At 33.7% G+C, this 72,089-nt stretch overlaps 2 protein-coding genes across 2 annotated transcripts; one reads left to right on the top strand and one right to left on the bottom strand.

Annotated features, from left to right (window-relative positions):
* Nucleotides 1–2,177: 2,177 nt before the first annotated feature.
* Nucleotides 2,178–3,106, top strand: LOC104877735 (F-box/LRR-repeat protein At4g14096-like). The gene is made up of 2 exons (XM_010646529.1): nt 2,178–2,688; nt 2,856–3,106. Exons 1-2 carry the CDS (start codon nt 2,178–2,180, stop codon nt 3,104–3,106), a joined length of 762 nt encoding a protein of 253 aa, XP_010644831.1.
* A 40,325-nt stretch (nt 3,107–43,431) lies between these two features.
* LOC104877736 (F-box/LRR-repeat protein At4g14103) lies at nt 43,432–45,785 on the bottom strand. Its single transcript, XM_010646530.3, has 3 exons — nt 44,390–45,785; nt 43,870–44,019; nt 43,432–43,788 (listed from the first exon to the last, which is right to left on the bottom strand). Exons 1-3 carry the CDS (start codon nt 45,338–45,340, stop codon nt 43,489–43,491), a joined length of 1,401 nt encoding a protein of 466 aa, XP_010644832.1. The 5' UTR covers nt 45,341–45,785; the 3' UTR covers nt 43,432–43,488.
* Between the last annotated feature and the right edge of the window lie 26,304 nt (nt 45,786–72,089).

Here is a 72,089-nt window from a genome sequence, read left to right as displayed (position 1 = left end):
AACCATAGACTCTTTTAACTTTTGAAAAAACTTTTAAAATCTAAGAATTTATGCTTATGTTTTTCTTCAAAATAATTTTCATCCAATTTGCAAAAATATAAAATCTATTTATGCACTTGGATGAATTAAGATGCTTTAAAAACATGTCATGCAACATGAACATAATGCACCAACAATTCACAAAGAAATCCTAATTATAAGCTTGATAAATAAGAATGCATGTGACATTGATTTTAGAAAACATTTCTACATTTTCTAACACTTGAATAAAAACAAAATTCGAGTGTTAAAGGTTAAAAGTGCTTTCTAAAATAACGAGCTCTAAGTGGGTATTCAATAAACCAATTTAATAATTTAAAATGACTTAATAGCTTAATTTAAGTTATTCAGTAAATTAAATATATTGGTAAAATAACTCAATGACATAATTTAAAGAAAAATACAACTTTAAGTAATAAGTAAAAACAATTAACTTATTCTTAAATTTACACCTTCATTTTAGATTTTTACCATAATTTGCTCTAATTATCTCAACAATCTCTTTCGCTACTTTATGACCTCCATTATTACTTGATCTCCTTTGCTCTAATTACAATTTATGAGGATAAATACATCAATTTAATGATTTAGAATAAAGTTTAAATTAAATTTATCAAACAACTTTAATATTTAAAATAAAAATTAAGTAATAAATAAATAAAAATAAGTGGCCACTCTAATTTTATAAAAATAAGTTTTTTCACAAAATTTTAAGTATTTTATAAAAATAAGGGTGTTTGACATGTTATCTTTTAAAACATTTTAAAAAAAATAAAAAACTACATCGATACATGATCAGTCATCACGCCATACCACTATATGGAAAAAGATAAGGGGTAAGATAGTCTACCACAAGTTGGTAGCAGTGATTTCAAGAAACGTTTTTTAGTTTTTTAATATTTAAAAAAAAAATTTAAGTGTTAAAAAGGTTAAAAACGTTTTCTATAAGTTTTAAGTCAACAACTTAAGTATAATTTAATTTAAAGACATCTTAAGTCATTAAGTAATAAATATTAAGTTTTACCAAACATCCTCTAAATTAATAAAATTAGTTAAATAAACAAATATTTACAAAATAGAGAACAATATGATAATCATAAATGAACATATATAGTTGTAGGCATATAAAAGACTAATAAATTAAGAAATAATGTAATAACATTAAAGATTAAAAGGATGGAATAAATTTAATTATTTATTATATATATTATTTTGATATAATTATTTTAATTTTAATATTATAAAAATTCTATATTTATTATATCATTTTATTGTCACAATTCAACCTCGATTGAATCATTGGTCCAAAAAGCTATAATTCGATTACCATTTTTATTTAATGATTTCTTTGTTAAAAAAATATTATATATTACAACAACAATTCAAGTCTATTATTAAAATACATCATTATGTTTTAATTTTAAAATTTCTTTAAAACTTTGGTATGGTCATTAACTATTACACAATAATGAGAATATGCAACAAAAACCCTAGATTAGAAAATTTATATATAGATTTATATGAAAAACCTTAGAAGAAAAAAGTCATACATGGAGAAAAAGAAAATCTACTATACCCCTGCACCCCCAATAGGATTAGTGATGAGCTACACCGCATATGTCACGCCGTAAGCTTTTCAAGTTGGACAAAAACGAATTCAAGTGACCAAATTCTAAGATTGACAATAAAAATCAATAATAATAAAATGAAATAGAAAAAATAAAAAAAATAAAAAAAATTATAAAGTTCTCGATGTTGAAAATAATAAAATATTTAATAAAATTAATGGAAGACAAAATTGGGCAGTATATAGTGAAGGAAATTGATTTATTTTGTAAAATAAATTATCTCAGATAATTTTAAGAGACTTTTGAGGCGGTACTTGGTAGTGCCCTCAAGCTGATACGCAAGAGACGCCTTTAGCAGCACCATCTGGATCAATTTCCATCCTCTCACAATCGCAGCAGGTTGTTTTTTCTTGTTTGGTTGCTCAGAAAACAGTGTGAAAGCCAAATTAGGGTAATTTTTAAGCTCAAATTTGTTGAAAATGTATCCTGACGTTCCAAAGGAGGGTTAGGGTAAGGGAAGGCAGAGGTTTTTGTTTTTGTTACTGTTACAAAATACGCTTCAGCAATAGCATGGCGGAAGTAATGGATTCAAAGTTTGAACAACGCAGAGATAGAATCAGCAACCTACCAGATGCGCTTCTTTGTCACATCCTTTCATTTCTTCCCACTAAATTTGCTTTGGGAACTAGTATCCTGTCAAAAAGATGGAGGTACCTTTGGAAATCTGTCCCGATTCTCGACTTTGATGATGATTTACTGCTGAATCGAAATGCGGCCACGCCTGCTGAACTTGAAGAAAGAACAATTATGTTTTTGAATTTTGTGGACAGAGTATTGTTTCACAGTGATGTCTCATCTGTTCAAAAGTTCCGTCTCCTTTACTATGGTAGTCGTCTGGACTCTGTTTATTCGTGGATCTGCACTGCGCTTGGCCGTCGAGTTCAAGAGCTTGATCTCAACTTCCTTATGCTACACGGGGATATTGAATTGCCTCCCATGTTTTTCATTTCCAAAACATTAGTGGTTGTGAAACTCTGGCATGCGATCTTTCTTGATATCCCTTCTACAGTTTGGCTTCCAAGTCTCAAGATTCTCCATCTTAGGTCAGTCAGAATATTCAAATCATGACTCAATCCAGAAGCTCGTATCCGGGTGTCCTATTTTGGAAGAATTACTTATAGAAAGAGAGGAAGAGGATAATCAGTTGGTTCTTCATGTTTCTGTGCCTGCATTGAAAATTTTGAACAGATGCATTTTCGAGCTTAGATGAAGAAGAAGAACAGGAGTACGAAGTTGTTGTTGATGCCCCAAATCTTGAATACTTTACTATCACAGATTATGTATCAAAGAAGCATTTGGTGAACAATATATCTTCCTTGATTAAAGCATTTATTGATATTGGGCCAGATAGTGAAGAATTTGAAGAAAGTTCACATAATGGTCATATGTCTTACCGTGGTCGTATATCCGAGCTTCTTAGAAGGATTTCAAATGTTTAGTATCTATCATTAACTGGCAGAACTTTGGATATAAGATTTCTTTTTCTTCATTATTATCATAGCCTCTTCAAATGAATATTTGTAATAGCTTAACGGAAAATAATTATATCTTTAAATTTTCCTTAAGGTGCCCCCTTGCCCCTAAGGCGCAAAAAATCTCCTATAGCTTAGGCACAAGGCGTAGCATAAGGTGCATGCCTGAGTGAAGTAAAATGTGACTTAGGATGCATATCAATTTTATAAAATATGATTCAAAATTTAATTTGATCAATAAAAAATTTAAGATTCGAAAAATTTAAAAGAGACATTCAATAAAAAAAAGTAATAAAATTATATAAATTTTGTCTTTACCGCTTTTAGGCGTTACTTATGCAAGCCCTTTTTTACATATAAAAAAAGAAGAAAAGAAATGATTTAAATTTCAATATATAATTAGAAATATTAAGAATAAAAGTGTTTAAAAAGGAAGAGTAAAGCTGACAAGGTGTGCCTTTTCAATAAGACATATGTCTTGACAAGCAAGGCGCTATAACTAGGGAGTGGTTGCACCTTGAGACTTGGCGCACTTAAAGCATGCCTTTTAAAACTATGATAATTCTTGTTACTTTCTTTCTTTTTTATTTTTTATTTTTTTTTCTTGCATGTTATAAACATGGAGTGGAGGAGACTTATGTTAGATTGGTGACTAGTATAAAACCCTTAATCAAATTCTGAACTGCTATGAATCCAGATATTTTAGATACTTTCTGCAAGAGTAGTTATGCATCAAACATATTGGAATGACAAAAGAGTTGATAAAGGTACTTTTTGGCAGATTGGGTCAGGGTGTCTTTGGGAGACCATTCCTTGTCCATTTTGGACCAGTGGAGTGGTTAGGTTCTAAGTAAGGCATGGTGCTGTGTTCCCCTTGCCTTGTTTTTGGCCTTTTTGGCTTTTGTGTATACATACTACTTTGCACCTTCTTAGGTGCTTTTAATTCATTTGCTCTTTTACCTATCAGAAAAAAAAAGACAGAGTTAATATCAAGCATTAAATAGTTAGGATGAGGTTTCAAGCGGACAACTTCTTTCTTCCTTGCCTTGCTAGGGTTTACTACTTTGCTATACAAAATATAACATTTGCATCATTTTCCCATGCAGTCACTCATGTGACTGATGATTATGATCTTCCTATATTTCATAACGTGACTTGTTTGGAGTTCTTACTTTTTGGCGACTTCGACTGGAACTTCTTGCCTGACTTTCTTCTTAGCTCACCTAATTTAGAATTTCTTGTAGTTAAAAATGTAAGTAAATATACAGTGTAAGATTGATTTGGACTCCTGATCCGGTATATATGATCTTACAAGCTTCTCTTTTTTGTTAGGGTTATACAAATGAACTTATTCCTGAAGGTTGGATGATTCCACATCAAGTGCCTTCCTGTTTAGTATTGCATCTCAAAGAAATTGAAATTAGGAATATTGTTGGGGAGAATCATGAGCTTGAAGCGGTAGAGTACCTATTGAGGCATGCTGAAGTTTTGAAGAAAATGACAATATATTGTCATGAGCCATCCTTGGGGAAAGAATTCTGTGCTTGCAAGAAATTATTCAGATTTTGGAAGGGCTCAACAAGTTGTAAACTTACTGTTTTTTGCAGTTGTTGAGACATTCCTCCTTTTTGCTGAGAATGCAATTTTTTTTTTCTTTTGTGTTTTTTTCCCCTCAGTGCAGTATTTATTTATTTCATCAGGTATATTTTATGTATTGCCTTGTGTAAACTTCCAAAAGAATCAAGTTTCCTAATGGTGAATTTTTGTAAATTACCATTTTAATTGTACAATTTTGACTTTGGCCTGTCTTGGATACTACATTGCATGTAGTTGCGGACTAGTCAAACATACTTATTTTTGTCCACTATCAAAGAAATTTGGGATAACGTGAGTTAAACTTATTCCAAGATTGGAATAAAAGCACAACTATATGAGTGTGGACCCCGCATTTTAGCACGATGCGTTCCCACTCAATGGAGCAACTCACTTTTTGTTTATTTGGTGAAAAATATGATTTTTAGAAAAGATTTTAAGTCGTTACTTATTTTTGTTTTTATTTTTTTTAAGGGAAAACAAAATAAGAAAGAAAACCCTAAGTGTGACTCCTTATTTGGAAAATACGGTTTATGAAAAACCAAAACTGGGTTCGGGGATCAGATTACTTATTGGGAAGGTACGATAAAGACCGTAACACCCCTCTAAGCCCCTAAAAATGAGTCTCTACTAAATAAGGTGAAACATACATAACAATTAACTAGGAGATCAATTAATACCAAAATGATCATAGTTAAAAAAAAAAAAAAGTCATGATAACGAAATAATAAATAAAGTGAGAGTGAGAACGTACCTTGATAGCAGGTAATAAAGCACTGTCATGAAACCAAGGTTAGTGTACAATAACAAGTAAAAAAAATCTCACACAAGACTAATCAAAATCAAATAATCTTAATCATGCAATTCACTTGAATTATTTTCGAAATAAATGTTATAAATGTTGGGCACCCACCAAAGCCCAATTTATTTTGTTATGAATTAATTCTCATAAATTCCATTATATTGGAATTATGAAAACTTATTCATTTTTATATTTAAAAAAATTGAAAATGGGAGTTTTGAAAATTAAGTTGGAAATTTTGGAAATAGAATTTTTTTTTAAAAAAATGGAATTTTGGAAATGGAATTTTAAAAATAAAGTTTGGAATTTTGGAAATTTATTTGAGAATGGAATTTTGGAAAATTAAATTTAAAAAATTGGAATTTTTAAAATTTGGAATTTCAAGAATGGAATTTCGAAAAATTAAATTTTAAAAATTGGAATTTTGGAAAATTAGAATTTTAAGAATGAAATTTCGAAAAATTAAATTTTAAAAATTAGAATTTTGGAAAATTATTTTGAGAATGGAATTTTGAAAAATTGAATTTAAAATTGAAAATTTGGAAAATTGGAAATTTCGGGAATGAAATTTCAGAAAATTAAATTTAAAAAATTGAAATTTTAGAAAATTATTTTGAGAATTGAAATGAAAATCCGGAATTTTGAAAATTATTTAGAAGAGAATTTAATATTAATTGTGTATGCAGAAGCTTTATGACAAGTTATGCATAATCAAATTTCACTTTGTTGACTTCTCTCTATTATTTATTTATTTATTTATTTTTTTGCACTTTTCAGGTCTTGCTTTGTGATCCTCAAACAAAAGCTGATGCCCAAGATTGTAAAAAATGTTAGTGACTTTGCATGCTTCCCTACCATTTTGTACAGGACCTCACTTATCGAAATTTGCAGCACCTTAAGGCATCTCACTCATTTAATATAAGAATAAAATAAACCCGTTAATCTCCAAATCTCACTCAACAAAACCCATATTGCTGAACCTAAAAATTCCTACTCTCTTTAAAAAATTGCAGAGATAATACTAAAAGCATAAACATATCTTAATCACATTTTTCTCCACCTACCGTTGCATCTCCCATGGCTCACCTATTTCTCTCATTGTCTTACCCTTTCTCTTCCCTCTTCTTTTCACCTCTCTTTCCTCACTTCCTCACCATGACACCACCACCCCCATTGTCACTTTTCACGTTGTCACACCCTCATTAATGAGCTAGAAAAGCTCCCTCCCGCAGCCATCTCTCTTTCCTCACTTCATCTCCATGGCGATCACTATTCCACGTGCCTCTACTGCACCACTTCACCACTATTTTTCATATGTTCACCAACCCACTGATTAGAAATAACAAACAGAAACCCAAAAACGCTTTCAAGAAATGGAAACATATGAATAAACATCACTTGCTATGGAATCTAAATGACCATTTAATACGAAAGAGAGTTGAGAGTTGAGATTAGTAACCTCAACAATGAAACAACCTCTAACAATTCACAAACACCATGAGAGATTCAACACCAAAAAGCTCTTCCCAGCTCATTCTTCCTCCCTTTCAAACCGTAACTTAACTCCAAAAGAACCCCATCAATTCTTCACAACTACACAAAAAGCAACCGACCACCTTCCTTGTTTTCCTTTTAGAATCAATTTTTTTTTTTCTAAACACTGATACAAGGCTGACATTGCGGTCAGCACAAATAAATTTAATACAGTGCAGCTGATTGCAAACCTCTGCTAATACACACAGTTGAGCAGCATGCTTCTCAATTACCTTAGCACCTTCGTGGAAGCCTCGCATAAGTCCAACATGAACCAATGATTTCCTCAGGACGCGCAACAGGGTTGTCTTGAGGCACCAGCAGCCTCAACCACAACAACTTCATCTCCGGACATTTTTCTCAATCGTCGTCCCTAGATGATCCTGGTGTGCAAGCTTACCCATATGATTCTAGCCGAACATGAGAAATCGACATATTTGGCATACATAACCAAAAACATAGGACATAGGGAAGACCAGACAAAAATTTGAACCGAAAACAGAGTAAATGCAAACATGGAGAAAACAAAGGAAATGTAGAATAATCACCAAGCCATGTTCCATAAACAGAGAGGCAATAGATTTGTGTTAAGGATGGGTGGGAATTATTTCCAGAAATTATCAAGAGGCTTAAAACAGAGTTCAAAACCAATCTCAATAAAACCTAATGAAAATGAAACATGAAAACATTATAACTCAGCCCAAACAATCCAAAAATCATCAAATATACGGCCTGATACCTATACCCAAAATCAATGACGAACATATAGACCTTTGGCCACCAAAGCATCTAACAAATGAAACAAATCTAGAAAAGAGTAGATGTTTTACTTTAAAGAACTTACCTCCCAGAAGACGTGGTTGTCTTGAATCCCTCCCTCCTTCTTTACTCTCTGTTCTGACTTCTCCTTCTACTCTTTGTTTTTTTTTTTTTTTTTCCTTCAAGACACCCCCATACTGTTTTTCTTCTCTCCTCAAATCTGAATCATTTCCTCCTTCATCTAAACATCTCCCTTCCTCTTATATCTCTCCTCTTTCTGTTTGCTCCATCCACCAGAAAACTCTTCAATCCCCTTCTTGTAGTCTGCCAACATTCCCATGGTCCTCTCCATTTTTCCACCAAAACCCTTTAAATTTCAAAAAAAAAAAAAAAAAAATCCAACCACTCTCTCCTTCCCCATGCAGTCCACCGGTTCCCAATTTTTTTTCCTTTTCCATTTTTTTTAATAAAAATTTATTATAAAATAAGCATTTTTAAAAAAAGAAATAAAAATGAATAAAATAAAATTATAAAAAATAAAAAATAAAAACATAAAGTAAATAAATAAATAAATAATAATAACAATAATTTACCAAAAAAATTGTATTGAAACATTTCAAAAAAATTTATAAAAAATAAAAATAATAATGAAAAAATTATTATAAAATAAGCATTAAAAAAAAGAAATAAAAATAAAATAATAAAAAAATAAAAGTGATGCAACCATACGAACACAAGTCATGGAAGTCATGCAAGACATGCTCAAAAGGTGATCGATGAGGGCCAAGTAAAGCTAACTAGGCCCAAGTGGGTCAAGTATGTCTATGTGAGCCTAAATGGGCCTATGTAAACTAAAGTGGGTCTAGGTGAACCTCAGTAGGATCTAACCTAAGGAAGAAGGATAGCCCAGGTCACAATGTGGGTTCGAATGAGTCCCTCAACAGAGGGTCCCTGAAGGTGGCTTAGAAAATGAAACTATATAAGTGTCAATGGGCCACCAAGGGATGACAACGAGTCAAGAGAGAAGTATGGGAAGACACCTAGTGTCACATCTGCTAAGAGGACAAAATTGAGGGTCTACAAATATGACCCTTTTCAGTAGAGATCACAAGTGTAAGGAATGCGAGTAGAAATAAGAGTAATGAGTGTAATGAAGAACTAAGAAAAGACTAGAAATTTTGTCCTAGCGCATGATGTAATAAACTGCAAGATAAACCAAATACAAGAGAAGAAATACCCTAAATATAAGGTTTATAGGAAGTGGCTTTGAACGCCTATGAAAATCGTGGCTCTAAACACTTATGAAAATGATGGCTCTGAATGCCTATGAAAATGATGACTCTGAACGCCTATGAAAATGATGGCTCTGAACGCTTACGAAAATCGTGGCTTTGAACTCCTACAAAAATCGTGGCTCTGAACGCCTATGTAAATCATGGCTTTGAATGCCTATGCAAGTGGTGACTCTAAACGCCTATGAAAATGGTGGCTCTGAATGACTATGGAAATGTTGACTCTGAACGCCTACGCAAATGATGGCTCTGAACGCCTATGAAAATGATGGTTTTAAACACCTATGAAAATGGTGACGACTCTAAATGCCTATGGGAATGGTAGCTCTGAACGCCTATGAACGCCTATGAAAATGATGATGACTCTGAACGCCTATGAAAATGGTGGCTTTGAACGCCTATGAAAATGATGGCTCTGAACGCCTATGAAAATTGTGGCTCTAAACGTCTAGCGAAATGATGGCTTTGAATGCCTATGAGAGTGGTGGCTATGAACGCCTATTAAAATGATGGCTCTGAACGCCTATGAAAATGGTGGCTTTGAACGACTATGGGAATGGTGGCTCTAAACGCCTATGAAAATGATGGCTTTGAACGCCTATGAAAATGGTGGCTTTGAATGCCTATGGGAATGGTGGCTTTGAACGCTTATGAAAATGATGACATTGAATGCCTATGAAAATGGTGGCTCTGAACGCCTATGAAAATGGTGGCTCTGAACGCCTATGCAAATGGAGGCTTTGAACACCTATGGAAATGGAGGCTTTGAATGCCTATGGGAATGGTGGCTCTGAACGCCTATAAAAATGATGGCTCTGATGAAGGCTCTAAACGCCTATGGAAATGGTGGCTCTGAATGCCTATGAAAATGATGGCTCTGAACGCCTATGAAAATGGTGGCTTTAAACGCCTATGGGAATGTGATTACTACTTAAAAAGTACTCTTTTATAGCTTGAAACTAATTGTTTCAAACACTTTTGAGTAGTAGTTAATACCTTTTAACTCAATTGGCACATTAAGGAACCTAGCAAGGTTACTAATAAGTTTTTGACAAGTTTTGGTGTTTTTGGTAGCTATTTGATCATCGAAACAAGCCAAGAATGAGGGAGAATTTTGTGAAATCCATGGCAATGCAAGTTAAAGCTCAAATACATGAATAATCCAAGCTTTGGAGCACTTCATAGCCCTTTGTCAAGCCAATCAAAGATGCAAGGAAGAAAACCAGAGGAAGAAATCCAACAACCAACATTTTCGCATGGCTATGCGAAATTTCGCACACCATGTGAAACCATTGAGAAATTTCGCATGGCTCTGCCTTTCCTTCTCATTTTGTTTTCACACTTCTTTCTAGCCAAACAACCTCTGAGGATGATTTGTCAAGGGATGAGTGGTTAGGTTTTACGTTTCTTGGAGTAATGGAAGTTAGGTGAAGGACCCGAATGCAAAGATGGGAGTTGTCCTTGCTTTAAATGAAAGTAGTTGTTAACCATTAATGGTTTTTATTTTAAGGTTTAGCTTTAAATCCCTTAAAATCACCTTGAATGGCCAATACTTGGTAAGCTTTTTGGATTCTATGGATGCTTATTGCTAGATCCATGGATTTCTATTAGTTATCATTTACGAGCCATTGGAAGGTGGTTCAAGGTGAGAGTCTTTAGTGTTTGAAGCTATTAATGGGAAACAACTATTATTTTTCATGAACCCTTTGGATCAAATCTTAATTGCTAAATATAAAACCTATTTGGGAGATAAGCATCCTTTATGTTATTATCCCCAACGTGAGGAGAAGATCCGGAATTTCCCCATTTGCCTAAGGAACCCGATCCTAGTGACCTAAAACTCCAAGAGACTTTAAACTCCAAGAGACCTTTTCTTTGTAGTTAACTTCACTTATTATTTTTGCTTAACTTAAAATCAATCTTTGCAACCACAATTCCATTTTCTTTAAAAGCTAATTTTCATAAGGAAAAACACCATCTTATTTCCTTCACTAAAGTTAACTGTACGATGAAAACCTATCCTTGTGGACGATCCTAGAGCCACTATATTATGTAAGCTATGCTACGATAGTGTGAGATGATTTAGGTTTTATAAATTTTGTTGATAACACCCGTCTGAGCCAGAATCAAATGGCATGACTGCAAGGGGAACGAATCAGAATGATGGCTTTGAATGCCTATGAAAATGATGGCATTGAACGCTTATACAAGTGGTGGCTCTAAACACTTATGAAAATGGAGGTTCTAAACGCCTATGCAAATGGAAGCTCTGAACGCCTATGAAAATGGTGGCTCTGAACGCCTATGGGAATATTGGCTCTGAAAACCTATGAAAATGGTGGCTTTGAATGCCTATGGGAATGGTAACTCTAAACGCCTATGAAAATGATGGCTTTGAATGCCTATGACAATGATGACTCTAAATGCCTATGAAAATCATGGCTCTAAACGCCTATGTAAATCGTGGCTTTGAATGCCTATGCAAGTGGTGGCTTTGAACACCTATGAAAATTGTGATAGCTTTGAATGCCTATGAAAATGGTGGCTCTGAGCGCCTATGTACTGATAGCTCTAAACACCTATGAAAATGGTGGCTTTGAATGTCTAGGGAAATGATGGCTCTGAACGCCTATGCGAGTGGTGGCTTTGAATGCCCATTAAAATGGTGGCTCTGAACGCCTATGAAAATGATGGCACTAAACGCCTATGAAAGTGATGGCTTTGAACACTTATGAAAGTGGAGGCTCTGAACGCCTATGAAATGAAGGCTCTGAATGCCTATGAAAATGATGGCTCTAAATGCCTATGGGACTAGTGGCTTTGAACGCTTATGTAAGATGGTGGCTCTAAACGCTTATGGAAATGATGGCTCTAAATGCCTTTGGAAATGGTAAAGAAATATTTGATAATCTCTACACTGGGGATATGCCATAGTATCAAAGGTGCATCAAGCTGCTAAAGTGTCGAATAAAGCAAGCAGTTGCAAGTATCGCAATGAGAAAGAAACAACACATCATGATAAAGGTCTCAAGAAATATAAACATAAATCTCTTTATATCTCAAATAAATTCCTTGTCAATTGATCTCAAACATAAAGCTTAACAGATGTACATCACAGTTTGACAAAAGAATGACTATAGTGAAAACAAATCATCACATAAATACTCGTTTAAGGAATCCATCGACGCTTTCTACATGGAACCTGATGTGATCTGTATAGTCTGAAACGAAGTCATATGAAGCTTATTACAATGTCACAAATCATGAGAAAGCTAAAGAATGTGCTCAAATCAGGAGGTAAATTGGCTACGAAAATAATAACCGATCATGGAGATACCAATCCCTTGTGTAGAATAGGGAATCATAAATACAAGGCATAAAACTATCCATCTCATCAAAGTGAAGAATATGCCCCAGTGTAACAGATGGTTCTCACATGAAGTAATCAATACTAACCATCTGCCTATGCACTACTGCTCCAGTCAGATCTCTTTCACGAGAGAGGGATATGCCCCAGTATGACACCTAATATGCGAATCTTTAGAAGAACGAACAACATTGATTATCTATTTGTGCACCTAACAACCACACAAATCTTAGCATCTTAAGGGAAATATGACAAGCCTAAATAATGATGATCCCAAAGTATTGGGCCAAGGTGTAACATAGTAGATGCATAGCATATGACAAAGGTCCATCATTACCAATCAAGAATCTCCACAAATCATGGATGTGGGATTCGTACAAACCAATCACAGCTAGGAAAATCCCAGGATGAGGGTAACATGCCCCAATATAGGCATTTGGTGTGTCAAAGAGAAGGAATTGATATCACCAACCGAATGCTATTTCCATACTCAGGCTTTGCTAAACATCATCTAACTAAGCAGAAGAAGAACCAAATGTCACTTAAAGCATCTTCCATAAGGGAAAGCACAACAACACCCATATTTCAACCAATTATTAAAACCTGCCCAATTGGAGACTGTCAAAGATAACATCTAATCTCATGGCCTTAGGGTGGTCTTACAACACGGACCACAATGTAGGCTTAAGGTAATAGGGTTAAAGAAATTAAGGGAAACTAGGCTTAAGTATCCAATGATCAAACCCAATACCCTTGTATATAAGATGTAATGTGCAAAATAATCTCGTGAGGCAATGAACTCGATAGCAAACAATGGAAGTGTCATTGATGAAATATAAGACAAAAAAGGCAGTATGCGATGGATATGGAAAGGCTAATAAATCATTGATATGTAACAATGTAAGAAAGGAATAAATATGGAATAATCAGCATGAAAAGAGATGCTGGGAAACGAATTAGAGAAGTGAGAAGGTGTAAAGGATGATGACCAACTCATATTAGTGAAACTAAGGAAAATCATATCACTAAAGATGGAATGCTAGTGAAGACAGTGGTCCGGAAACCCTAGTGATGGGTTACTCAATCCTCACACCCAATGTATATCAAACCTGATCCATGAAGCAAAGGATCTCATAAAACTCTCACCAAACTATTGTTACTCTAAAAACATAAGTATCACAAGAAGTGGGATGCTCTCAAAAGGCTCACATACGACGAGCTCAATGATAGATAACTCAATGAACAATCCTCAAATATCAATGAACACTTAGTGGAAAACACTACTATAAAAAAACTTATCATAACACTTTTTTTTTTCCTTTTAGAACACTAGTATCAACAAACCAGAACTCCACAGAGCAAAGAACAGAAACGAATAAACTCTCCTCAATCCCCGATGAAAATATGAATAATACACAAACCTCAAAAGTATGCCAACTCCAATCACTGACACGTATATAAAGCCCCAATCCTGAGGTCACCTCTCAAGCTAAGATATCTAGATCAAAGTCAACGGATGGAATGAAGGGTGTGACATGATTACCTTTATGCACTAAAAATGTGAAAAGTCATCGATTAGAGGAAATAACAAGAGTGGGACGAAGCAAGCAAAGACAAACACAGAAATAGATAGAAAATGAACAATAATAAAACATAATAGAAGTGGAATAGTAAGAGGATGGACAAGAAAAAAGAAAATAGATCAAAGATTTGACACTTATGAGACTATCCAAGTAAAACATGCACACACAACCAAGGGCCCCTTCCCAAGTGATGAAAGGTAAGCAAAGCTATAAGAAAGAAATGTTATAATGTACTCGTGAGGCTCAAGGGGCTAGCAATGGGTTGTATGTGAAATGGGTGCCATAAGATATAAGGTTAACCGAAACAATGGCCACCCATCATTCGACCATAATCTTAAATGTAATACTTCTTTAGTTGATCCACGTTGGTTGGTTCCAAAAATTGGTTTCCATCTAGGTCAATCAACCATGCAGCCCCTTCTAGAGTCAACTCTCGAATAACATAAGGTCCACTCCAGCTAGGTCTAAACTTCCCCCTAGGCTCTCAAATCAAACCTCTAAGAATCCTCAAACCCAAATCCCCATTTTGTAATGGTCTAGGCTTAACCGGTTTTCTAAAGGCATGAGCCATTTTTCTCTGATAGGCTTGAACATGATCCGCTACTCTCAACCTTCTCTCATCTAAAAGGTTAAGTTGATCAAATCGAGCCTGAGCCCACTCTGCCTCAAAAACCTACTGCTCAAGGGCCACTCTCAATGAACCCATCTCTATCTCAACTGGTAGCACTACCTCCATACAGTACACCAAGGAATAGGGGGTGGCTCCTATAGAAGTGCAAAAAGAAGTCCGATAAGCCCACAATGCAAAAGAAAGCTTCTTTGAACAATCTCAAGAAGTCTCAACTATCTTCCTCAAAATCCTCTTAATGTTCTTATTGGTAACCTCTATTGCTCCATTGGTCTGTGACCTGTATGCAGATGATCTATGATGTAAGATGCCATACTTCTGCAACAAAGTGTCAACCTCAGCTCTAAAGTGTGCTTCCCTATCTGAAATCAACTCATGAGGAACTCCATAACAGTAGACAATATGTGACCTGATGAAATCGGCAACTCTAGTAGATGTCAACTTTGCATATGATGCAGCCTCTACCCACTTAGTAAAATAATCTATGGCTACTAAGATGAACTCATGGCCATTGGAAGATTTCGACAAGATCTTCTTAATAATATCAATACCCCATATTGAGAATAACCATGGCAATGTCAAAGCATGCAACTCTGAGGGAGGTATATGAATAAGATCCCCATGCATCTGACACTCTGGGCATCTCTGAACAAACTGGAAATAGTCTATCTCCATGATCAACCAAAAGTATCCCAATCTCATAATCTTACACGTTAACATGTACCCACCCATATGCGGACCACAAACTCTTGCATGAACCTCTCTCATCACTCGATCTACAGAGGCTTGATCCAAACATAAGAGAAGCATACCATCGGTTGATCATCTGTATAAAGTCTCTCCATATATCATAAATCTAGTTGCTAATTGCCTCAATGGTCTCTGATCCTTGGTTGTCACAACCTCATGGTATGTGTTAGATTTAAGAAACTGATAAATGTCATGAAAGCATGGTAGGTCATCCTGGACCTTTGTCTCATCAATCAAGTGACAATCTAGTCTCAATCAGCAAGGAATGAACTATCACATTTTTTGGAATGTCAACTGTAGAAGCTAGGGTAGCCAAAACATTAGCAAACTGATTTTATGCTTTACGAAGATGAATTTATTTCAACTCTTCAAAATTTTCAATCAATAACTCGAAATAAGTGTGGTATGGCTTTAACTTTGCGTCTCTGGTCTTCTAGTCACCCTAAACCTATTTGAGTACTAGATTGGAATCACCAAGTACATCCATCTGTGTGATGCCAAGCTCTAATGCAGTCTCTAAGCCAAGGATACATACTTCATACTCAACAATGTTATTTGTGGTGGGGTGGTAATCAGGAAATGTTAAACAAACAGATCTCAGAATATGATCACCCTGGGGAGATACCAACAAAACACCTATCCCATACCTCGAATGATTAGCTGCTCCATCGAAGTACATGTGCTAACCTGATAACCTAGTCATAGCGACAAAACTCCTCATTTCGAAAATCATCATCAACTGGTCTACTCTTGATTGTTGGTAAGGACGTTAAATGATCTGTAACAATGCTCCCTTTAATGGATTTCTGAGAGACATACTGAATATCAAATTCTGTAAGAAGCACTAGCCATCTCATTAGTCTATCTGCCAAAGTAGGCCTATTAAACAAGTATCTCAACGGATCAAGATGGGAAATCAATTGCACTGAATACTTTATCATGTAATGTTTCAATCTCCTGGTAGCCCAAACTAGTGCTAAGCAAAGGTGCTTAATCATAACATATCTCATCTCATACTCCAGCATCCTCTTACTCAGATAGTAAATAGCTCATTCCTTCCTTGAGTAATCAAACTGAGCTAACATACATCCTAAGGCCATGTTTGAAACTTATAGATATAAAAGAAGTGGACGTCCCAGCATGGGAGGCATTAAAACAGGAAGAGAAAGCAAGTACTCCTTAATCCTCTCAAACTCAAGTTGGTAATCATCATTCCAAACTATAGGTTGGTTCTTTCTCAATAGATGAAAATTGGCTCACATATTTCTGTCAATCTAGCTATGAATCGATTGATGTACTGTAACCTGCCTAGAAAACCCCTGATCTCTTTCTCAGTCCTTGACCCAGGCATGTCAAGTATGACTTTGATCTTATTTGGGTCAACCTCTATGCCTCACTCACTGACCATATGCCCTAACAATTTCCCAGAAGTCACTCCAAAAGTGCACTTCTTGGGATTTGACCTCAATTTGAATTTTCGAATCCTCTCAAAGAATCTTTCTAGAGCCGCTAGGTGATCTGCTCTACCTCGGGATTTCACAATCATATCATCCACATAAACTTCAACATCCCTATGCATCATGTCATGAAATAAAGTAGTAGCAACCCTCTGATAAGTCGCTCCTATGTTCTTCAACCCAAATAGCATAACCCTGTAACAGTAAGTACCCCACTCAGTAATAAAGGTTGTCTTCTCCATATCCTCCAAAGCCATCAAAATCTTATTATACCCTAAAAACCCATCCATGAAAGACAACATCGAATGGTCTGCGATGCTATCAACCAACGGATCAATGTGTGGGAGAGAAAAGTCATCTTTAGGGCTGACCTTATTAAGGTCTCTGAAATCAACACAAACTCTAACTTTGTCGTCCTTTTTAGGAATAGGGACAACGTTAGCCCACCACTCTGGATACTCAACCACTGATATAAATCCAACACCGAGCTGATTCTGAATCTCCTCTTTAACCTGTAGACTCTAATGTGGGTGTAATTGCCTCAATTTCTGCTTAATTGGTCTGGCACGTGGTAGGATGGCCAGATGATGCTGACCTATAGAGTTATCAAGGCTTGGCATGTCCTCATATGACCATGCAAAGACATCCAAGTATGACTTGAGTAAATGAATAAGTCTATCATTCTCATCTGTGAATAGGGTTAAACCAATCTTCAGCTCTTTAGGCTGATCATCTGTGCCAAAATCAACAGTCTCAATATCCCTTGTAGCAGGTGAAACTCTCTCATCTATGGGATTAGAGTCATGATTAAAAGAATCTCTATTTGAATCGGGTGGTGCAATTTCATCATTTATATCAAATATCTATGAAGTGGGTGAATAAGGTGCAAGTATCGAAACATCATCACAAGAGACAGACGAATACTCGTAAATGCTCAAATCCATAATTGAATCATTAGAAACATAGTTAGAGCGGATGATAAATCCCGATAGAATGTCAAATGAAAGAGGTGGGCCCACAGATTCGGAGGCTCCCTCAATTGGGCCAATAGTGCCCTCATACATATCAATAGTAGGAGCAACAAAAGCAGGAAGCTCAGGAGCAAGAACAATCTGATCCTCCTCAGCAATCTCGATGACAGATACTCCAAAAAGCTCCAATGGCGAGAAAGGCTTGCGTTGAATTGCATCAAGGAATTGACTGATTCCTAACATGTCCATCTCATCACGAAACTCATCATGAGGAACTACTCCATCAATCATATCTACAGGCTCAATGACTAACCCATAATCAATAGTCTCATATGGTAAGCATAAGGAGAATAAACTAGCTTGATATGGATATGGTGGAGTGATTGTCACATAAGTTGACGCGCCAGGGGTCTCATCACTCATTTGTATTTGATGGAGAATATACTAAAGCTCATCCACTGTACTATCATCAATACCCATCTCCTCAACACTAGGCTGAATCTCTGATCCCCTAACAAAGTAATCGGCCAAACTGAAAGTGTAAGGGCAAACAACATAATTAAATGGGATGCCAAATAAAATCGAGCCCTCATCCTGTCCCTATGTAGCCATGCCATATAATGAACATCATCCTTTGAAGGGGTGAATCCAAGTCTAAAAGGTGTATCATGATCAATAGTAGTCACAAACTCACTAGATCCATGTAGGCGTCGTCCTAAACCAAAACCAAGTAGAAATGACATACCTCTCATCATATCAAGAACAAGGGTACTACTATGTTGGTCAAATGACATGGCCACGAAATCTCTGCAAAAATCTTGAATCTCAAGGGTTTGTACCTCATCAAATGTGAATCCTGTTAGAAGAAGATCATCATCACCGTGACTGTTTTGCAATACTGGCTCAAAAGATGAAATAATGTCTCTGGTAGACTGTATTGTAATAACCTTCCTATCATGGATAAACTTCACCTTCTGATGAAGGGAAGATGGAATAACTCCAACCTGGTGAATCCAAGGTCAACCCAAAAACAGGTTAAATAATGCAAGAATCCTCAAAACCTGGAATAATATAGAGAATGTGGTCGGGCTGATCAACAAATCTATAGTCAAGGTGCCATGACCTTTCTCTGAGCGTTGTCATAAGCTCTCACTATTTGTGTAGAGGGACCAAAATCTAAGGGTGAAAAGCCGAGGGCTACAGTAGTGGCTAATGGACAAACATTTAGGGTAGAGCCATTGTCTAATAAGACGGATAAGACTCTGTGGCTTGAACAAACAACTGTAATATAGAGAGGGCAAGTATGGTCAAAACCCTTCGATTGTAGATCATCAGTAGAAAACACAATGCAAGTGGCCCTATCGGCTGTCATCATATAAATCAATCCCTTTGGAATAGTAGAGGTCTCAACATGTATATGACTTAAAGCTTGAATAAGTGCATTTCTATGGGTACTAGAAGTAGCTAACAAACTCCAAATGGATATTCGAGCCTGGGTGCCCTACAATTGTCTCAAGATCTCATCATCCTCCCTCTTGACCTCCTTGAGAGAGTCCGTACCACCAAATGGTCTAGTAACTAGAGGTGCAACCTGAGCTATCATCCCACTACGAGTCATAACCTGTACATCAACATCCTCAGGCCATAGAATAAACGGAGCAAATGTGTCCCCATGCCTGACATCTGATGGCGTAGAAGGAATCAACTATAATGGCACTTTATTTGAGATCAAACTGAATGGTGCAGGGATCGAAAAATCTTGTGTAACTCTTATAATCTGATGACTATCGTCTGGACAATCATCTCATGCAATCCATCATCCCAACTCAACATGTATATGACGTCATCCTAAACAAAATCCATGTGATGAATACCACCAGTAGGCGGAGACACTAAATGTGTGGTGTGAGTAGGTAAAGGGTTCGTGATCACACTTGGTTACCCCAAGTTAATCAGAACCTAATCTATCAAGTCTTGAATAGCATGTCTCAGAGTAGAGCAACGATCAGTGTCATGTCCTGGACCCTGATGGTAAGCATAGTGAAGGTTTAACCTGAACTGAGATGGCATAGGCTGGGGTGGTGGTCTCGATGCCAATGCAATCAACAATCCTCCCTTTACGAGGTTCTGGAAAGCTCGACTCAAAGACATTCCCAACTGGGAAAACTGCCGCATCTATCTTTGTGCAGGTGGAGCCCTAGGCTGGGGATAATGAGTGAGTGGCCTCTATGTGGCCTGAGTAGCATAAACTGGTTGTGAAACTGGGAATAGATATGTGGGAGACATAGGTTTATAAGGAAAAGATGGCTTATATTGCACATGGGGTGATGGCAGGTAATAAACTCCGGAAGTCTGCCCAACTGTCTGATAATATCTAAGGGGCCTCGGTTTGGCGACACTAATGTCCCTTGATCTCTGTCCAATAGCTAGTTTCTTCCCCTTCGAGTCTGAAGGGGAAGACTCAGGCCACAATCCTCTAGCAATACTCTCCTTAATACCATATAATGCTTACACCAAAGATCCAAAGTCCACGTGTGGGAACCCTATCAAATGTATAGTAAATCGAGGCTGCAAGATTCTCATAATCATGTAGATTTGATCCTTCTTAGACGACCTATCAATGATCTGGGCAATCTTCTCCCTCCAATAGGAGATGAATGACGTGATTGTCTTATTGGGCCTTTGCCTCAAGGCCTCCAACTCTCTTCATGAGACATCTATGACAATGTTAAATGCAAAATATCGTAGAAACTCCTATTCTAAATCATCTCATGTACGACGATGTGACACATCCAAAGAAGCAAACCAACGTTGGGTCATCCCAATCAAGGACATAGAGAAAAGCATAATCATCTGAGCCTCATCCAAACCGTGGGCCTTCATCACAGTGCTATATAGTCTCAAATGAATGCGGGGGCATCCAATCCCCATGTATCGCTCGATCTTTAGCATCCTGAACTTGGTCGAGAGACTGGCCACTGGTAGTCCATCAAAATCATCCCATATCATCCCTCCATCTGATACTCTCAACTATCTCATCCTCTACTCAAGCTTATCCATGCGTGCATAGTCATCTTACAAGGTCAGAACAACCACCATGGAAGGCGGTGGGTCAACCTTAGTCAGACTTTGTAAAGTAAATGGTGTAAGTTGTAGAACTGTCTGACCAAGTAGGAGAAGTGGTGGTATCTGAGTGTCCTGTGGAGCTGTTTGACTAGGCAGAAAAGGTGGTGAGATAGGGGGATCATACTGCACACTCTCTTGAATTAGAACCTATTGGGCCTACTGCCTATTCATCCTCTTACCAAGATTAGTTATAGCATTTTGGATCAAAGCTATAGCAGCAACGAATTGATCAACTATAACCACCTGCGAATCCATATCTGTCTGATCTAACTAATTTGACACTCTGATCAATCTACCTCTAACTTTGATCCAAGAAGCTGAACCCAGATCGAATGTATCAATACTCATACAATAGTGGAAATACTAGATAAGATACAATGTAATGGAAACTCTACAAGGAATGTCTATCAACTGTACAGGAAGATAACCTAAAAGTACTTAGACTATATCCAATTCTAAGCAAATATAGAAGAGACTACTACGAATGTAACTAAACCTATCACTTCTAACCCGACTCTGAAGGCCCATAGATGCACCCACGTGTAGGAAGGGAATCCTAATAGGAGGATCTAAGGCTCAACCTACAAGGCCAAGGTGGCTCTAAAAGGGGAAGGGTGGACTTTAAAGGATCCCTAGCAGAAGCGATCATACCCTCCGACGGTTTGCAACCCTCTGCATGCCTCCGAAGAGACAAGGTGCTTCTATGCAAGGTGGTCATCACCTCCACACATGCACTACCTTGACATCCTAGGGGGTTTCCTATGGTGAAAGCTCTCGCAATTATCAACACTCAATAGTCAACTAAAGTGCATAGTGAGTGGTGTGGGTGCATCCGAAAATCATATGAAGCTAAAACAAAAAAAGAAACACATTGGTCACACAAATATCCATGAAACCTAGCTTTGGGCTATACAGGTCTTCAAAGATCGGACTCCAATCAGCATTAGTGTGTTGACCTCCTCCATAATGCTCCCAAACATTGATATAGCCCATTGCTAGACCCTACTCCTAATCATTAGCTCAGTCAAAGAAACAAACACACACAAGGCCTCACACTTGAAAAAGTAAGAGCCAAAATGAAAGAATGATCAAAACCAGAGGGTTGGAGGTAAGGGGATAGATGTGCGACCCACACAGACAAGAAACATGCAAACACATAGGAGAAGAGCAGTCGTGCAACAAACAGTCAAGCAAGGTGCAAATATATCATCCATGTCCACACACAAGCTAAGGGAGAATATGACAATCAAGATGAATAGTAACAAGGATAACATACTAAAAAATGATCAAGATAATATTACAAGCTAGAAAATCAACACTAAGACAAACAAAATATATAACAATATGAGCATGCATGTCAAAGTGAGCAGGATAATCATGGCAAGAGCAAAATCATTATACTAATGACAATAAAGAGAATCAATCAATGTGAGTAGCATGTTAATGTCCCAAATGAATATGACAGTCAAGCATAGGAAATCATCACATCAAACTCTTAGTGTGATATGAACACTCAATCATAGAAAAGCACAAAGAAAAGGTATCCATCAATCGACTAATCAAACGCCATATTTGCCTTAACTTAAGTTCGAGCTTGATCTTCTATGAAACTAGAGATTCTGGGTTCGATCCCCAGTGGAGTCGTCAATTTATGGACCCCGCATTTTAGCACGATGCATTTCCACTCAATGGAGTAACTCGCTTTTGTTTATTTGATGAAAAATATGATTTTTAGAAAAGACTTGAAGTCGCCACTTATTTATTTATTTATTTTTAATGGAAAATAAAATAAGAAAGAAAACCCTAAGTGTGACTCCTTATTTGGAAAAGACGGTCTGTGAAAAACCAAAACTGGGTTCGGGGATCATGTTACTTATTGGGAAGGTATGGTCAAAATCATAGCACCACTCTAAGCCCCTAAAAATGGGTCTCTACTAAATAAGATGAAACATGCATTACAATAGTAGGTCATGGACTTGAACTTTGTCTCGTTATTTACATAAAGTATTGAAGTATAGTTGATTCTTTGTAATGAGTGCTAAATCAACTTCAAAATTGGATTTTGAGGGAACCAGTACTCCTATGGGTTCCAATGGTCCCTGCTTGAGCTCAAATACCTTTATGACATGATTTATGAAGGTTGGATTGACTCTAGGTTTACTTTTGTGCATAAGGGCCTTTTGGTAATTATGAGAGGTTACACAGGGGTTAGTTGTCAAGGTCATTAGATTAAGCTAGTTGATTAACTAGATGAATTGCGCTATATTAAGTAACTTAAACCTTCCATGGACTTAAGTCACTTAAGTTTAGTTAGACAGCCCTATAAGTACCCCCTTAAGGTTTAGGGTTTCCAATAAGTCATCTTCCACCATCTAGAGAGAAGAGAGCCATAGTCTCCTCCCTTCCAAAGGCCCACCTTTGGAGTGTTGAGATCAAAGTTAAGAGTCATTAGGTAGAAGATTTTGGGTGCACGAGACCTCAAGATACTTTAGGCATCAACTTTACTACATGAATTTGATTTGGGAATATCCAAATTGAGGTATTGTATTCTATTTCACTGTAATCTAGATCCTATGATTGTAACAAATCATGTTATGTTTCCGTTTCTTAGGATATAGAGGCCTAGAAAGTTTTTGCATGCACTTAACCTAATATGGGTACAAGAAACGGGGTGGTAGAGGATTCCCTACACCTTTAATTCCCCTAATGAATCAATAAGTGAACATGAGAAATTCTAGTAGACTTCCAATGAAGAGCTAATTTTATAAGATTTGCCTAATTAAATTCCAGCTAATGAACTTGAGAATCAACTCAAAGAAAGGGAACACATGTTGCTAACAAACACCTCCAAACTAAAAGTGTATTCCAAGAAGGGAAAATCTATAGCATTCTTTCATATCCAATCATCTAACTTTTAATCAGGTAATGGAAATACACATTCTAATGTCTATGATGATTTATATTGTACTATTGCTTAAGGAAAGAAAGTCATTGTAAAACTCATTCAACATCCAATTTCAAATTTTATCACATTATATTATTTGTCTTCTATATACTAAACCTTTATTACGTAAATGTCTTCCATCGGAATTCCAAACATGGTCAATGAGATCCCGAACTTGGCATCTTAATAGGGTCAATGGAATATGTTTTGATGAGTATAAGACCTCAAGTTTAACCCCTAACTAAAGTTTGTTGTTAGATCCCTTATTAATGGTGCACAAATTCAAATAGTGCACCTTGAAAGTGTGCAGTTTCATAAATAACATACTATTTACTTCATTAGAATAGCGCATCCCAAGGGTGAGCAATTTCAAAAAGCGCATCGAGTAACTATTCGAATGGCACATCTCCAAGGGTGTGCAATTTCAAAAGAAGCACACTTTAGAAAGGTGTGCATTTGCAAATAACATAATCTCTTCCACTCAAATTGCAAAAATTAGTGTTTTTTTTTACAATAAAAAGCAAGTCCAACAATTGAGTGGGCACACACTTGAAAAATACAAGTCCACGCAAACACAACTCTTTTGGTAAGTTGATTACCTTGATAGCTTTTAGGGATAACATTATTGTTACTAGAAATGATGAGAGGGAAATTCAAAGGCTAAAAACTTATATGTCCAATGAATTTGAGATCAAGGATCTAGAGAGTCTAAAATATTTCCTTAGAAATGAAGTGACACACTTAAAAGTGGGGATATTTATTTCCCAACAAAACTATGTCCCTGATTTCCTAAGGGGGATATAGATGCTTGGATGTAAACTAGTAGAGATTCTGATTGAGTAGAATCATATAGTGGGAGAAAGAATAAAGGATAATATGGTAGTCCATGACCTTTATTAAATATTAGTAGAGAAATTTATTTATTTATCTCACACTTGACTAGACATTGCATATGTTGTAAGTGTGTGTGGTAAACTAATTCATGTATTCACCACATGAATCTCACATGAAGGTAATATATAATATCTTACATTACCGAAAGTCTACATTAGGTAAGGGAATCTCACACTCAACCAAACATTGCATATGTTGTAAGTATGGTAAGCTAATTCATTCATTGACCACATGAATCTCACATGGAGGCAATATATAGAATCCTTCGTTACTTGAAGTTTAGACTAGGTTAAGGGAATCTTATTTTAGAAGACAAGAAATATGGAATTGGAAGCTTACAATGAGGTTGATTAGACTGGATCAATTGTCAATATAAGGTTGACTACCAGGTATTATACATTCTTATAAGGAAGCCTAGTTTCTTAGAGAAATAAAAAATAGTTGGTAGTGGTTAGGTCTAGCGTATAAGCTAAGTTTAGGGTCATGGCTTAAGGGATTTGTGAATTACTCTTGATAAAGATCATTTTTACATACCTTGGCATTACTTTGAAAAAAGCCATAAAGTTATATACTAATACCAAGTTACTATAAATATAGCTCATAACCTCGTTCATCATTGATTGCACCAAGCACGTGAAGATAGATCAACATTTCATTAAAGACAAACTTGATATTGGATTGATTTGCACTTTACATGTCCTTTCTTTAACAATTAACATACTAACAAATGGCCTACCAAGTTCAATTTTTTATGCCATTGTTGTTTATTTTTAGTAACTTTTTGTTCAAAAATAACTTATTTTAAGTTTTTAAGTAGTTTATTTTTTGACTCAACTTATTTAAAAAAATTTTTGACTAAATGAAAAAAGTCAAATTATTTGATTTTTTTTTTATCTAAAGTAATTAACATTTGAAAACCACCAAAACTATTGCTTGAATGTTCTCTAGCTTGAATCACCTTAGTTGGTGGCACGTGAAACGGCTGTCGGTACCTTTAAAGACAAAATAAATATTAAATAAATCTTGCCATGTCATCTCAAAATTCCACAAAATTAAATGACACGGAATTTTTTTTCAATTTGACCAAACAATTTTACTTATATGGTGGTGTATTTATGGATGGTTTTAAAAATTAAAAATTAAAAATAATATATTTTTATTTTTAGAAAGTATTTAAAAGGTGGATGGTAGAAATTTTGTCCTTTAAGACCAAATTTAAAAAATTATTTACTATGATAAGAGATTGGAAAATAATTTTACGTCTTGTCTATAATAATATATTATTTTTAATTTTGAAAAACAGTTGAAATTGATGATCTTAATAATTATAAAATTTTAATTAAACATGAAACATTTTGTTAGAATAAGAAAAAAATTCGAAAAAGCGTTTATTAAGTTTAGAAAAGAATGTTTGCTCAAGACCATTTATTAGATCTTAATAGTTTATTTTAGCAATAATTTTATATAAAGAATTCATGATTAAAATAATTATAATATTATATAAGTCTTTTGCTTTTGCTCAACTAATTTTCCAAAGAATGTTAAAGATATTTGAATATTTGAATAAAAATTAGTTTTCTTAATCTATTAAGATGTTGATTTTTAGCATATGGAAAACAAACAATTTAACAATTAATAGAAATAAAATATTAAAAAAATAAACAACTAAATACTTAATAATATTAAGTAATATTTAATTTTTATTTTTATTTAAAATTAAATCTAAAAAACAAATAGCATATTAGACAAGTTGGGAATGTAAAATATGTTTGTATTGACTCAAGGGAGGTGTTAGAAGATTAGCACAAAAAATTAGTAATTAATTTTCCTACTATATATTTGATTTTACTGCCATATATTTTTGTATTTTTTTTTTAACAAAAGTTGACCCATGATTTTTTGTATCGAGAATCTGGTACAAAAATTTAAGGATGCTAGAGGAACATAAATATAGACATGGCCAGATCAAAAAATACATTATTTTAGTCGAGGTATCTGGTTTGGACTGAGTATGGACCTTGTGGGATTACTAGAAGTGCTAAGTAATAGCTTGTGATTACAAAGTAACATATAGATAGCAAGAGGAAAGAGTCCTGATTGAGGATACCTATAATGTAGGTTTCCTTCAGTTCTTGACCTCCTCCGTCACAAAACCAGCGAAAGCATTCTACTACTAAAGTTCAAACAGAGTGGCTAAACGAAAGAGTCTCTGTTGCAGGCCCAGAATTACCAACCAAACTATAGCAGTATATGAACCCAAATTGCATTGAAGAAACGAAAGGGGGGAAGAAATGAAGTCAAAAAATCAAAGGGGAATGGAAGAATGGCTCAATACCAAGCCATCCTGGCTCTCATAGAATCTCATACCTAAAAGATGAAGGAGAAGAAGCACCAACAAAAACAATAAGAGAAACTGAATAGCACCTTAATTGTAGAAATATGAAGCTTCAATCTCAAGGAAAGGGCAAACAAGACATTGAGGAAACACCTACAACACCCTACTGCCTCATAGAATCAATCAATGCAAGAGTCTATCCATACCAGGCATTAGCTAGAAAAGAATTTGAAAGGGAAGCAGCCTCGCATCTCCATATCAGCAACATGTGCATCAATCGTGTCCACCCAGAAAAAGTCAACTCAGCAACATCCCACCAACCACTCATGAACCAATATGGTAGGAGGAAAAGACATCTGAAAACCCAGAGAACCATCACCCAACCAACTCTTAAAAGATCTAATCAAATTCGACCAGAAAACTGCACATTCCATGATCAAGTCAGCACTGCAGATGAAGCCAGCATGCTAGAGTCAATGGAGGGAGCTCAGCATAGAGAGCCACATGCCAGCAAGGGAATCAACATCCAAATAACAGATGCAGATTCCAACTGGATGCACCTAGCTGAAAAGAAGGTGAACCACAGCCCCAATTCAGCTCAAAGAACTAGCTGTGTGGGAAGTTAGCTCAAAGAGCTAGCTGCAAAAGCTCAGCCCAGACCACCAGCCAATCGGCATGGCAACAATCACTAGATATCATGCACTTAAGACAGATCACTAAACAAGTGTCAAATTATTTCAAGTACAACAGTTCCTCACTGAAAGCACATCAGAACGGCAGCTGCAGTTGCCCTTGTTCTCCCAAATTACAACAATGAGCATCAGGAAAAACCATCACCAGCCCAAATATTCCAATAAAGCAGTTGCATCTGCAAATTCATCAGCATAAGGCATCAGAAAGATTTAAGTAGCCCATGAAAAAACAACCAGCCAACATCATCAAACCATGCAAGTCCTCCAAAAGCAGTCGCCAGTTAGATCCACGTGTCATGGACATGGCGGGAAAAGCAACGGTGACAGCGGCTGCCATAGATGTAGTAAGGACCAATGTTGGTGTTTGTTGCAGCAGTGGGATGGGAGTCGCGATAAAGATGGCATCAAGGGGCAGTACCAAGCATGACGGATGTAAAGAAGGATGATGCTGACAATGGTCAATGTGGAGAAATGGTGGTGGACACCAGGTTAGTAGTTGGTACTTTATTCAGCTGCCCTTTAAGCTACCACTACCTCTCCAACTCTGTCATGGATCCTCTATGAAAGAATTTGTTTACCCCATAACAGATGGCTTCATTTAATATATTAGCCAGAATTTATTGGTAGTCACATTTCATAATGTTGCCCAACAAGGTTAGTTATTCACAAGTGGAACAAACAAATATAAAAAGTTTCTAGTGAATTCTGCTGGGATAAAAAAAAATTAAAAATTTTAGAAAATTAAAAATTTTAAAAATTAAAAGGAGGAACCAACATGGAGGCTCATAGAGACTTTTAATGATGCAAGACAACGTTAGGATGGTTGTCTATGCTCAAAAGTAGGTGGGTTAGGGTTTTTAGTGTGTGAGGAGAGGAATAAGGAATAAAGTTTATGGTAGAGAAAAAAAAAAAACAAGATGGAAAACCTTAAAGTCTCACTAAGGCCTTCTAGGAGTCTCACATAGAAGAAAATTAATAGAGTTTCACTATTAAGGATTGCAACACTTGCAATGAAAGAAAATATAATATTATTAATATCAATCAATTCATCTCTTCGATTTACATTGATTGACCTATTTATAGGCTTCTCTAAAAACCTATTATGATTCTAATTCTAACTATAATATCCAAAGTCTATTAAGACTCTAATAACCTATCATGACTCAAATTCTAATTATATTATAACTTAACTAGTTAATCCTAATTCAATTTTAATTAATATTAATCTCACTTAAAGTTTACTTAGGTCTTCCATTTCCTCCTTGAATAGACATTAAAAGGCTTTTCCCCATCAATTCCCCTCGGCTTAAAAGAACTCAACTCTGATGAGTTAGATGATTGATACAATTCATAGAGATAGAGGTTAAGTTTCTGAAAATTCGTTGTCGTAATCCATGTATTTTCATAGTGTACGTGGTTTGCCTCACCATTTCACCAAAACTTTTTGATATCCACCTTGTCGAGTAGACACAAGTTAATCATCAATAACATACTTGATCTCACTATGTTGTCTAAGAGTAGGTGGTAATTGAAGAGCCAATTCTTCACTTACCTTGTTTTGATGGCCATAGTAGATAAACAAATCTTCCACATTAAATATTGGACTAAAATGCAAGTTTGAAGGGAGCTCTAACAAGTATGCATTCTCATCTAACCGCTTTAGAACTCGAAATGGACCCATTTTCTTAGCTTGAAGCTTTTGATATGTGCCCGGATAAAATCTTTTTGGACATGGACGAACCATTACTAGATCACCCTCTTGAAATTGAATATATCTTCGATGTGCATATATATGTGATTCGTGCCCAATTGGTGTCTCAGCTGATTCGTGTTCAGCTGGTGCTCCTTGATTGAGGGAGTGATCAACAAAATTTATAACCTATAACACCATATACTAGGGTAGCAAAGACAAAGCTACTATAGTATAGTGGCTCTAGGATCGTCCACTGGGATGGGTTTTCACTTTGCAAATGATATTAATTCAAAGCTGAATTGGTGTCTTTTCATTTCAAGGTTAGCTTTAAAAGAAAACATAAAGATGTTTGAAAGAAAAGAATTTGGTTTTAAACTAACCAAAAATAGTAACTGATTTTACTTACTAAGAAAAGATGTTTCTTGGAGTTTAGATCACTAGGCTCAGGTTCCTCATATAAAAAGGAGAGTTCCGGTCACTTGTTTCTTTTCCTCGCATTAGAGAATTAACATATAGTTCCTTCTCCAACCGGTATTGTACAGATGCTTCCCATTAATGGGTTCAAACACTAAATCCCTCTCATTGATGCAACTTGCAATGGCTCATACCTCTCACCTAGCACTTACCATTCAAGGTGATCTTTAACCTTGGATTTCCCTTCTCAAGCTCGCAAGAGATAACTAATGGATGTCTCCTTAGAGTCCAAAAGCTTACCAAGTGTTGGCAATTCTAGAAAATCCTACCTTCAAGTCACCTCCCAAAGGCTCGCAAGGGGTAAACTAGTGCATCTCCATGGTTGGAAATCACTTGCCTTACCAAGTGTTGGCCCAGGTGACTCTAAGGTGTTTTAAGTTAACTAAAAACATAGAAATCACTAACGGGTTACACTTTCTCTTCATTAAAAACTAAAACAACAAAACTTCCAAATTATGCATGTGGAAACTTACCCGGCTTTCCTCACTCCAAGAGACAAAAAGCTTAGCCTCTCATCCTCTGTGGAAAAATCCTCAGAGTTTGGTTGGCTAGAAAATGAAAATGAAAGAGAAGACAAGAATATATATGAAGAACAGAGCAAGTGCTCTATATATTCTATATATTGGATTACATATATGATAATTTTACAGTGGATGCAAGGGAGTTTATATAGGAAGGTAATTTACCCTTCCTTGGATACTTTCTAGCTAAGGAATTACATGAGTGGTTGTATACAAGGAGAAAATGGAAATTATACAAAAATATCTAAAGAAAAGATCTAAAAGAGTCGGTGCAAAAATATCGGGAAGCTCTAGGAACATTTCGCAGGTGAAAAATGGTGTCTGCGAGATTTCGCAGGCACTCAAGAAGGCTGCGAAATATTTTCGCAACAACAAGTTAAACTCGCAGGGCTGCGAAATTGGCTTCCACCTTGAGGTTCTCAGCGTTCCAGCTTGCGGCTTGTATCGGGTAGCTTCAGGAGGAATTCCATAGCACTGTACAAAAAGGCTGCGAAATTCTCGCAACAAAAGGCTGATTTCGCAACACTTTGGAGTGATCTGCTTGCAATGGCTGTAACTCCTTCGTTTCAACTCCGAATCGTGCACCGTTTGAAGCATTGGATTCTTGACTTCCTGAGATTTGAAATGGTATATAGAATGTAGAAAATGGACTTCGGGAAGTGCTCCAAAAGTGCACAAGAATACTGTAGCTAGCTTTCCTCTATTTTCTTCACTCTGTTTTTTCCTCTCTCCTTACTTCTCTCCTTGCATACTTTGAACGACTTTGGCAAAGGGCTATGGAGCTCCAAAGCTTGGTTCTTCATGAATTTGAGCTCTTCATTGCTTTGCCATGGATTCCAAATAACTCTCCTCAATCTTGGATTGTTTTGGTGATCAAATTACTAACAAAAACACCAAAACTTACACAATTTGATTAGAAATGATTGCAAGGGTCCTTAACATGTTAATTGAGTTAAAAGGCAATAACTACTACTCAAAAGTGTTTAAAAGAGTTAATTACAAGCTATCAAATAGCACTTTTTGAGTAGTAATCACTCCCCCCAACCGACATATTGCTAGTCCCTTAGCAATGAAGGAGAGAAAAATAAAATAAAAGTACCATAATTTACAACATCATGCTGATCACTTCAAAAAATGTTTAAGTGGCATGACTGATCAAACTCTCACATAGAACATTAAAGAAATAAAACTCAAACTTCAACAAGAGTTATCAAATAACTTGTCTAATCACAATTCTTAAAGAGAAGGCATTATGCAAATTTAAGCTTTAAAAAGAGTTTCAACTCCCAAAGGGTCAAACCTTACTCTTCCACAAAAATCTAAGTGTTATTTATTAGTTTCCGAATATAGTATGTTGAACTAATCTCTCCCCTCAACCTAGTTCTTTTTCAAAGCTTAGCAAAATTAATCAACCTCCAATAGGCTAAGAACGCACCTCTTTTCTCACAATTTTTTTCATTGTAGGAGTACAAGGCTTAAGGGTATTATTTTCTAAATTGTCCATGTAACGGGGGTCCATCGATGACTCCCAACCAATTAAGGTTTAGGGCATCAAGCTTTAAGGATCTTTCAACCACTAACTCCTCGGATTTTACCCCGGACTTTTGAGAATGAATTTTAATACCCAAGCACCTACAGTATGTTAAACTCCACCTATTCACCCTTGTAACGAGCATTGAGGTCGGTGACTCCCAACCAATGAAGGCTTAGGGCACCAGGTTTTAAAGATTTTCACCATATACCCCTCAGACCTTACTCGGGTTTCAAGGCAAGCAAACAACTTTCTTTTTTTTTTTTTTTCAAAGACTCATTGGCCTTTTACAAGGTGTCCCAACACTATTAAATGAGGTCAAAGGTACCAAGTCTAAAATTTTCCTAAGTCAAGAGGGAAATAGTTTTTCATCTTATACTCGGAACCTATTGTGCACAGTGTGTGGATAGCTTAAAGTGGAAGAACTAAGGTTGACTTCAATAGAAGTTTCAACAATTCATCAACTTTAATAAGCATAATACAAACTCTAAGTCAAGTAAAAAGACAAAAATTCAATTTCTCCAATTTTAGTTTGAAAATTTTTCCTTAATAACCATGGAGAGTAGAATAAAAACTTTTAAAAATTTTAAAAATTAAGCAAAAAACAACTAAATTACCAAAATAACTTAGCATTATTAACAATACTTACTTCCTCAACTCTCCCCCCAACCAAGCTGAACATTGTCCTCAATGTGACAAAAGCGATTGAAAAATAGGGAGGAAGTGGTACCTCTTGAGTGACATGGAGTTTGAGTCGTATATGAGAAACCACATGTTTCAAAGAAAACATAAGAGTTAGTGAGTAGAGGAAATAGAAAAATGCCAAGTTTAAACAAAAATGATGTCTACATTTGATGTATCATCAGTAATACATCCAATCCCAGAAGACATCAAAATATGGAATTATGTATAATATATAAAGACAAAAAATAAAGAGATCATCAAGTAATGGTAGGATCCTGTGGAGCTGATGCAACTATGGTGGCCTCTTGAGTGGGTTGGATCAAGACTTTGGCCTCTGTTCTGGTAGTCTCCTTAGATGGCATAGTCTCCTCAACTGGAGCTCTCAGCTGGAGCTATGGGCTCTGATGGTTTAAGGAGGTAAGAAATGGAGTGAGAGGCTTGGTGTGTGTGATCCCAGGGTGCACAGGGCTCTTCTCTTCAGATGCATGGTCGTGAGGCTCTGTTGGTATTTTAGCAACTTCCCTTGGCTTTGCAAGGTGTTTTTGCAAACCTTCCTCCATTTTGCAAGTCAATTTCGCAATTTGCAGGCCATTTCTAAGCTTGGAGGTCATTTCACAGAAAAGTGGCATGTTCACAGACCATTTTTGAAGCTTGGAGCATTTTCGCAGTGGGGGGTGGATTTCGTAGAGGAGGGGAATTCTCGCAGCCCATTTCGTAGCTTAAAAGTGATTTCGCAGCTCATAGGTGATTTCGCAGCTGTATCGCAACTTTGAAATGAAGGGAACTATGCTGCAAATGGCACTCGTGTGCCAAAAATTGGTTTCGCAGCCGCGAAACACCCTTCCAAATGGTGTCTCGGTTGCAAAATTCTCGCTCAACTTTGCGCGCTTGTCTTCAAATGACTATAACTTCTTCATTTCACCTCCAAATCACATACCGTTTGAAGCGCTAGACTCCTGACTTCCCAATATTTGAAACGAGATATCATATGCATAATTTGAGCTCCCAGAAGTGCTTCAAAAATGTGTCCAACAGTAGCAAAATGGAGGTGCGACATTTCCGTTCATGGTTTGCACAGTCATCTTCAAACGGTCATAACTTTTCCGTTTCAAATCCAAATCTAGCACCGTTTGAAGCTGTGGACTCATGACTTCCCAATCTTTCAAATGAGATATTGCATGCATAATTTGAACTTCGGGAAGTGATCGAGATGTGTCCAACAATTGCCAAAATGGGGGTGCGGCTGTGAAATTGGGATTTTTCACGTTTTGGAACTTCGCAGCCATTTCGCAGCTGCGAAATGAGGGTCACTGTGCTGCGGAGTGGCACTCGTGTGCCAAAACCGGCTTCGCAATTGCGAAATACCCTGCGAAATGGGACTTTTGGTGCGAAATCAGGCTTTACCACTTCGCAATGCGTTTCGCAGCTGCGAAACAGATGCTCCTGTACTGCGAAGTGGCACTCGTGTGCCAAAATTGGTTTCGCAGCTGCGAAATCCTCTACGGAATGGAGCTTTGGCTGCGAAATGGAGGATTTCATGCTTTGGTGGTTCGCAGCCGCTTTCGCAACTGCGAAATGGGGGCTCCTGTGCTGCGAAGTGGCACTCGTGTGCCAAAATGGGTTTCGCAGCTGCGAAAATTTTCGCAGAGACTTCTACAGTGTTGCGGAATGGTTTGGCAACAAAATGCCGATTTCGCAGAGGCTGCGAAATCTCGCAGACCCCTGTTTTTCCCCTGTTTTTCCCCTGTTTTTCCCCTGTTTTCGCTCCGTTTGACTCCGATTTTGCTCCGATTTTGCTCCGAAAGACTTCCTTCAATTTCTTTTCAATTCCTCTTGATTTTGATCATCCAAAAACCTATATTACATCAAAACAAACTAGATTTAAAGCATTGAAATCAAAATTAAAGCATTTAAATCAAAATTTAAGCATTGAAATCAAAATTAAAACAAGTAAAAAGCAAAAAAAAAAGATATGGACTAGCTAGTCTTTAAAAAGACTAAGTCCATCAAAAAATTTGATCCTGATTTAGCTTGCCCGGATCCCATATGAAGTTTGCATCCTTCAATTGAGACTTGGTTTGTATGATTTTCCCATACAAAGCTTGGAGAAAAGGTGGAAGCATCTGTTTCTTCATCAATTCTTCCTTGATAACTATCCTCTGTGGTTCTCTTTGTACATTAACATCATAGCCATATTTCTCTATGCTTTTCCCCTTTTTCTTTCCTTTGATTTCCCCCCTCTTTTCTTTCTCTGTTTCACTCTCTACCTTATGCTCTAGCTTGCATGTGGGCAGATCAACCTCTTTACCACTCCTCAGAGTGATCACTTCTTTGACTTCCTTCTTTTGTGAAGGTTCTCCCTTCTCAGCCTCCATTTCATGGATACTCATGGAATTTTGATAAGGTTGAGAAGGAGAGTTTTCTTTCTCTTGCATTGTGTTGAGGTTGGCTAACCTTGAGATTGAATCTTGGAGAATATCTAACTTTTGGGCCATATCATTTTGCATTTCATCCATCCTTTTATTCAAAGTACTCTCCACTCTATCCATTCTTTGATCGACTCGAGCATTGGTGGCTTCTTGCTTTCCAATAAAATCTCCCATGACCTTGCAAAGATTCACCATAGCTTGTTCAAGGCTTGAGGCTTGCTGTGGTGCTTGAGCAGGTTGCTGATACTGAGGTGGCTGTGGTTTCCAAGAGAAATTTGGATGGTCCCTCCAATTGGAATTGTAGGTGTTGCAATCACCAAACATTTCCCTCTCGGCTGGAATGGTAGGACACTCATCCACTAAGTGCTCATATGATCGACAAATGGCACAAGGCATAGGTAGCAATGGTGTTTGAGAGATGGCTTGCACTGGTTGCATATTCGTCATTTCTAGCTTTTCCAATCTCATTTCCATAGCTACAATCTCTGCCTTCATGTTCATACCATCATTCAAAATATACATCTCACCCTTAGCATTAGGTTGAGACGTCATTCTTCCCATATTTCTAGCATTTGGTTCATCCCATCCTCTTGAGACTTCAGCCACATAACTCATGAAGTTCATGGCTTCCTCTGCTATCTCTTATTCAATATGGCATGCACAACTAGCAATTTGTGAATTAAAAACAGAGAACACAAAAGAAAACAAAAGAAAAACAATTCAAAGAAAAAAATTAAGGTAGACTAAAAACTAAATAAAAGGTATACTAAAATATGAACAATAAAGAAATAAAAAGAGTTAGTAAGAGGAAAAGAAAAGTCACCAAACTTGTGATGAAGATCACAAGTACTCTAGAAAGGTGTTATCACTGTAAAGTGGCACCATCCCCGGCAACGACGCCATTTGATTCGTGCCCAATTGGTGTCTCAGCTGATTCGTGTTCAGCTGGTGCTCCTTGATTGAGGGAGTGATCAACAAAATTTATAACCTATAACACCATATACTAGGGTAGCAAAGACAAAGCTACTATAGTATAGTGGCTCTAGGATCGTCCACTGGGATGGGTTTTCACTTTGCAAATGATATTAATTCAAAGCTGAATTGGTGTCTTTTCATTTCAAGGTTAGCTTTAAAAGAAAACATAAAGATGTTTGAAAGAAAAGAATTTGGTTTTAAACTAACCAAAAATAGTAACTGATTTTACTTACTAAGAAAAGATGTTTCTTGGAGTTTAGATCACTAGGCTCAGGTTCCTCATATAAAAAGGAGAGTTCCGGTCACTTGTTTCTTTTCCTCGCATTAGAGAATTAACATATAGTTCCTTCTCCAACCGGTGTTGTACAGATGCTTCCCATTAATGGGTTCAAACACTAAATCCCTCTCATTGATGCAACTTGCAATGGCTCATACCTCTCACCTAGCACTTACCATTCAAGGTGATCTTTAACCTTGGATTTCCCTTCTCAAGCTCGCAAGAGATAACTAATGGATGTCTCCTTAGAGTCCAAAAGCTTACCAAGTGTTGGCAATTCTAGAAAATCCTACCTTCAAGTCACCTCCCAAAGGCTCGCAAGGGGTAAACTAGTGCATCTCCATGGTTGGAAATCACTTGCCTTACCAAGTGTTGGCCCAGGTGACTCTAAGGTGTTTTAAGTTAACTAAAAAAATAGAAATCACTAACGGGTTACACTTTCTCTTCATTAAAAACTAAAACAACAAAACTTCCAAATTATGCATGTGGAAACTTACCCGACTTTCCTCACTCCAAGAGACAAAAAGCTTAGCCTCTCATCCTCTGTGGAAAAATCCTCAGAGTTTGGTTGGCTAGAAAATGAAAATGAAAGAGAAGACAAGAATATATATGAAGAACAGAGCAAGTGCTCTGTATATTCTATATATTGGATTACATATATGATAATTTTACAGTGGATGCAAGGGAGTTTATATAGGAAGGTAATTTACCCTTCCTTGGATACTTTCTAGCTAAGGAATTACATGAGTGGTTGTATACAAGGAGAAAATGGAAATTATACAAAAATATCTAAAGAAAAGATCTAAAAGAGTCGGTGCAAAAATATCGGGAAGCTCTAGGAACATTTCGCAGGTGAAAAATGGTGTCTGCGAGATTTCGCAGGCACTCAAGAAGGCTGCGAAATATTTTCGCAACAACAAGTTAAACTCGCAGGGCTGCGAAATTGGCTTCCACCTTGAGGTTCTCAGCGTTCCAGCTTGCGGCTTGTATCGGGTAGCTTCAGGAGGAATTCCATAGCACTGTACAAAAAGGCTGCGAAATTCTCGCAACAAAAGGCTGATTTTGGCAACACTTTGGAGTGATCTGCTTGCAATGGCTGTAACTCCTTCGTTTCAACTCCGAATCGTGTACCGTTTGAAGCATTGGATTCTTGACTTCCTGAGCTTTGAAATGGTATATAGAATGTAGAAAATGGACTTCGGGAAGTGCTCCAAAAGTGCACAAGAATACTGCAGCTAGCTTTCCTCTGTTTTCTTCACTCTGTTTTTTCCTCTCTCCTTACTTCTCTCCTTGCATACTTTGAACGACTTTGGCAAAGGGCTATGGAGCTCCAAAGCTTGGTTCTTCATGAATTTGAGCTCTTCATTGCTTTGCCATGGATTCCAAATAACTCTCCTCAATCTTGGATTGTTTTGGTGATCAAATTACTAACAAAAACACCAAAACTTACACAATTTGATTAGAAATGATTGCAAGGGTCCTTAACATGTTAATTGAGTTAAAAGGCAATAACTACTACTCAAAAGTGTTTAAAAGAGTTAATTACAAGCTATCAAATAGCACTTTTTGAGTAGTAATCAATATGCTGCCTCTTTATAGTTCTCATTGTTGATTTTGATTTTTAAACTTTTTCATGTATACCTCGTATATGATGTACAAATGCATCACCATCTTGGTTAGTGCAAACAGAAGTAGGTAATGGTATAAGATCAACAGGTTGCTTAGGTTTCAGCCCATATTCTACTTCAAAAGGTGAGTACCCAATAGTGCAATTAGTGGAGTTATTGAAAGTAAACTTAGCTTGTGGTAAGACATTGTCCCAATTTCTCAATTGATCTCTCACAATGCCTCTCAAAAGATTACAAAGGCTCCGATTAACAAATTCCATTTGTCCATCAGTTTGAGGATGAAAAGAACTTGAAAATTTTAATTGAGTACCTAGCTTGGCCCACAAGGTTTTCCAAAAATAGCTCATAAACTTGACATCACGATCAGAAACAGTGGATTGTGGTAATCCATACAATCAGACTACTTCTTTAAAGAACAAGGCAACAACATAAGAAACATCTGAAGCCATCTTACATGGGATAAAATGTGTCATTTTGGAAAGTTTGTCAACAACAACAAATATAGAATCAAAGCCCTGTTGTGTCCTTGGTAATCCAAGTACAAAATCCATGCTCAAGTCTTCCCAAGGTTTAGATGGAATTGATAATGGTGTATATAACCTTATATTTTTCTTTAAATCTTTTTCTACTTGACATGCTCAACATTGCTTGATAACCTTTCAAACATCCTTCTTCAAATTAGGCCAAAAGAAGCGATATTCCACCAAAGTAATGGTCTTATCTCATCCTAAATGTTAAGCCATTCCACCTCCATGAAGTTCCCATATGACATAATCACATAGGGAAGTCCTTGGTAAGCATAAACGATTTTTATAAAATAAGTACCCTTCTAAAATATGGAAATCAACATGTGTTTCTTTTGAACCACTCAATAACGATGAATAAACCTCTCCAAAATCAGCATCATTGTCTTAGCATTGCTTTAATTCTTCAAATCTAATGGTAGTGATTGACATGTTTACTAAGAGAAGGGCTTTCCTACAAAGGGCATCAACTATTTTATTTTCAACTCTTACACAATGCTTTAAATTGAAAATAAATAGCTGAAGAAAACTACTCCATTTTGCTTGTCGAGAGTTAAGCTTCTTTTGAGAATTGAGAATTAAGATATCACAAGGCTTCATGATCCGAATATAAAACAAATTCGTTGTAACTGAGATAATGTTGCCAATGCCTAATTTCTTACACCACCACATAGAATTCAAGATCATATGTGGAGTATTTTTTTTCTTTGCCCCATTGAGCTTATCACTAAAGAAAGCCACGAGATGTCCATCTTGGCTAAGAACTACTCCAATTCCCATATGGGAAGCATCACAAGCCACCTCAACTACTTTCTCAAAGTTTGGTAGACGTAGGATAGAAGGGTTCACCATCTTGGATTTGATTTCTTCAAATGCCTTGTTAGCCGCCTTGGTTTAAATAAATGAATCAGGTTTCATGTATTCAGTAATCAAGGCCATACTAGAGCTAAAATTTCAAATAAATCATCAATAGAATGTAGCCATTCCATGGAAGCTTCACACCTCATGGATATTTGTTGGTACTATCCAATCAAAAATAGCTTTAATATTCTCCGGATCTGTTTCAATACCCTTAGAAGACACAACAAAGCCTAGAAATACAACACTAGGGTTTTTTTGAAAGTACATTTTTTCAAATTAATGTAAAAATTTTCAATCGTAAGAGTGTGCATTACTTGGCTTACGTGTTCCTCGTGATCTTCACAAGATTGACTATAGATAAGAATATCATCAAAATAGACAATAATAAACCATCTAATAAAAGGGTTCAATACCTAACCCGCATAAAGGTACTTGGAGCATTGGTTAGTCCAAACAACATGACTAACCATTCAAACAATCCATCCTTAGTTTTAAAGGATGTTTTCCATTCATCCTCTGGTCTAATATGTATTTGATTATATCCACTTCTTAGATCAACCTTTGAGAAGATTACTAATCCAACCATCATATCTAGCATGTCATCAAGTCTTGTAATTGGAAATCGATACTTGATTGTGATTTTGGTGATTGCACAGCTATCCACACACATCTGCTATGATCCACTCTTCTCTGATGTTAGTAGGACAGGAACTCCACAAAGGACTTAGGCTTTCATGAATAAAGCCTTAAGTAAGTAATTCATCAACTTGCCTCTTCAATTTAGCATGTTCTGTTGGATTAATTATGTAGGCTGGTAAATTTGGTAATGATGCAACAAGAATCAAATCAATGGCATGTTGTATGTCATGCATAAGAGGAAGTTGATTAAGTAACTCTATAGGCCACAAGTTAGAAAAATCATTAAGAATTTTACGTATGTTTGTTGGATATTCCTTATCTTGCTCTTTAAATTCCTCCACTAACCAATCTATTAAAGCAAAATTAACTTTAGTTTCCATGCTTTCTTTTTCAAATTGACACATAATAAGTACCTTTTTTGGTTGTGCCTCTTTTAACTTATTTATTGTAAGGACTTCTTTCATTGGACGAGGGGTTATCTTACGTCCATTGTGCATGAGAGTATATGTATTTCATAGCCTTCATATTGAACTCTTCTATAAAAAATCTAAGGTCTTCCAAGTAAAATATGACTTATTTTTATGGGTAAGACCTCACACTATACAGACTCTTCAAAGTCCTTACCAAAAAGGAATGTTACTAAGCAGCGCAAACTTATCGAGGATAGAGGTTTCATTAACCCATGCTACTCAAAATGGGTTTGGATATCTCTTTATTTTAAGGTTTAGCTTCTTAACAAGTTATAGTGAAGCTATGTTCAAACTACTACCTCCATCAATGATCATGGTACATAATCTCCCTTGGCAAGAAATACGTGTCTGGAAAATGCTAGTATGTTGCCAATCTTCTTCTCCTTTTACCTTTGGGACAACTAATAAAGATCACACTACAAGACTATGTCCTTGCATCATGCCATCATAGTAGTCACATTCTTCACTAAGTTCATCTTCATTGTTGGTCTCTTCTTCCTTTAGGTAACTCTCTAATTTAGATTCTAGTTCTTCAACACAAAAGTGTAAACATTTGGTTGGGCATACAACAACATAATAACCATGCCCACCACACTTAAAGCATAAAAGAGTCACATTTACTTTCCTATCTTCAATACTTACTAAAGTTTTACCCTTATTACCATATTTATAAGCGACATTCGAAGTCTGTTGAGTGTTGCCCCCACCATTCGCATGATTAGAAGTTTTGAAACTTGATGTGATTAAAGGTTTGCTTGTTGTTTAGTTGGAGAAAGTGCTCCCAATTTGTGAACTTGGACGTCTAGAAACCTGAAATTTGAGGCCTAATTCTATTTTAAGGTCTAGTTGATAAACATCATTTATGGTATAAGTGTGTGTAGCTATCATCTTAAGTTGAATCTCCATTCGAAGTCTAGCTTTATAATAGGCTACAAGTTGAGCATCACTTTTCTGCGCTTGATTTCGAATCTCACTTCATAGACTTCTTTTATATATTCTTCAACAGACTTGGTACCTTGTTTAAGGAAAAACAATTTCGTATACATAAGTTATTCATAATTAGCTAGGAGAAAGTGCTCCTTCATCTTCAACTTCATCTTGTCCCATGTGTCAATAGGTGGTTAGCCAATTCTATGAACTTGATTTTCAATATTATGCCACCATAGACATGTTGCTCCTTTCAACTTTGCTTTCACAAAACGAACTTTTCAATTTTCGAGCATTGCATGCCAACCAAAGTAATCTTTCATTGACATAATCCAATCAAGAAAAGTTGTTGGATTTAATTTTCTATAAAATTCAGCAACTTCAAGGTGTACCTTTTTTGTCACATCATCATTTTGCTCAAAGAGTTTGCCCCTTCTTTGATTCCCCATCATAAAATTGTCTTGTTCATCACGTGATCGACTTAGTGATTGTCTAAATTGATGACTTACAATCTCATCTTCAATTGGTCGTTTTTCTTGACTATTTTCTAACAACTTCATAATCTCATCAAGTTTGCTATTTAGTTGTATTATAGCATCTTATTGGGATTATTATGTGGCTGAAATTTCCTCCAATAGTATTGTAGCGACATCTTGATTGTTAGAAGATTTTTAGAACTCATGCTTGCATAAGTTGCTCCGCTCCTTAATTGCATATGCCTTCAAGCCAAGAACTTTTGCTTTGATACCAAAATTGATGTAGGACAACCCTAGGATGGTTGCCTATACTCAAAAGTAGGTGGGCTAGGGTTTTGTTTTTAGGGTGTAAGGAGAGGAACAAAGAATAAAGTTTAAGGTAGAGAAAAAATAAGATAAGAAATAGAAAGAAAGAAGAAACAATGAAGAAAAGATGGAAAACCTTAAAGTCTCACTAAGACCTTCTACGAGTCTCACCTAGAAGAAAATTAACGGACTTTCACCATTGAGGATTAGAACACTTGCAATGAAAGAAAATTTAATATTAGTAATATCAATCAATTCATCCCTTTAATTTACATCGATTAACCTATTTATAGGCTTTTCTAAGAAATACAAAGTCTACTAGGACTCTAATAACCTATTATGATTCTAATTCTAATTATAACATCTAAAGTCTACTAGAACTCTAATAACTTATCATGACTCAAATTCTAATCATATTATAACTTAACTGGCTAATCCAAATTTGACTCCAACAAATACTAATCCTAATTCAATTCTAATCAATATTAATCCTACTTAAAGTTTACTTAGGTCTTCCCTTTCTTCCTTGAATAGATTTTCAAAGGCTTTCCCCCATCATTTAACCTCACCTCACAAGATGAAATAGAAAACATTTTGGAACTCTTAATTCCAAAAACATCAGTTTAACAAAAAAACTTTTGCATAGAAAACAATTATTACTACCACAATTCTATATCACATTCACAAATACAAATGCAATAGTCAGTACACAAATCACACTTTTTCAGTTCTTTCAGATAATCATCAGAACGTGTGGAATTGAAACAAGGAAAAAAGAACTCAAGGAATTGCCACTAGTTTTTGCTAACACCAGCTCTGAAGTCAAAGAATGCAATCAGTTATATCCAATTAGTAGAAGAAATGTAAATTAGTAAAGTATGAAAAAAGAAATCCTAACCAACCTTTGCTAAATTACCAACTGATGGAGAATATAAATTGGAGGAAGGTCACTCTAACAAGCTCAAGTATACAACCCTTGATGAACAAAATGACATATCATAACAAGTAGAAATGTGTTACATGGAAATCCCACCAAGAATGGCTATTTAGAGAACATAAATTAGTTAAGCTGATACTTATCGAGGTTTACAATAAGCAACATGTAAAGCATAGTTCATGAAAAAAGATAAATATCCCATTGAGAGAAAAAAAAAAAAAAAAAAAAAGAAGAAGAAGAAGAAGAAAAGACAAGTTACAAATTGGCATTCTTAGCAACAAGGAGTGTCTCCACAACTGCAAAGAATTGTAAGCTGACAGCTTCGTGTGCCCCTAGGAAGTCCTAATAATTTCTTGCAAACACAAAACTCTTGGTCCATGGACGACTCATGACAATCTATTGTCATCTGCTGCAAAACTTCTGCCTTTTTCAATAGGTACTCTACTGCTTCAAGCTCATAGTCCTCACCAACAATCCTCCTAATTTCAATTTCCTTGAGATGCAATACTAAACAGGCAGGCACTTGAAGCGGCATGAGCCAACCTTCAGGTATAAGTTCATTTGTATAACCCTAACAACAAAATGAAACTTGTAAGATCATGTACTTTATCAAGTCTAGACCGAATCAATCTTACATTGGATATTTACATACAGTTTCAATGACAAGAGCTTCAAGATTAGGTGAGCTATGAAGAAAGTTGGGCAAGAAGTCCCAGTTGAAGCCGCCAATAAACAAGAACTCCAAGCAGGTCATATTATGAAATGTAGGGAGCTTATAATCACCAATAGTGCCACTCAGTGACTGCATGGAAGATAGATACAAATGTTATAATCCTTGGGGTATAATAATCTAATATAACAAAACAGCCAACCCTGTGAAACCTTATCCTAACCATTTAATGCTTGATATGTGAGTAACCTTTTATTCATTTCAATATATCTGATGACAGGAAAGGATCTAAAATTTTTTGATTTATAGAAGTTTTAAGGATCTAAATTTTTTTTATTCAAAGGTTTTACACTAGTTATCAATCTACCATGCGTCTCCTCAAATCTTCAGGCTATAAGAATAACATGGGCTGAACCTTAAAATACAATTATTTACACCTCAACTATCACAAATATCTAGTTGAAGAGGCAAAAGAAACAATGGGTGGACATAGGAAACTTACATCTAAAGTTACGCCAGTTAGTGATAGACACTTCACATTTGAGATCCTTCCAAGAAGCTCATAAATAGGACCATGATATGATATGCCACCATTATGTGGACTTTCTTCAAATTCTTCACTATCTTGTTCAACATCAATAAATGCTTTAACCAAGGAAGGTAAATCTTTCACAAAATAGTCCTTTGACAAGTAATCTGTGATACTAAGGTATTCAAGATTTGGGGCATCAACCACAACTTTATAGTCCTGATCTTCTTGTTCATATGGGTGTGCAAATCCATCTGTGAAAAAAAATATGCGCAAAATTTTCAATGAGGGATTGGAAACATTAACAACCCACTGATTATCCCGTTCTTCTCTCTCTATGACTAGTTCTTCCAGAACTGGGCAGCCAGATAGAAGCTTCTGGATTGAGTCATCATCTGAATATTCAACTGACTTAAGATGGAGAGCCTTGAGACTTGGAAGCCAAACTGTAGTTGGAATATCAAGAAAAAGTGCACACGACAGTTTCACAACCACTAATGTTTTGCAAATGAAAAACATAGGTGGCAATTCAACCCCCCAGTCTATAAGTAAGTGGAGATCAAGCTCTTGAACGCGGCGCTCAAGTGCAATGCAGATCCAGGAATAAACACTGTCCAGATTGTTATCACGGTAACCGAGTCGGAACTTTTTAATACATGAGACCTCGCTATGACGCAATACTCCATCCACAAAATTCTGAAACATAATTATTCTTTCTTCAAGTTCAACAAGCGTACTTGGATTCAGCCATAACTCATCATCAAAATCAAGAATAGGGACAGAAGCCCAAAGGTACCTCCATCTTTTTGATAGGATACTAGTTCCCACAGCAAATTTGGTGGGAAGAAACGAAAGGATATGACAAAGAAGTTCATCTGGTAGGTTGCTGATTATATCTCTGCTTTCTTCATACTCTGAACCCATTACTTCTATCCTACTATGCTGAAGGATATTTAGAAAAAACAACCAAAATTTCTATCTTCCCAAAACCCTAAGGTTCTTTTGAACCTCAGAATCCATTAAGAAATAATAATAATAATAATAATAATGATAATTAAGCCTAAAAAGCTGTGCCTCGCATTCCTAGAAATGGTAGGAAAACAAAACAATCCAAAATTGGTATGCTTTTCATTAACGATCACTCAAAAAGAAACCAAAGAAATCGCAATATGCAAAGACAAAAAGATCAGTGTAAAATTGAAAAGTCATTTTTTTTCCCCAATCTTCACTCACAAAAAAGGAAAAAGAAAATTTTTCCATTTCATACTGTTTTCTGAGCAAGCAAACAAAGAAAAACAACCTGGAGCGAGCGCAAGAGAGTGGAAGTAGATTCGGTTGGTGCTACGAGAGGCGACTCCTGTGCATCTACGTTAGGACACTACTGCTCGAGGCCCCCAATTAGGGATGCAATGCGCGGGTTTTATTATATATAAGAGAGAATTTTTTAAAACCGCCGCCTGATTTAGGGATGAAATTCAAAATAATTTTCATTCACATCCTATTAAAAAAACCTAATTGGAGTGGAGGGGTATGAAATTTTTTTTATTAAAAAATTTTCATTCTGGCCCCACTCCATTTAATTTTTTTTAAATATTTTAATTTTTTAATATTATTAAAATAAATATATTTTAAAAATAATTAAATTATTATATTTTTTATAATTTATTTTATTGAAAATCATTTATAATTATTATTATTGTTATCTATGTATTAAAAATAGAAAAATTAAAATTAAATTAAATTAAATTTTAAATTAAATTTTATATATAGTTGGATGATACATAAAAAAACCCACCCCATTGTAATCTCTAATTGAATTTCGGGTGCTTATATAAATATCATTAAATAAAAAAATTTATCTTAAATTAATTATTTTTTTTTATATTTTTAATACATATTAGCATAAAAATAGATTATAAAAATTTATAATATTTGTTGTTTATAAATTATATTTATTTTAATATAAATAAACGTGTAAAAATATTAAATTGGGTAAGACAAGGTTAAACCGTTTGAGCAATTCTCATGCTCCTCGTATCATGTTTCGTTATTTTTAATTTTTTTTTTGTAAGGAAGAATATGAATAAGTTTTAGTTATTGAGATTAGGCTAGGATGAGATGAGTTCTCCCTAACTATTGCTACCATCATATTAAAAAAACAACAAATTCATATTAATCTATACTATGATAAACTTCAAAATATTTTTTATTTTCAAAATGCCTTCAAAAATTGAGATGATATATATATATGGAGAGAGAAAAAGAGTTAATTATTATTATTACAATTACTTTTACATTACTTGAAATGTTTGTTTATACTATTTAAAACCTTATCAAATCCTTCAATATTTTTATGAAAGTCCAATTATCAATTTTATATTTATTTTTATATGTAATTATTTGTTTCCTTTTTCACCTATAAAATGTTTAATCTTCATAAAATTGTACAACTAAATTTCAATTAATTAATTTTAGATTCAATAAATAACTTTACGTTTTAATTTTTAAGATAGGTATTTTCAAGATAAACACCATAATATCTCATGAATTTGAAATAGTATGTCCCTCTTGGTGATTCTAAGGACTTGTGATAATAAACTTTATGATATAATTGGTTATATCATATTCTCTATAGTGTTTATGGTATCATAGTCATGAGAAGATAAAATGGGTTTGTTTTAAGGGCTTGATTTATCCTATGAGTAGTGGTATGCTTAGAGGCGATCAAAAGAAGTCTGTTCATCGAAGGAACAACGTGTTTAGGGCAGTATTTTTAGTGATTACTCACTCAAGTTTATACATGTGAATAGGCTATAGATTAAGATCTAAATATGAGTTCAATTTTCAGGTCTATGTTTAGGAGATCCACAAATCCTTAAGAGGCTTTAGCAAGCAATGAAGAGGTCAATTATTCTAAGACTCCTAATGAGTTAAATAATTGGAAATTACCTAAGGTTTCTAATTGAGAAATTTACAAGAAAGGAACTTTTAAGTTTTTTCTTAGATTATACCATTAAGATATGCACTTCAACAAAACATAAGTTTAGAGATAATCAAGTTATAAGACTTTTGGATAGTAAGTTCATAGAAAAACATAAGAAATATTATAACTTCATACACTTTAAAATGATTCAAGTAGCAACCAGACCTTTAACTAGGATAAGTTTAAAGAGCTCAATTGTCATGTGTTTAAGGGATAATAGACATCTTGATTATTGAGATTCTATTGGAGTTGTTCAAGCAGGAATAAATGATGGTTGTAACGACCAATTTTTTTTTTTTTTTTTTTGGATAAGTTAGGAAAATAAAAATAATATTTAAATTAATTAATTTAATAAAATGAAAGAGGGGTAAAAATATAATTTTCCGAATAAATACCCTAGGTATAAATTAGAAATTTTTGTTCTTCCTATTCTTTTCTGAATGGTGTTCCGTTCACAAAATTCCAGAGAACGTAAGGTTGGAGTCAGAATTCAAGGTTTGAAGGACAAATCTCTATAGGTAAGAATTTTTTTTTCTTCTAATTCTTCAATTCTATTTTCTTAGATTCATCACTTTTTGTGAAAAACTTTAGGTAATTTTTGAAGAAACCCCAATCTAGATTAGGGTTTATTTTTTAAAAAAGAAGAACAAATCTCTATAGGTAAGATTTTTTTTCTTCTAATTCTTCAATCTTATTTTCTTAGATCCGTCACTTCTTGTGAAAAACTTTAGGTAATTTTTTAAGAAACCCTAATCTAGATTAGGGTTTGTTTTTTAAAAAAAAAATTGAAAATTTTGATTTTTGATTTTTTTTTGTACTATTGAAGATTAAAAATAAAATAAAATTGGAAGAAGTATTTGAGGGAGGACTTGAGACGTGATTAGGTATACATAAAAAAAAAATGAATGAATGAATGATGAAGAAATTCTGAAGATGGTGTCGTTTGGTGTGTGTGATTTGGAAAGTCAAATGACATGTAGAATTGATGTGTGTACTTTGAAAAGTTAAATGGCATGTAGAATCTGGGATGAAAAAAAGAAAGAATCTATATATATATATATATATATATATATAGGTTAATATTATTAAGAGAAGTAGGTCTAGGAAACCTACATAATGATGGGCTTGGATTAAATAAATAAATTCTTATATAAAGTGATGAGAGAAATTATTTCAAATAAATATTTCTAAGAAATTCAATTTACTTTAGGAATTGGAAACAAATTATTGAGGATAAATTTTTGGGAAAAAAATAATAATTAATTAATAAATAATAAAATATAATAAAATAAATAAAGGGAAACTAATTAATTAAATTGTTATTGGTTAAGAAGTTGGAAAAATAATTTTGTGATAATAGTATCTTTTTGTTATGTTAGGTGGGAATTAGATTCTTGGGGCTAAACTCTTCAAGGTTTCTAAGTGCTTTTAAGGCAAGGGAAATTAATGTAGTTATTATTTTTTAGAAACAAATTTTTATATACATCTTTCGGAAACATTTTGAGTTATTATTATTTTATGCATGGATCAAATATGTTTTGCATGAAAAGTATGTTAGAACCTTATATTTTGTTTACAACTGAGAAATGTGGATATATTATGTTTTGCAAATTTGAATAATTGAAATAAGTGTTTGACTCTAGTTTGTTTGGCCCTTATCAACTGGATATGATAGTTGACTTATGACTTTTTGGCCCTTGTTGACAGGATATAATAGTTGACCTTTACATTTCTTGGGGGGGAATGTAATTGATTTGGACCCCAACCTCTAGGGGTTTGGTTAGAGGTTACTAGTACTAGTAGTGTTTGGTTCCGTCCACCTTAAAGGAACAATTTGAGGCTAGCCACCTATTTGAAAAGTCTCATCTAACTAGGAACCATTTGATGTTTGATGATCAAAGTAAATAAATAATTTGAATGTTTTGATTGAATTTGATATGAAAATATTTGAATAAAAAATGAAAGTGTACAAGTTAAAAGTTTTGAATGTATTAGCAAAATTGACTCAAAGGTTTATGAAAATAATTAGTTATAATATCTCCTATTTTGCAAGTGAACTATAAATATTTGATCCATGGACTGCATTCCTATTTGTTGATCACTTTTCAAGTACCCTTAGTTCTGGCGAGGAGTGATGGCTAGGTCGGGAAATGGTCATCATTAGGATTTTGCTTAGGATGTCATTTTTGGACATTGTTAGCTTATAAGTTTATGTTCATTTGGATTATTTGGTTTTTGGAAGCTATTTAGATATTGAACTTTTAAATTTTTTTAGGATAGTTTGAAGTTGAGATTTGGAGATTATGAAAATTTTGTTAGCACTTGAATTGTTTGAGTTTGCACTCTATTGGGATAATGGATTTTGGTTGATGGATGCTAAGTTTTAAAGTTAAGTTTTGAAGATTTTAGAATTTTGTTTCGCTACTTTGAACAGGTATTTGGTATTTGGTAACTTCCAGTTACAAGATAATTGTTTGGGTCAAGTTACACTTTAAGCCTTCGGGTATAAGGTGTGAAATGACCATCACGCCCTTGGAGTGGGTCATTGGGCATGACAATGTTCTATATACTTCCAGTGTTTCCTTAATTTTAAAATAAGATTAAAAGATGTTAACATCCTAGATTTAGTTATCCTTCATGCTAAGACTCATAGATTTAAGTTTAAGGAAAGAAACAGTCTAGTTTTTATCATAACAAGGTTTGCTTATAAGAGCATGACTAAAAATGTAGGATTTGGAGCCTTAAACACTAGTCTTAAGGGATAAACTATTCTCTTCTAGTCCTATTCTCGTAACAAGTCCAACTTCATCATCCCAAAGAAGATCATATGGAATGAAGCTAAGTTTCTAGAATCATGGCATTTCACCAATGTTGTCCTAGCCATAGAACAAAGAATAGAAAAAATTGAACAAATAGTTCAGTATCCAGACGGAGGAGGAGATATGTTATTCTCTAGCTCTTGTAAGCATTCTAGAAACCTTAGAATTTCATAATATGAACCTTCCAAAGCCTTTATCTTCATCTATCCCAACCTAAACCACTAAGAATAAGGATCCACATTTGTAAGTCCTAAGAATGTTAAGTTATCTGGTGTTAGAAGTCATACTAAATCAACAAGACCTTATTATTCAAAAGATAGGAGTTTACCCAAGAATCACCACAAGAATCAACAAATATGTCACCCACTTATTCCCAAATGATTAATATCATAGAACAAGACTTTAAGACGAACAAGAAAATATTAAGACAAGACTTATATTCAAAAGAAAATAAGGAAAAAATAGGATGCTACTTTAGCAAAGTCCCAAAATGAACAAGAAATATTTATCAAGAATAGTTTTATGGATATTTAAGAAAATGTCAAACACATGTTAAGTTTTGGGAATGGTTTGACATCTTTAAGGAAGATGAATATCTAGAGCACCCTATTAAGATCATTAACAACACTTTAACAAAAAAAACATGCAATGGAAAACTAGTGATAATACTATCATAGAATCTATTCACCCCCTAGAAGCTAAGATAGATAACAACATCAATGGAATAATAATAAGAACATCACCTTTTAAGACAAAGCTTGAGGATAAAGGAATTGTTAGTATAGTAGATCTTAAGAAAATCACGGAACAAAATAATTACACTAACATGTTTCTTAAGACATTAGGAGATCAACTCAGTTGAGTTGAGAAGGTCGTTCAAAATCAAGAATATATTAAGACAACTTTTATCAAGAAGGATAACAAAACTTTATTTAAGCCATTTGAGTTATCTAAGAAATTTTAAGAAAATCCAACAATAGCTTAAGACTTAATTAAAAGAATAAGTGAAAAGGTAAAAAAAGAAAAAAAAAGGTTTAACTGTCCTAAACACACCATAGTCTCCCTTGTAAGAGGAGTTAATGTTATTAATAATGAAGAAATCAATTCAAAAGTTAAAGTTGATGAACTAATGAAGATATTTAAAGAATCTTAAAACCAAGAAATTTCAAGAATTAAAAGTTTTGAGAATCAAGAAACTTCTAAGACTAGGAAGTTTTACCCTAGACTAATATTTCTTGATATGCAATATGAGGAAAGTAATAAATATACTCAAGCTTCTTATACCAATAGAACCATTTATGAGTGGAACATAGATGGTACAACAAAGTATAATATACTTACAAAACTTCAAGAAATGACTATGGATAGCACAACCTATAAATTAAACAATAAATTGTCAGATCATGCTATTGCTTAGACACTCATTATTAGGTTTACAAGTTAGTTAAAAGGATGGTGGGATAACTATCTCATGCAAAAAGATAAGAATGTTATTTTAAAAACATACAAGATAAATGAAGAAAATGAAATGGTTAAGGATGAGGAAGGAGAAGATATTGAGGATGTAATTGCTACTCTAATTTTTTAGATGGTATAAAGACAAGATACCAAATCTATTAACCAACCTTAAGTGTTCAAAACTTCAAGATTTTAGGTGGTATAAAGACATGTTTTTAACCAAAGTTGTGTTAAGGTCATATTATAACCAACTCTTTTGGAAAGAGAAATTCATTTTAGGATCACCTAAGCATTCTAAAAAAATATTTGGATTAAGATCATGGAACAATTTAGTGGACAAATTCCCTATGATAAGCTAACTTATAGAGAAATCATAAGTATTAGAACTATAGAAGGAATATTCTTGTGTAATGACTTTAAACTTAAGCAACAAATGAAATCTTAAAAAAACATCTACAAGAAAAAATTTAAAACTTTTTGTAGTTAGTTTGAAATTTTTTTTTTTAAAACAAAAAAAAAAAAAAAAACTAAGCTCCTTTCTAAGAAATGTAAAAAAAAATAAATTATAAACAAACCCAGTAAAGAAACCTTTTATCACAATAAGAGAAGAACATTGGAAAATATAGACAAAATGAAACGAAGAGATTTAGACATAATATAAGAAAAATCAACAAGGAACCCTATAAGAAAGTAGAAACTCCTTCACACTCAAACCCAGTTGGTTTTAAGTGTAGAAAGGTAGGACACTTAAGAAAGTTTGTATAGTCAAGAAGAAAATCAATAACTTGAATGTTTTAGATAAGTGAAAAGATATGCTATGTGAATTAATATTAAACATCATAGAATTTGAATCCATAACAGATTCAGATAATCAAGATGATGTCAACTAATTGCAAGATACTGATGAAAGTTTAAGTCAAACATCTAATAATCAAGAAGAATTTATTAAAGGTAGTAGTGAATGTTAACCTAAGGTTATAAATGTCATGAGCAAGGAACAAGAATTAATTTTAGAACTATTAAACAAGATAGAAGATTCATCAGTTAAGTTAGAACTATATGAAATCTTCAAGAAATCTGTTCACAAACTAGAAAATAAGAAAAACATAGATCCTTACAATTTAGATGAAATATTAACAAGATTTAATTAGAAATCTCCAAAGTAATTATTAAGGATCTTCATGAAGAAATAAGAGAATACAAGTTAGAAGTCCAAGAATTAAGATAATTCACCAACATAGGTTTTAATAGACTTCCCTAAATAGATTAATTATATTTTAAATAGGAATCAATGAATTCTAGAATCCTCAAAAGTTAATAAGGAATTACCAAATTCCTATCTAAATGTCATAAATATATATATATATATATATATAGATAGATATAATGTTTCCTTATCTTTATATCTTGTGTGCTTTCTAGTTTCTATGTTATATGCTTTGCCATTTTTATGACAAAAAAAAAAAAAAAAGGAGATCATTGACCATATTTCACCCACTTAAATATGGGGAGCATATTAATTTTGAAAACTAATTGAGAAAAGATAAAAGAAAATTAGAAAAAAAAAATCCTTAACCAATAGAGTTAAAATATTTTTATGGGGAATTATGTTCTTTAGAGTTATATATTTTTGAAATTATTTTATGAATTCTTTTGTTCATTTAATTCTTAAGGAAAATTAATTGAAATATTGGAAGAAATTAAACGTAAGACATTGGAGGAAACCAAATCAACTAATGAAAGCATATTTTAGAAGTTTAAGAGAGATATCTGACATAGACGTTTCTTGCAAGATATTTCAATTTGAATTGTCTATCTCTCTAAAAGTATTTTGAGTTACACAAGCTTCTTCACATGATCTCCACTGCCTATTTTCTGGTTGGAGATAAACCTCTAGACATTATTGTTGCTCTGTTGTGTCTTATCAACCTTCTATTATATTTGGTTGATTTATATGCATTTATATTCCTCTTGAGCTTAGCTTTGTACATTAGTGTCACTATGGGAATTTTTTTCTCATTCATGGTTTCACAATGCATCAAGCAAAATTTCCAACTATCCTATTCTATTGCTTTGATAATATCTTATCCCACACATTACTTTACCTTTGGTATAGTATTTTGTATGTGTAGGTTATAGGTTTAAGAGAAAAAGTCTACACAATGGTGAAAAACATTCCTTTAATTTATTTTTATTTGAGCGTTAATGTATGTTATGTAAACTCCATTATGAGAGTTCGAGTGCATTTATGTAACAATATTTTTTCACAAAATTGTCAAAGGGGGAAATTGTTAGGGCATTTAGTCTTGTTTGTATGTTGGAAATTTTGTTCATTTTAATGTTTGGCCATAAAATTCATTTCAGATAGTGACTTAATCTCTATTGAAGATTAAAGGTTATTGTTCATCTATTTGGGAAGTCACAAGTATGTCCAAAAATGATTGGCTTGTGGCAAGCTAGGCTTCTTCGAGGTATAGAGAGAATCGATTTTGATTTCGAACTTAAAATGCTTTAAAATTAATGTTTTGAAAAAGGCCAAGATCACTCGAGCGGCTTGAAGCACTCAAGTGCTAAAGACCACTCAAGCGCTCCACACCGCTTAATTCGTGCCCGATTGGTGTTCCAATTGATTCAACTCAATTGATGTGCTTTGATCTCAATCCTCAAACGGGAGTAATCAACAAAATTTATAAACCTATTTCACCATATACCGGGGTAGCATTTAGCTAGCATAGTATAGTGGCTCTAGGATCGTCCACAGAGATGGGTTTTCACTTCGCAATTGATATTAGTTCAAAAACTGAATTGGTGTTTTTTCTTTTCTTTGTTAGCTTTAAAAGAAGACATAAGTTTGAATGAAAACGGATGGTATTAAGCTAACCTAACATAAAGTAACTAAAATTAACTAGAAAGAAATTAGAAAGAAAGGTGTTTCTTGGGATTTCGGGTTACTAGGATCAGGTGCTAACTACAAAGAGGGAGATTCCGGTCACTTAAATCTTTTCCTCGCATTCGGAATTTAACCTATAGTTATTTCCCGAACCGGTGTGATACAGATGCTTGCCATTAATGGTTTCAACGCTAAATCCCTCTCACTGATACACCTTGCAATGGCTCGTACCTCTCACCTAGTATTTTCCATTCAAGGTGATCCTTACCATCGGATCATCCTTCACAAGCGAACAAGAGATAACAATTAGACCTCCATGGAGCAAGATTGCAAGCAATAAGAATCCATGGAATCCGAAAGCTTACCAAGTATTGGCTATTCATGGTAATCCTAGTTAACTAAAAATATAAAAACCAAAAATGGATCACACTTTCTCTTCATTAAAAACGGAAACAACAAAATCTCACACTAATGTAGCCAGAACCTTACTTAGCTTCCTTCACCCAAGAAACAAAAATCCTAGCCACTCATCCTTTGAGAAAACATCTCAGAGAATGTTTGGCTAGCAAGAAAATGAAAATGAAAGAGAAGGAAAAACAGAGCAAGGCTCTGTATATTCTATATATTGATCGATTCTACATACTTTTATATATCTATATCTTTTACAATGGATGCAAGGGAATATATATAGAGAAGTTTTTCCAACCTTCCTAGCTAAGAAATCTTATGGTTGGTGGATTACAAGGAGAAGAATGGAAATTTATACAAAAATATCTGAAGAAAAGATCTAAAAGAGTCGGTGCACAAATATCCCAGTTCTCATGTAGATTTCGCACGTTGCATGGTGACTTGCGAAAATCTCGCAAGTTGATTTCGCAACTTGGAATCCATTTTCGCACGTTGAGCTCCAAGTTCACAAGTTGCAAAATCACTTTCGCAAGTTGGGATTCTCTTTGACTGTGCGGCTGTATTCCATTTCCATTTCGCAAGGTAGGCTTTAATTTCGCACGTTGGAGTTCCAAATTCGCAAGATGCGAATTTGTCCTTCAGCTGGATGCAGTTGTCTTGAAAAGGCCATATCTTCCTCATTTCAGCTCCAATTCGTACACCGTTTGAAGCGTTGGATTCTTGACTTCCTGAGCTTTGAAATGTTATATAGAATGTATAAAATGGACTTCTAAAAGTGCTCCAAAAGTGCGAAAGAAGACTGCAGCTGCTGTCCTCTGTTTTCTTCACTCTGTTTTTCCTCTCTCTGTTGTTCTTTCCTTGCATACTTTGAACGACTTTGGAAAAGGGCTATGGAGCTCCAAAGCTTGGTTCTTCATGAATTTGAGCTTCCAAAATCTTTGCCATGAACTATATATAGCTCTCCCTCATTCTTGGATTGCTTTGGCGTAGCTAAAAGCTATCAAAAACACCAAAACTTAACACAATTTGATTAGAAATGATTGCAAGGGTCCTTAACATGTCAATTGAGTTAAAGGTAATAATTACTACTCAAGAGTGTTTAAAAGAGTTAATTACAAGCTACAAAATAGCACTTTTTAAGTAGTAATCATCGCTCAAGTGCTCCACACTGCTCAAGCACTCAAGGCACTCAAATGGTGCTTTAATTGGCCCAAGTGGTCATGTTGTTTCTGTTAAGATTTTTCATGCAAATTTGATTTAGAATTCTGTTAAAACTGAAACTCTTCGAGTTATTAGCCTATAAATACCTCTTTGTAACCCTTCTAGGGTTAGAGATTTGAGAGATTTCAAAAGAGATCTTATTTTCTTTAAAGCAGGTTTCTTTAGAAAGAAAGCTTAACGAGTCATACCATTCCCAATCTCTCATTCAAGGATTCAATCTTTGAATCTTGCTTTGAAGACTTTCATCCCTTCAAGACTCTAGGGCTTTCTCAATCTTCATGATTTTATTTTAGGTTAGATATATTACTCATTTTGAAAGCCATTGGAGGAGGAATTGATCCACTCATAAGAGAAATTTCATCAAAAGTATGTTTGGTATTGTATGCCCTAAAAATAACTTTATTTGAGAATCCACATTATTAATAAAATAATTCATTATAAATTTCATTGCATATTTGGATGAATTGTGGCTATTTTAATAAATTGATTATGTTTTAATGTAGCGGGATTTGGAAAGAAAGACATCATGGTGCATGGCGTTGGGAACATATAAGAGTTCATGGTTTTCGGTTCCTTCCAAACTAGAACCTAGTTCAGAACACTACAAATGGAAAATTGGCAATCATTTTAATTGATTACAATGCATTGTCGCCAAGCCTAACTCAATCAATAGAGTAGTTAAGCTCACAATTACAATGCATAGTTGCTAGGCCTAACTCAAGCATAAAAGTAGTTAAGCTCACAACTTATGCATTGGAACTTGGTCATGTGTTGGAAATAGCTTCCCTTCTAGTCTATCATACACAAGTGCTTTAAATCTTGAAAGGATTAATGAGTTTTAAGATTCTTAGATTGTGCACTTTGATTTTGTGATCATATGTATTTTCCTAAGACTCACTATTAGAGTATGTTAGCTATGTGGTATATTGAGTCTAAGGGTTGATTAGTTCAAGTAAGGAATTCATCTAGGAATTATACTTTTAATTGGCTATGTGTGATCACAAAAATTTGAACTCCATAGTTCTATAAAAAAAAAATGACTTGCGAAGTCTTTTTCTAGTATACAATACAATGTAATGTTATTATATATTAATTAAATGGATGGTTTTTTATAACAAGCTTTTATTTATTCTAAGTTTGTAATTATTTGTTGATGGGCCAAATTCCAGAAGAGTAGTATTTAATAAATAAGGTAAATAGGTCATAAATTTATTAGTTATCTCTCATCATGCAAGGGCTCCTTGTAGGTTGGAATGCAATGATAATATTATAGTACGACACAACCAATTAGATCATAGGGATTGATTGAAATTTGGTGTAATTGACAGGAAGCTAAGTAAGACCTTTATCATATGTTCTCTTTGGTTTTATAAAAATGATTTGCAATGGAAAAAAGGCTTAAAAATTAGAATTAATTGATGAAAATGGATGAAATAATCCTCTTATATGTAAATTTCAAATTTTCTATGTTTTGACTTGAAAAGTAACCTATTTTTGACATAAATGCCCTTAATTATTTTAAGTATTTACATACAAGTTTGATTATTTTTACAAAATAAATAAATAAATAAGGATTTTTTTTTGTTAAATGTGGTCAAAAAATGATGAAGGGTTAAATTTCCAAAATTGGGCTTCATATGGCCCTTTTAAGCAAATCTCTTTGGTTTTATAAAAATGATTTGTAGTGAAAAAAATTAGAATTAATCGATGAAAAATGATAAAATAATCCTCATATTTGTAAAGAATAAGGACATTTTTGTCAAAATATAGCCAAAAAGGAATGGAGGGTTAGATTTTCAAAATTGGATTTTCAATAGCCCTTTTAATTAAATAACCCTAAAAATTAATGAAGGTTACTCAAGAATGGTTTGGAATCAAACTAAGGTTTTACAACAAATTAACAAAATGTCTGTGGTGAAAACATTTTTGGCATTTCATGTATTTTTAAGATTTCAAATATGAGTGCATGAATTGTTAGGAATGTTGTCTCATTCTGATTCCACCTAAAAAGACAAGGTTAGGTTTAAATAAATGTTAACATGCTGCATAAGATAGGTTTCTAATTCTTATGAGATTTAGAATATTTATTAAGTTATTCTAATCTTGAGAATAAATTAAGTATTTCGATTTAATAATCTTAAATATCAAAATAGGTATTCTAAAATTCCTATTTTCTAATAGAAAGATATTTTAGAATAATAATTATATTTGGAACATACATAAGTAACTAGAGTTAGTGTGTTTTCTCACATGCTCTATATAAAGGGGTGTGAGGAAGATAAATAAGGGAGTGTTTGTTAATTATTCTCAAAAATAGTTTTCTGTTTTTTATTAAAAAAAAAAAAAGTTAGGAAAACTTGTTTGACAACAAGAAAACAAAAATCAGTTTTTTATTTTTTTAAACATTTTTTCTTTAAAATAGAAAACAATATATTTTTGAAAACATAATTCCGATGATTGTTTTAAAACATAATGAAACAAATATGAAAAATAATTGAAAATGAAGCACTACGTATAAAATTTATCTTTAAGAAAATCTAAAAATATAAAAAGAAATAAGTTAAAAAAACATTTTAAGTTCTCAAATAAACTTCTATTCTAAAGAAATATTAGACAATTATTTTAAAAAATATTTCTTGAGAATGATTTTTGAAAATATTCCTAAACATACTCTAGTCATCTTTTTATTTTCCCTTGGGGTGGGTTTTTCAAGTACTCGTCTCGCCCCTTATGGGATAGGTTTGAAATTTAAATAAATGGGGTAAGGGTGTGTTTGAGATTTTCTTAAAAACTTAGGATAGGTTTAGGGTGGGTTTGGGTATTGTCTTGACCTATCTTGATTATATATAGTCTAATTTAATTTTTATTTTCATATTTTTAATATATAATAATAATAATAATAATAAATTTTTTAATAAAATAAGTGATAAAAAATTATAATATTTTAATTATTTATAAATATATTTATTTTAATGTAATTAAAAATATTAAAATTAAATTTAAAAAAAAAAAAAGTTAAACGGGCCAAGGCAACTATAGGAAATTTGCATACGGGCCACTCCATTCGCCTTGTTTGACTTTTTAAATGTGATGAAGGTGAATAAATAAGAAATGGTTGAAATGGGAGTAGCTCATCTTGAACCAACTTGATGTCGTCCCACTTCTCCCTCTCTCTCTTCTTTTTTCCTTTGGGAGAATTGTGTTTTGGGCCTAGCTAGGCCCAAAAATTAACATTTGGTCCATATAACTTCCATAATTGATGGAAATGATATAAGATGTTAAAAGACCAATATATCCTTCAAATTTCTATATATTACCTTTTAAGGATATAAAATAGTGATGGACTAAAATACCCAATGACCTTTCACATAAGTTTTTTTTGTCTTTATTGCACCACTATTCATGCAACCATAATAATTCTATTTTAACAATTTGGATTTTTCATTGTTTTAATTTTTTTATATATATAAATAATTGAAAATCAGCATTATTTTCTATTTTAAATTATAAATAAAGAAAAATTATGTTCAAAAACTATTTTTAAAAATACTTTCTAAAAAAATGGTAATATGATTTATATTTTTTATATTTTCTTTTTGAAAAAACATTTAATTAAAAAATGAAAACTGTTTTTAAATTATAAAAATTGAAAACCTTGTTTAGTATTATTTTTTATATGAAAATAATAAAAAGAATTAAATTTCATTCATTGATTATTCATTTTTATTTTTTTCCATTAGTTATTTTAATAATAAAATAAAATAAAAAATATAATATGTTTACAATTAAACAAAGAAATTGATCAATTGTATGTTTTTTGTGGGACTATCTTTTACATGAAAAATAATTAAATAACTAAATTATATATATTTATTACTCTTTTTAATTTTATTTTCTTTATTTATTTTTTGTCTAATAGAAAATTTTAATATATCCATAATTAACAACGTAATAAATCAATTGTGCACATTTTAATCTATTAAAATAAATTAATTTCTAATTTAAATAAATGAAATGAAATAAGTAAATAAATTTGGGGTTATTTTTATTTTTTTAACATATCTTATATCAATATTTTTTATGGTTAAATAAATTTTTTTATTTTTTTCTTTAATTCCAAAAATAAAATGAAATAAATAAATAAATTTGATATTTTCTAACTGATCTTATATTCATATTTCTTATGGTTAAATAAATTTTTTATTCTTTTTTCTTTATTTCCAAAAATAAAAGGAAATAAATAAATAAACTTGGCTTAAATAATAGTTTTTAAGTAATTTCTTTGTCTTATTTTTAATTACATTTTGCATTGAAAATAAAATAAATTAATGTTTTATTTGTTTTAATTATTTTAAATGTCAAACTATTGGGAACATAATTTACACACTCATGTGGATATAATTTATACATATATATGAAATTTATAGCATTATACAAGGTTATTACACTAATTGTGCAAGGGGTGTACAAAACTGTACACTTCGAACAATTTTTTTTTTTTTTTTTCTTATCATCTAAGGATTATACGTTCTCCTACTACAAATTCTTTTATTTCATATACTTTATTTAACTCGCATATAACAATTCAAATACTTACCTTAATAATGATGTTTAGAGAAATTTTGTTTTTATGTTTTATATCATTTTTTAAATCAAACCATTGGAAACATGGTTTGCACATCATATGTGGCACATAATGTATGCATATGGATGAAATTTGCACCATTGTACAAGGGTGTTATACTAACTGTACTAGGTAAATGTTCAATTGGACAAGACAAATGTTCTAACTGTACAAGACAAATATTCTAGCTATACAAATGGTATACCCTATCCTTTGTGAAAGATTTTAATCAATTTTGGACAAACTTTTTTTTTTTTGTCTTGTCAACTAAGGATTGCACAATCTTAAGGTACACATTCCTCTATTACACACTCATCTTATGCACTTTATTTAACTCGCACATGATAATTCGAATACTTATCCCACTAATGCTGTTTGAGAGAAAATTTTGTTTTTCCATCTTCCACCATTTTTTTAAACAAACCAATGAAAACATGGTTAACCTACCTATGGTTACACATTGAGTAGGAGGTATATGGAATTTGAGTCACTGTACAAGGTATTTACACTAAGTGTACATGACAAATATACTAACTGTACAAGGGTGTACAAAACTATTATTTGTGAAGGATTTTAAGTGATTTTGAAAAACTTGTTTGTTTATTTCCCCTAACCGAGGATAAATGACATTCCTTACATACATTGGTTAAGCATACATTCATCTCATACACTTTGTCTAACTTGTATATGGTCATTTGAATAGGTACCTCACTTATAATGATTGTAAAACAAAATTATACAACAATTTTTCTTCTTTTTTAAAACCAAACCAATGCAAATATGTTTAACCAACCTATTGTCAGATATTCATGAGATGATGTATAAAATTTGAGTTATTGTACAAGGGTATTACACTAACTGTATAAGAAAATTTTACTAATTGTATAAGGGTGTATAAGACTACTTTTTATTAAGGATTTCAAGTGATTTTGAAAAACTTACCCATTTTTTTCCACTCAAAGATTTTTCCCCACTTAAATTCTCCCACTCAAGAATTGTTTCGAATTTTATTTTTAAATTTCATCATGAAAATTTTGTAATTGCATATTTTGTTTTTGTAGTTTTAGCAATGTTCTTTCTTTCCTCTATATATATATATATATATATATATATATATATATATATTTGTGAAATTTTATCCAAATGAATCTATATTTAAAATTATAATCATATTTATCAAATTTTTTACTAAGATTATCTTTACTTATTTTAATATATTTATACTCATTTATTTAAAAAATGAAAAACTAATTTTTTTTTTTTTTTTTTGTAAACATGTTCTATTCCCTTTCAAGTAAAAAATTAGATAAGTTTAAAAGTCAATAAAAAAAATTAAATACCACTTTCAATAATTTTGAGATAAAATTTTATATAATATATTTTATTTGAAATTAATTTTTAAAGTTTAACTAAAAAATTGTATTGATAATTTTCTTGTTGTGAGTTAAAATACTTTGCTTTAGTCTATCTAGATAAGAAAAATTATTAATATAATATTAGAACTTCATATCTTAGTTTTTTTTTCAATAAATTTATCTTTTTAAAAATTTTGAAATAAAAAAATTAAAAATTAAAAAGCTAAAAGGATATATATAAAATAAAGTGAAGTGATAGTCAATTTTTAAATTTTTTAAAATATGGTTAATGTAGAAAATATATAAAAATAATTAAAAATAAGAGAAAAGTATAAATGAAAGGGTAATATAAATTTAAAATAAAAAATGAAAATTAAACTAAAAGATAAATACAAAAAGATAAAAAAATATTTGGATGAAAAATCCCAAAATTTTTATCATTGCTTATAATAAGAGCAAAAAGATTCAATATCTTTAAAAATGAAAAACAAAAAAACATTATTGCTTTTTATTTGACATAAAATAGAAATATAGATTGGAAGAAAAAGAAAAAGAAAAGTTAGAAATGAGTAATGCTTAATAGGGAATAGAAAAGGGAAAAAAACACAAAAAAAAATTGAAATTCACATTCACTTGTGACTATGTAACGGTTAAGAGTATTTTAGGGATTAATGAAAGACAATATCCTTCATCTTTATTTTCATACTTTGTTTGGGTCTTGGGCTTAAATATGCATGATATATGGATCAAATGTTAATTTAGCTGGGCCCAAAACATAATTCTCCCTTTTCCTTTCTCTTTTATTGTTTTTGAAAAACCATCTCATCAAGAATAGAGTAGTTATTGGGTAAGTTACATCTCCAATTGCACAAAATTCAAAGGACATTGTTGAAGATTGATAGAAGGGTAAGACAGTCATTCGGTGCATCTATTAATACAATATTTTTCGCAAAACTTTTCTCCTTGGTTTTCGGCATATGTTGCATGTAATTTTAATTTTTTTTTCCCATGCATCTATTAGAAGAAAAGTATTGATCAAAAGATGTGGAATTAAAATATTAATTCTTGTGATGAGGGAAGGTATATAGTAATCAAACTACAATGGTGAGACTTTTTTTAAAGAGTGAAGTGCAATAGCTTTGGCCATAGAGCTTAATTAAAATTACAATTTATTAACCACTCAAATTTTCCATCACTGCAGAATTGAACTTCTCTCTCGGGCAACAGGCTGGCAGAACAACAGTTCTCACACACCACAACCACCACCGTCATCTCCAAATCCGCCACCACCATCTTCACCACTGCTAGCAGTTACAACAGCAGTAGTGGCTATAGTAGCACTTTCTCCTGCAAGGATCACCATTCCACCATATTTTGAGCCACTATTTTTGGAGTTTTGGCCCTCCATACCTTGAGCTGACGGGGGAGCTACACTCCTCCCTACAGTAGGGCGTTTCTTTTGTCTGCCTCCCTTGCAGAGACAACACAATACTACGATTGCTATGGCTGCAAACCCGCAAGTTATAAAAAAAATCGCATATACTTTCATCTTCCTTGGAGTTTCTCAGCTGCAAATATGCATGGAAGATCATATATCATTGTTATGCCCATGGCTACGTGATGTAATTGACTCTGAAAAATGTATATTCTGATGGGGAAGGTTACTAGTAGCTGCCTTCTTTACAATTGTGAGGAAGCTGTAGGGAAGATGATACTCGTTTACCAACTCCGGGCTCATGTCGAGCTTCTCAGCATCAATTAATATTAATTTACTTGAATGAGATGGGAAATAGAAAAGGAGACTTCATCCACAAATTTGAATAATAAACTTAAATATTAGACACATTCCACACCCATCTTGTTCTTTTCTACTTCCCATCCATTTCTCAAAGTCAACTACTTATACAACACTTAACTTAGATGTTCTTAATTAAACTTACCCATAATTTTAATGTCAACCTTGTGTGATGAGTTTGGTAATAGCTTGAAATTTGAATCTATCCATTTAATTACTTGATTTCATATCCTTTTAGAGGAAAATTAAATTGTTAGATATAATTGATGTTAAATTCAAAAAAGTTTATAGAATGACTTTTAAAGTTTAAGGTTGTGTTTGGTTTTGAAAATGTTTCCTAGATTTTTTTTTTCTATTTTCATTTTCTAATTGAAAAAGGCATTTGATTAAGAAAGTGAAAATTGTTTTTAAAAAATGATAAATGTAAAACCTTGATTGATTCTAAATTTTCATAAATTTAGAAAATTATGAAAAGAAATATAATTAAAATATTGTTTTTCATTCTTCATGTTCAGGATTATGTTCCAGATCATTAGATAGGAATCTGAAGATGAAGAGAGAAACAAAGAATATCACTACCATGTAAACAAAGAGTCTCAAAGCAAGTATTACACAATCTCCAAGATCATTTTTGGGGAAAAAGATAATAGATTCTCCATTTTTATACCACATATCCTATTTTGACACCAAGACATGAGAAGTAGTTTCTAGAAATGGAAAAGAATTTTCAAAACAATCATTTATAATTAAGAGTCTTTCATTGCCAAAATTTTCTTTCATATCCATAATAAGATATTGTGGGGGACCCTAATAATGCCTTTCATAGGAAAAAGGAAAGGGTTGAAATAAGGTGATACAAATTTAATTATCAAAACTATCCGATACTTTTACTTTCAATGTTTTAATTAAGGGTCCATAATCACACTATAAGATACATTAAATAAATGATAATATTACTCTTTTTGGTGATGTATATACCATAATATTATCTATAAATATGACCTTATTATTATATTGCATTTGTTCATTATTTTTTTATTAATTTTTATTTCAAAATGATCAAATAAAATATTCTAATATCCTAATTAATCAATATATCCCCTTGTAATAATCTATTGCCCAAGAAACAAATATGATATTTATGTTGTACTTTTAGCATAATTTTTGTTTTCAAATATATAGGAGATAATATTTTATTTATATTAGCATATAAAATTATATTTACTTGTAATAATATATTGCCTAATAATAAATAAAATATTTATGTTGTACTTTCCTAATTAACCAACTAAATCATTTGAATATAAAAATACATTCACTTGTAATAGTCTATTGCCTAACAAATCAATAAAATATTTATGTGGTACTTTTTAAAAGAGAACAATTATGAAAGAATATAAGACTTGTATATTGTTATTGCAAGGAGTTTTTATATACAGGTTTGGTTTAACCACTATTCTAACTGCTTGCAAGTGTAACTATCTAACTTATCAATACATTAGTTCGTTGAGGAGTTGTTGATGCTATTAGTTTCTTGATCTTTATCATCCCCCCGCAACCTCACTGGGCGTGGGACAATTGACAGCTTGGTCCGAAAAGTGAAAAACAGTCAGCTTGGAAGATGTTTCGTGAAGATATTTTCTACCTAACTCGTGGAAAGAATGTATTGAATGATGAGATCTTTCTTGAGGGCTTTGTCACGAATGAAGTGCAAGTCCAGTTCAATATTTTTTGAACGTGCATGAAAAACGGGATTGGCAGCCAAGACAGCTACACTTTGATTGTCACACCATACCAAGGGTGGGAAAGTTTGAGAAATGCACAACTCCTTGAGAACATATTGCACCCAAATTATTTTTGTTGTAAGAGATGCAAGACCTCTATACTTAGATTCTCCGCTACTTCAGGAAACTACTTTCTATTTAGTGGAGAACCACGAGACCAAGTTAGGTCCTAGAAAGAGGTAATAACCACCTGTACTATGCCGGTCATCAGGATAAGATGCCCAATCGGCATCAGTATACCCTTGAATATTAAGTGAGGAAGATGCATGTAAGAGAAAACCATGTGAGGATGTGCCTTTCAAATAGCGAAGAATACGCTTTACTGCACTCCAATGGGCTATTGTAGGTTGAGCCATAAATTGACAAGCCTTGTTAACGGCAAAGGAGAGGTCCAGTCTTGTAAGGGTCACGTATTGAAGAACACCAACTATTCTTCTATATATGGTAGGATCAGGAAGAGGATCACCATTAGCTAAAGAGAGTTGCTTACCCAGAACTCTTGGAGTGATAGTTGCTTTAGAAGTAAACATATCGATTCTTTTGAGAAGATCTTGAATATATTTTTGTTGATTAAGATGTAGAGAGTTGTGTTGGTAAGTAACTTCAACTCCTAAAAAATAGTTGAGAGCTACAAGGCCCCTTAGTGCAAACGTGTTGCTTAAGTGAGAGATTAAAGAATTGACTTGAGCTGCATTACTACCAGTGATAAGAATATTGTCGACATATATTAAGAGAATCAAAACATCTATAGTTGTGTGTCAGAAAAATAATGAGTTGTCAGCCCGAGAATAGATAAAGCCTCATTCCATGAGTAAGTTACTGAGTTTGGTGAACCAAGCTCGAGGAGCTTGCTTGAGACCATAGATGGCTTTATGAAGACAACATACATGGGATGGGAGTTGTTCACTGATGAAGCCAAGTGGCCGGTGCATAAAGACCCGTTCTTAAAGATCCTCGTTAATAAATGCGTTTTGTATGTCTAATTATCTTATCTTCCACTATGAGGAGAGAGCTATAATGAGAATTATATGAATGGTTAAGGGTTTTACTACTAGCCAGAGAGTCTTAAAGTAGTCTAGGCCATGAGTTTGATTAAAACCTCTAACAACAAACCTTGCTTTGTAACGATCAATACTTCCATCTGGTCTATACTTGACTTTAAACAGCCATTTGCAGCCAATGACATTTCCATGAGATGATGGGGGAACCAGTGACCAAGTCTGATTTTTCTGAAGAGCTTTGAATTCAATTTCCATAGCATGCAGCTAGTTTGGATCTGTGAGAGCTTGCTTGACAATAGTAGGTTTGGTAATGGTACTAGCAAGAAATGTATTTTTCTGTATAACACCAACTTTAGACCTAGTTATCATGGGGTGGCAGTTGAGGTTTGAAGGAGGAGCTGTAGGGCCATGTATGGATGACTCGAAAAAAGTAACTTGAATAATAGAAGGAATGGAAGCATTAGACACATCCACAGATGATGAGAAGGGTTGAACTATACATGTATCAGTATCAGAAGAGGTGGTTTGAAATGAGGGTGTTGTAGTGGGAAAATAGGAGGAAATGGGAATAGTCAGGGTGATCACTTGTTGGAATGAAGATAAGGGAGATGGGGAGGAATCCAAATGATGAAATGGAAATATGGATTCATCAAAAACTACATTTCTGGTGATATAAATTCTACTCGAAGATGGATGTAAGCACAAATAGCCTTTGTGTGAGAGGTTGTACCCAAGAAAGACACATGGGAGGGAACGAGGTTGAAGGTTGTTAGTATTATATGGACGGGTATATGGATAACAAAAAACACCCAAATATCTTGAATAGGTGATAAGTTGGTGGTTTATGGAAGAAGATTTGAAAGGGGAACACATGATTAAGAACATAGGTTGGCATGCAATTGATAAGTAGGGTAGCTGTTTGGAATGCATAAAACCAAAATTTAAAAGGGAGAAAGGCAGTGGTCAGAAGGGCTAGTCCAGTTTTGACTATGTGTCAAATCTTGCGTTCAACCCTACCATTTTGTTGAGGTGTATATGGACAAGAGACTGGTGTTCAATGCTATGTTTAGCAAGAAAAGAGTTTAGTGCTTGGAATTCTCCTCCATTATCAAATTGGCACTACAAGAAATAGGATTTTATGTGACGGTCACCAACCATCACCAAATCTTATATATCTGTGACCAAAACCTATTGTCACAGTCTTATGAAACCGTGACTAAGCGTCACAATACGAGGCATAGCTAAAAGTATAGGTCACGGTTTCCTAAGTGATCGTGACCATGTGATTTATTTTTTTGTGATGGCCATACGAAAACTATGACCAAAAGTTAGGAATACTTTGTTGTTTTTAGTTGATTTAGTCATGATCAAGTAATGGATTGTGGCTATATGTTTAAACTATAGTCATGGTCAAATAATAAAATGTGACTAAATGTACACTTATAGTCACGGATAAAGTTAGCGACCATGACTATATATAAGCTTATAGTCATAATCAAGTAAGTTACCATGACTAAATATCAACTTATGGATTAATGTAAACTTATGGTCACCGTCAACTCCTTAATCATGACTAAATGTATGTCTATAGTCACGGTTAATTAAATGATTGTGACTAAATGTAATCTTATGGTCACAGTCAATCCCATAACCGTGACTAAATGTAGGTCTATGGTCACGGTTAATTACGTGACCATGACGAATTGTTATGTGTATTATGACAAAATATACACTTATGGTCACGACTATTAATGACCGTGACTAAAATTAATCATAGGATGTTCTCCCATCTCTAAATTTTGGTGACATTTCATTACTGATCATGACTAAAAGTAGACTTATAGTCACAATTTTTTTATGGTTGTGACTAAAATTTGTTATATTTAGACATTGGTCTTTTATAAATTCAGATTTTCCAAACATGTTTTAATTTTGAGATTAAACTGATTTTCTACCAAAGTTTTGAATTTACATAATGTAGAACATACTTGGTCTTTTGAGTTTAGAGCATATATCTATGAGAAGTGAGAAAAATCATCAATAAGGAGTGAAAAATATTTGGCACCTGTTGTTGAGAGGGTGAGAGAGGGACCCCAAAGATCAGTGTGGATTAGTTCAAGAGATTGTGAATCTTTGGATATAGAGAGTGGAAATGGTAATCTATGACTTTTAGAACATTGACAAGCATTACAAACTTGACCTTTATTGAATGAACAAGGAATGTTACATGATGAAAGAATTTGTTTAACTATTAGTGTAGTTGGATAGTCTTTTGTGTCATGTGTTGAAATCAACTTGGGACCGAGCAATGAGAGCTAATGAGCTGGAGACAGTCACACAAGAGGACTTGAAGCCAAGACTGGGGAATTTATACAAGCCATGCTCAATGGTTCCTTGAAGGAGTATCTTCTATGTGTTCTTGTCCTTTATAAAAAAGAAAGTAGGATGAAACTCAAAGAATGAATTGTTGTCTTGGCAGAATTTTGAAACACTAATCAAATTTGTGGCTAAGTGAGGAACATGAAGTACTTGTTGTAATCTAAATGTTTTATGAGGGGTATGAAGACATGTAGAACCAACATGAAAAATGGAAAGTTTCTTACCGTCTCCAATGGTGGCTTTTTTTAGGACTTGATATGAATGAGAATTAACAAGATGATCTCTATTCCGGGTTAGATGATGAGTTGCTCCTGTATTAAGAAACCAAGAATCATTGATAGTTGACGAATGTGATACCATCATTGCATGGACATCACTACTGGTAGCTGTATGAAAGGCAGATTTTGCTAAGCTTGATGCCAATACATCTGATCCTTGGAAATTAATGTCAAATCTGTGATAGCAAGTGATCACAATATGACCAAATTTTCCACATAATTGGCATTGAGGTCTATTATTACTATGATTGAACATAACCACTTGGGCATCCTCTTCTTGAAGGAGGAGAAAACCATTCTATTAATGAAGAGAAAAATTGTTTCTGTTATTCTGGGATGTTCTTGACTGAGTAATCCGACTATGAGAGGCAATATGAGTGGATAGAGTTGTTTCTTCTGTAATGGAGTTTTGAAATTGGAGGCGCGGCTCATGTGTGAGCAGAATGTTGTGGACAGAGTGGAGAGATACTTCATCTTCTCGAGCTATGAGAGACGCTATTATGGAGTTGTATTCAGCTCCGAGACCACCAAGAAGCTGTAAAACTTGATCTCTCTCTATGACTGGTCTCCAATGGCAGCCAGATTATTTGTTAGTATCTTGATCTTTATGAAAGAATACAAGACTTGTATACTGTTATTGCAAGGAGTTTTTATATACAAACTGCTTGCACGTGTAACTATCTAACTGATCAATACATCAGTTTTTTAAGGAGCTGTTGATGTTGTTAGTTTCTTGATCTTTATCACTTTTAACGTAATTTTTGTTGTTGAATATATATGAGGCAATGTTTTATTTGTATTAACATTTTTATATGTGCAATATTTACATGTATTTTATATTGCGAGTCTCATAACATCTTTTATCTAATTTTTAGTTCAAAAGAAAATTTTGAAAACCGAACTTGTGTTTTCACTTTTTCTATTTTTTCTAGAAAACAAAAATACAACAACATTGTTCAAACATTGTTTTTCATTTTTTCATTTTGAAAACCGATCTTGTGCTTTCACTTTTTCATTTTTTTTTAATGAAAATAGGAAAAAGGTCTACACAAACAAGGCTTAATATACTTGAAAATTATTTCAATTAGGAAATTAATTATCATTAATTGATTTTACCATATGCTTACTTAATATCTCACATTGAAAAATTGATGTTAGTAAATGTTTTTTGACTTCAATGTTTCAAAAAGTAAAAATATTGATTTTTAATACGACAAAACAAAGAAAAGAGGCCCAATTAATAAAATACAACACAATTAATAAAAAAAAAGTTCCAGCAGTGTCTACTAAAAATGGTGTTCTAGCAAATTGTGTCAACAAACCCTCTGCCAAAAGTTGTGTTCTACCAAATTGTGTCAACAAACCCTCGTTCAATAAATGGAGTGTATTGCATGGACATGCCAAAATATTCTTGCTCAATAAGTCTACTAATTGGTTGTAGATTCTCAAATCTTAGACTTGTCCAATTTGACTTTGTCCATCATATGTACATGCGAGTTAACGACCATTATGTCACACTAGGTTGTGTTCAATACCATGGTAGTCAAGGTCTTATCATCTTTTCTTTTTTACTTAATAATGCAAATAATATTAGTATTCCAATAAGTAAACAAAGGGACGAGTACTGATAAGCAAAATCTCTCACCTTTTAGTAAAGATTAGCATTGGTTCAAAGTAGACTTGTTGGTTTGATATATGGGTATGCAACAAAAACTTAATACTCAAGAATGTTGATCAAGTCTTGTTAGAGGAACTAGTCACCATCCCCAAAATATTTTAATTCCTTCAAGCTAGGAGTAGTGTTTCTAAGTAAATGTTCTCATATCCTACTTCATTGAGTTGTTTGTATGCATGTTTGGGTCCTTTGTACATACTAAGTCTTATTTATGCATGAAATCAAGACCTTTAAAATGCTAAACTTATACCCAAGCCAATGTTAAGAAACTAATAATAGTAAACCACAGGTTATCATAGTGGCAAGGAGAATATGCGAACTCAATATGAATTTACTTGAGTTTGGTTTATTGTTGATTGGAATAATAAGGATTGATTGAAATATAGTAGAAAGATTTATATTAATTTATTAGAAAAATTACAATAATAACTCCAAACAACATTAATCAGACCATATTACAGAGGATTTTTCATTTGGGTGTTCACGCTCATGTAATGTGTTAGATGTTGCTATTATTTATAGTATCACTACTATAGTCTCGTCACTACTAAGCCACATGGCAATTTTAAGAGCTATTCACTATGACATTAATCATTTTGCAACTTATGGATAGAGAATATATGACATGTTTTCTAGTCTATTAGCCATTGTCCATTGATGTATGGATTAGATACAACAATAGTGATAGTATACTAGATTGGTATGGCATGGTTGATGCCAAAGGAAGCCTCCCACAATAAAATCTTTTAATTATAATCATAGATCAAGTACATATATGAGCTTTGATATAACAAGAGAACATAAATTAAACTTTAAATAAGCCCTTGATAAAAATCCTTTTAAAAATTACATAAGGAGAGTGTGTAGGAGCAAAAACTTTGAGGTTTTAAAAATCTTTCAGTTAATGACTTACCTATTAGACAAATAATCTTTTGACTCTCTCTCTATCTCTCTCTCTCTCAAATTTTGCATTGATACTTTCTAATATATTCGTATAATCCAA

Source organism: Vitis vinifera, chromosome 19 (assembly GCF_030704535.1).
Source record: "Vitis vinifera cultivar Pinot Noir 40024 chromosome 19, ASM3070453v1".
Classification (NCBI taxonomy): domain Eukaryota; kingdom Viridiplantae; phylum Streptophyta; class Magnoliopsida; order Vitales; family Vitaceae; genus Vitis; species Vitis vinifera.
Note: the sequence above shows the minus strand (reverse complement) of the source record. Positions and strands in the feature narration are given on the sequence as shown.

What these genes read in the sequence shown, in the direction of transcription:
- LOC104877735 (XM_010646529.1), top strand. Translation starts at nt 2,178, where the DNA reads ATGGCGGAAGTAATGGATTCAAAGTTTGAACAACGCAGAGATAGAATC. An exon ending in TTCTACAGTTTGGCTTCCAA is followed by an intron (nt 2,689 to 2,855) that starts GTCTCAAGATTC and finishes AATTTTGAACAG; the next exon opens with ATGCATTTTCGAGCTTAGAT.
- LOC104877736 (XM_010646530.3), bottom strand. Translation starts at nt 45,340, where the DNA reads ATGGGTTCAGAGTATGAAGAAAGCAGAGATATAATCAGCAACCTACCA. An exon ending in TAACTGGCGTAACTTTAGAT is followed by an intron (nt 44,020 to 44,389) that starts GTAAGTTTCCTA and finishes TCTTCCATGCAG; the next exon opens with TCACTGAGTGGCACTATTGG. An exon ending in AAGCTCTTGTCATTGAAACT is followed by an intron (nt 43,789 to 43,869) that starts GTATGTAAATAT and finishes TTTTGTTGTTAG; the next exon opens with GGTTATACAAATGAACTTAT.